This window comes from Vigna umbellata, chromosome 3, assembly GCF_029865625.1.
Source record: "Vigna umbellata cultivar VRB3 chromosome 3, Vumbellata_1.0, whole genome shotgun sequence".
In the NCBI taxonomy this organism is placed as follows: Eukaryota; Viridiplantae; Streptophyta; class Magnoliopsida; order Fabales; family Fabaceae; genus Vigna; species Vigna umbellata.
The window spans coordinates 29,544,379-29,616,467 of record NC_142167.1 but is presented as its reverse complement, the minus strand read 5'-3'; the positions used below and the strand labels follow the sequence as shown (position 1 = coordinate 29,616,467).

The following is a 72,089-nucleotide window of genomic DNA, read 5'->3' as shown; positions in this document are numbered from 1 at the left end:
CCGTTAGCAGTTGATCTCCTAGACAACATCATATGTGCTGCAATGGAACTATAAAAAAAGGGCTTTAACATTCATTTATATAAAAAATAAAGTCCAAACATTGAGGTTCTTACCAATCAACTACTTGTCTGAGATGTTTGGGAGGAGACTTGTACGATGAGCAGAACCACAAAGCATAACTCTCTAGTATGAAAACAATAAGTAGCTACCAAGGTGCCTGAAATTGATAATAACTTAATTGTTATATATTAAAATCACAAATGAAACTTTGAAGTTAACAAACTTCACTTATCCATATATATATAAGGGATAAAATATATCTCCTTTCCCCTTGCTTAGTTTCTGGTGAGGTATGTTTGGATGTCATCAAAATTATTTGCTTCGTGAGTGACTTGGGGATCAATGAACCTATAAACATCATTGTACCCTAAGTTGTTACTTACACCAAACATATACCTGAAATCAAAAATTACCTTTGATATAAGTATACTTGATATATAAATCAATTTTATATAAATAATTGCTCATAGACTTACATCATCCATAGTTAAATTAATGTAATATTCAACTTTTCTCTTCCCGACGCAAGCTCCTTGACATCTTGACTATGCAGGTATATTGGGACCTCAGAGCCTCTCCCAAATAGGTTCATTTGCAATGATATCACAAAGTTGTTGCAATGTACCAAGAGGATCATCCTCAGATAAACGAATCTTCTCCTGTCCATATATGCATATGTTTTTACATGGAAAAATAGGATAAGTTTCGACATCAATAATATGTAAACTTTAAAATTGAGAAGTGTAAAGTAGGAGTCCATATTGGGGGTCAGAAACAGAACCAACCAAGTGTTTAGGCCAAGCGATAAAAGACTAGAATGTGTGTGCCACAATGAAAATCTCATTTGTGGGCAGATGAACTGAGGCATCTGGTATGATAATGTCGTCTATTGAGACCTTGACCTCATCCTCTGATAGCTGCATACCATGAAAGTTAGTTGTTGCCTGAAATACTATTCTACGAGCTACCAGCATTGTCCCGGTACCATCTAAAATGTATAGCAGAACCATTTTTTTTCTATTTGACCACATTTTTTCTATCGTCCCGATATTGTTGTTGGTTTTTGACTTGTATCGTGATAACCCACATTTTTGACACTTTTTCAAAAATTCATACTCTTTCCTATATTGGGACAATCATGTATCCTTTTATACTCCATACCCATAGGATAAAAAATTTTCTTCGCATCATAATTACGAGTGGGTAGTGTATTTTCATCTGACAACATTTCATTTAACAACGTCAACAATTCTGTGAAACTCTTATTAGTCTATCCATTGGCCGCCTTCAAATTCATGAGCCTTAACACTGTTGAAAACTGTGTGAACTTAGTTGAATCGACATACAAAGGAGTTTCCGCATCATTGGACATCGTCTCGTACACATGAGCTTGGGCAAAATTTTCTACGCCAACATCACGCATCATGTCCTCTAATTTGTCTTCGGTCGATCTTCTTCCATGGTGGAATCAATAACATTTTCAATTTGGGAGACATTTGGAAAGTGTATTTCTTCATTGTGCCATATCCATGTTGTATAACATCGTAGGAAACCATCACAGATAAGATGTTTCGTAATTTGTGTTGCGTTCAACTTTCTCCCATTCAAATAGTTGACACAAGGACATCTAAACTTCACTTCATCTACCCTCATTACGTTGCACAAATTGTATAAATTCCTCTACCCCTCTCTCATACTCAGCACTAAAGCGTGGTAAATTAACCCTCGATCCATATGATCCATACGTAAATATTCTGAAATATTCTACAAAATTATAATAAAAAAAATTGTATTGATCATTTAACGACAAATTAAGATTAATTCAATTCAATCATACAATCATACAATTAATAAGCTTTGAAATAATCACATATTCAACATAAAAAATTTTAAAAATAACATTGCAAAATTAAAAAATTAAACTTTAAAATCATACAATAAAAAAATTACACAATCATACAAGATTATACACATATTATATGATCATCTAATCACTTATTCAATCATACAATCATACAAAATTATATGATGCAATTAAAAAGTAAACTTTAAACATTAATATACGAAACCTGATAGTGTGAGAAACCAATAACAATGGACAATTCAATTCAAACATTCAATCATACACTCAAATGATCAATTCAAACATTCGATCATACATAATTATATATATTCAATATACAAAAAATTAAAAATTAACAAAAGAAAATTAATAAACACAATAATAGGAACCTGAAAGCGTGAAAAAAGAGACAACAACATAGAAGATGCAACTACCCGCGTTTTGGAACAGAACAAATTTCATAGCAAAAACGTAATACCTACACAAAAAGACAACAAAAAGTAAGTCTCATCATCCAAAACAATAAAAAACGCAACAAAATAATCAAAAAAACGTATCAAAACAATCCAAAAACGCAAAAAAAGAAAATGAAGAACCCATGTCGACGACACAAGAATGCTTCAAAAACAATTTTGATCGATGTAAATGCTTCCAAAATTGAGGCCACGGTGACAATCAAAATCGAGGTTGATCAGAAATGCAAAGAAAACCACGACCAAGGCGCGGCAGAGGAGAGCTTGCAGAGTGTTTGAATAGTTTCGCAAAGAAGACGAAATTGTTCACTCTCTATTTTAATTTTTTTAACTTACTTAAACGTTACCTTGCAGAGTGTTTGAATAGTTTCGCAAAGAAAACCACGACCAAGGCGCGGCGGAGGCCTAAAGCCATTTAAAAAAATTCGAATTTAATTCAAAATGGTAGTTTTGTAATTTTTGTTCACCTTTTTTGCCTCGGTTCCCCGCCAAACTGAGGCCAAAACCCCAAATATATATATTAAATATTTAAAATAAGTCAAAGGAGAGTCAGAATAGTCTAAGGGCAGAGAGAAAGTTAGTGGGCGCAGAGGATCTGTGGCTTCGGGTCTGCAGCCAACCAAGACCATAGCCTCCCCATAGAGATTATGTCAGATTCCAGAGGGGGAATGTCAGTGGATGCAGGGAGTATATATATGGTCTCGGTTCTACAGGAAACCACGGCCATAAAGTCTTTCCCCAAAAAGTTGGTAGCCGAGTTGTCAGAAGAAAAGGAGAATGTCAGTGGGCACAAGGGGTATATGACCTCGGTTTTGTAGGGTACCGAAGCATAGAGCCTTTCCCTAAAAAGTTGGCAGTTGAAGAGTCAGAGGACAGAAAGAATGTCAGTCGATGCAAGGGTCTATGGCCACGGTTGAGATGGAAACCGAGACCATAAACATGATACGACTTCAGTTCTATTGGAACTGAAACATATAAGTTTATGAAAATTTCAAAATTGTCACCGCACCATTTTATGTTTCAATTTTAAATTGAAACATAAAAAAGCGTGTTAGTATCTCTTTTTTTTTACTAGTTTTTGTCTTTAAAAAAATATCAATTCGTAAATAATATATATGGACTATTATCTGTAACTAATTTTCCACCATCAAAATTCCATAGATAATATATACAAATTCGTGGATAATTTTCACACTCAAATTTCATGGTAATACATGCATCTTTTCGTGAATAATTTTCACGACTTTAAAAGATGTAGAGCATGTCAGGGGTATTTTTTATTCTGTTTTTGTCTTTTATATAGATATATATATATATATATATATATGTATATATATATACATATATATATATATATATATATATATATATATATATATATATATATATATATATTTAGAGACATTCTTTGAACCTATTTTGAATATAAGATTTGAGAAATAATACGTAGTTTTATGATTATTTACCTAATCTGTGTTTTGGGATGTTGTTGGCATGATGATGTAACCATTTTCATTTTCAAATTTCTTATTTTGGGGCAATGTTAGAAAACCTCTAATTTTACAATGATAGTTTCAGTTAGTGTTTTGCGTAAAATGAAGCAACAAGGTAAACATAAATCGCAGACCAAGCTACCTTGTCTTGTGCGACAAACATGTCTGAACTTTTGCAACTTCAACACTATTTTATTTAGATCAATGTATAGTGGGTGTAATAAGATAATATAAAAGAAACAAAATTCATAAAATAAAAGGGGAGAGAAGTATTAACGAGGAAAAAGAGAAGACAACAACCAAAAGAAAGAGAAATTGATGGGACTAAAATAGTTAAAAAAAGCTGCTCATACAAACTAAAATGAGTAGTTTTATATTTTATATTACAATTGGCGTCAGTGTCACAGTATCCTCTATTGAGGGTGTAAAGGTTTTATTTTTTAACATTAGAAAAGTGGATTTGGAAGTGTCGGTTTAAAAATTTAAACGATAACTTAAAAGGTAAATTTTATTCAACAGTAACTAAAACGTAAAAATAATGAAAATATAAGTTATAAAAGTAAACTTTACATAACTCAACCACGTCAATATATCTACTATAATATTATTATAATAATAAGGTAACTTTTGTAGAAAATAAAAAAATAGAGACAATAATATGTTAAAACAGATTTTTAATAATATTTTAATACAATATATATATATATATATATATATCTCATTTTTTATTAGATTTAGAATACATTAGAATAATAACAAAAAATAATAAATCAGTGAAAAATTATACATATATTATATTAAAATATTGTAAAAGAATTTATATTAATATATTTTTTAGTGTAAAAAATAAATAGTTTTTTTGGATGTTTAGATTACTTTCTTAAAATAAATACTCTCAAGAAATCAGGTTTTGCGTTATTTTTAACCAAATTTCTACTGAAATATTTTCATGAGATGAAAATCTAACTTTTCCTAGTTAAAGTAAAAGTTTTAAACAATATTATATTACTTTTATTAAATAATTTAATATGGTAGTAGATTAAAATTTTAATAAAAATAACATATTACTATTTGGTTTCAAGAAAACGTATGTGAATACATCCAGTAGCAATTTTTACCAACCCAGTTCACTGCTCCGAGAATAATGATTTCTAGGTATGGAAAATTTTCTCACATACATTTCTTAACAAAAGCCACAAAAAAGGAACTTAATTTTTTTATAGAAATTAAAAATTAGTTTTCAAGTATAGATACAAACTAAAAAGTGAAAAAAAAACGTGTCCAATTAATCTATCACGAAATAAACATTATTTTGGTACGTGAATATCGTATGTGAAATTAAACATATATTATTAATTTAATAACAATTGAGTAATATAACACATTTAATAATATAAAATCAACTTATAAAATAAATATTGTGATATATTTTTATTATATTTAATAATTTTATATCGTTTAAAAATTAAGATATAAGACAATTTAAATATTTTTTATTTTTATTTTTCAAAAAAATTTAATAACAAAATCATGGAGAAGATCTAAAAGTAGACAGACCTCAATTAGGCTTAACTTAAATCAACCAGATTTATCACTACCTTTAAACTTGAAAGAGAAGAAAATTAAGATGTAGAAAAAGTATCCCATTTGAAATTAGAGTGGTGTCGGTGCAAATACGAAAGCTCTTTATGAGAACGGCCCACGTATCTTAAAATATGAAGACTCTTGCTATTGTGTAGGGCGAAGTACTGATAGGAAAAGAAACCAATTTTCTTGGTCAGTGTCATTGATAAGAAAATGCATATCTGGTTTTTAATGGAAATGGAATGGTCCTATTGTGTTCCAAAATGCGATCAGTGATGAGTTAATTAATGATCATAAATTGGCATCTGAATTAAGAAGGAGAATAGCAACAAATAATGGTAAAAAACTCTGAATTCTTATCCCATCTCATGAGCTGTATCCACGACCCCATGTTTCTTTAGATGCTATATATGCAAACAAAACGGACACTGCCTTTCAAACAATCATAAATGCCACACCACATATTTCCAAACTTCTCAAAACCCTTTTTTGTGTGCTTAATTAAAGACAGATCCTTTCAGTAAGTGTACGGAAACCATCATATATGGGGACTGCTCACTATGCCCATTTGCATGTGCTGTCTCTTGGACGCATCCTTCTTTTCACTTCATCATCAATTATTCTCACAAAAATATTAAGTTTCTTTAAAATGCTCAATCAATTTCTCTTTCTCTTCTTATGAACACACACAGTTTTACATGTAGTAAACAAACTCATATCATGTTGCTAGCATTCATACTATATATAATCACAGAACACTCAAATATTAGCTCTTATGTGTGAAGGAAACCTAGTTCATTGAGGTAGCTCACCTTTTAATGCTTTTTGATTTCTAGAAAGATATTAGTCTAACTCCCACGAATTAATACTTCTTTTATGTGTATCACACAAGTTATATTTTATGTAATTATGGTAACTATCTGGCTTGTATTACCAAAAAAACATCTTCCCTATATGTTCTCTCATGGTGGGGGTTTTATAATTGTCTCAAGACTTTAGGACATTAATCAACAACTATATATGATGATATAAGAGTGAAGATCACCTAATTCCGTGACTGAATTTATGACAGATTTTTAATATCCACCACTGAGAATGCAAAATTCTGAAAATTCACAGCTGATGAGTACAACTTTGATTTCTCCAATAGCTACAATATCGACCACTATTTCATATCAAGTTTTGAAAGTTAATTTGAACCATAGATGATACCAAAGAAAACAATTAAGCACCACACCAACACAATAAGCAAGAAGAAAGTAGCTTGATAAACCTAGCTAGCTGCTGCAAACTAGCCATGCATATTTGTCATACTGCAGAAATTAACACAATAACTGGTGAAGAATGGAATACCTGCATTTTTTTTTCTTACCCCTTCGCTTCCTATATGAATATTACAAAAGTTCGAAACTCCTTTACCTCTTTTTGTCTTGTTCAAAGGCTTCCTTTTTGACATCGTGACGATGGCATGCAAAACGATCAAAAGAAGTTATATGAACATAAACTTGCGGTGTAAAATTATATGGCAACTTGTGTCAAGAGACTTGTGTAATCAATGTTTATGCCATGAAAAGGCATGCCACTATGTCAATATATAGTTCCCAAGTGCGCACAACAGATGAACTTTTTCTTTTGAGGAGGATAAACCTGGCACTGAGTCATATACCACTTTCGTCAATTTTAACAATAAAAGCATAAGAAATTGAGGGTGTGGCAAGGTATTAACATTAACTAGTGCTTCATTGAGAATGACCTCGGTTGACACAAGATGAAACCGAAGCCAAAAGTAAGTTTTTTTTGCATCATGATAGTCTTGCATGGTGATCTTTATGCAACATTGAGTTTTCCACATCAAATAAAATCCTTTTCGCGATGGGTGATTGGAGGGGAGAAAGAGAGACCTACGAATTAGACTGTGACTCACACTAACCCCTTCATCATTTTGATTAATACACATGCTTAAGATGTCATGCTCTTTGATTAAGACACAATTAAAGTAGTTCATTATACACACAATAATATTTGTGAGACCTACATCTATATACATATACTTCAAGCTACTCAATATCATCAAAGTTTGAATGTCTATTCAACTGAATAAATGCTAGTTTGATTCAGTTACAAAATTTAATAATCATCACGTCTTCCTACCACATAAGAAAACTTCAAGTGATTTTTCTAAATGTTTTCAGTATATGCACCAGTTGCTTTTACACTTATTTCAAACAGTGCTCTCAATCTCATCATGTTGACTACTGAGGCATGCTAATGTTGAAGAATAAAGGGGCCAAAATGAATGAAGATGATGAAGATACACAGTACTATACTCACCTTCTGTAAGAAGCCTATATAAAAAAAATTGAATTTGATGCTGAATTGTGAACAGAAGCGAATCAAAATCCCATCCTTGAACACTTCCAAATGCAAGATAAGGTGCTGTTGTCATGATGGGGAAGAGGGGCACATGAAGGACTAACTCGCTGCAGAAAATATAGGATCTCTCTAGCAGAAAAGAATGTGACAATTCTCTGAGTTCACACCCTTTGTGTTGTGTTCAAGAGTTAGTGTTGCACGTGCCCTGCTTCTCCATCTTGCTCAACATGCACCTTCAATTGTGATGATCATGTCACTTGGTATAGCAACAGAATATACTTTTTGTGAGCCTGAGAAGAAAAGGAAGAGAAATTATTGAAGAAGCAGAAAGGTTAAAGAAAGAGGTGGTGAATTTTTGGAGTGGAATCTGCAAGCGATGCATAAGAAAAGAGGGAATTGAGAGTGTTTTTAAAGGGAGGAATGGGAGATGGGAACAATGAAAGGCTTAGTTGGGTGCGGGGCCTGAGATTTTAACCCAAACAGCTTGTCACAAGTCATAAATAACAGGACCACACCACTTCATCACTCAAACACAGACACACTCAATTACTCATATACCCCATCAACTACTCCAAAATTAGGGTACAGATCTTCTTTATATTATAATATATACAACTAAATTTCATATGAACACAACAAATCAAAGAGTTTCTCATGTACTAAAAGGATTTCTATGTTTTTGTCTTTACTGTATAATACTGATAGCAAGATTTGAATTTAAAATCTACTGTAAATCATGTAAACAATGGTTAATTTGTTGATTGAGTAAAGATTTTTCACAACTCATAAAATGATGATAAGAAATATATTTTAATAAAGTTACTCAAATTATTTTAATATTACTCTATGATTTTGATTGGTTGTTTCTTAAGATGTTGTGTTTACCCTAAATTGTTCTTCCAGTGTACTCCCACTATATATATGCCAATGAAATTTTAATTATTTAATTTCTATATGCTGATATGACATGAACTCACCGTGACAACACGATACTATTAAACCATGTTGAGCATGTAATGCTTTGGACAACGAAAACAAAATAAAGAAAACATTAAATATAAATTACGAAAAAAAAAAATTAATCATATTATGCTCTTGTAAAATGTGATCAAGGTTTTATTCTTGAAAGAATATTTTGTTGAAAAATTAAATTGATTTGGTTTAGAAAAAATAGACATTTGCAAGGGATTCATCACGAGAGACTTATTAAATTTAAATTTCGTGAGGCTCACTTAAAATAGACATCTTTTTATTCTCTTTAAAGGTCAAAAGCTTCCTTGAGAAAGCTTGAAGTGAACTCGTAGGGTTGAAGATCCAACCCTACAATTGTCTATGGTATATAAATTAATATAAAAAATAGGGGAGAAAAACAGAAAAGAGCTCTAAAAGTTATATATATATACACCATAGAAAAACAGAAAAAAAAAACGAAGGTGTTGGATAGTAGAATTCATACGGTACAAGATCATTAACTTCTGTCGCTGATAACTAAAGAAAACGTACACACACAAACCCTTATGCTTCAAATCTGGACGTAAATTTATTAAATAGAAAAACTAAAGTACAAAATCTCTTTGGTTTTATAATCAATTAAACACAGATGTGGCCAAAACAAAAAACGTTGTCATTTTCAAATCTCTCACCATGATAAACATAACGTAGTGTGTAGCAATAATTATCCTGATGAATGAGACTAAAGTTTCTTTAACCACCATAACTGCCAAATGTGCTGCTTAGTGCAGATTGAACCAGTTGCAGCACGCCTACGTTCATAGGAACATAACATAGCAACATGTGTATATGTGAAAAAATCACAAGATCTTACCCGTATATATTGAAGATCATAAACCCTTATCTTTATCACCCCAACTTTGGTATTTGCACACTTTTTTTTACAATATGTCATTATCTGTGTTGATTTGGAAGGAGAAAGGTAGTAAGTATGTGGGGAAGAAGGAGGATTTTGAATAGACCAATCTTTCTGAACCATATTTCTTGCCCTCATTGAGAAGTGGACAATATGATGATGAGCCACTCTTTAGCACGAGGTTGTTAGCATATTTATTTTCATGTCCACACATTTAGACGGCTGCTTGCCACATAACATGCCCAATTGTGTGTCATGATCACAAATGTTGCTGTCTCAAGTTTGGCGACACAATTTCCTCAGAAATTGCTATAAATAAGGAAAATAAAGTTAAGATTAACTCCTTTCATAGATCATTTGAGCACTTAGGAAAGTATGATACGGTTGAAAATCTAAGTATGAATCTAAGTTTTATGTTAACTGAAAAAATTGAACAATATATAAGAAAAAAAAAACATAAATCCATATTTTAGATTGAAAATGGTATCAATATGTTATGTATGAACTGACTCATGTCTTGGTGATACTGTATTTCCTTCTCAAAAGTCTCCTCAGTTGCTTCATATATCAGATGCACCTTAACCTTGTTATGATTAAGAAAATTAGCACAATTGCAAAATGTTCTGTCGTATGCACTATTGTTCCACCATTTATGTTTGACAGTGACTTTGGTACTACAGTATCTAGAACTGCAGATAGCTCTCTTGTGCATGGTTCCACAATGAGTTTATCATGCTAATAAATCAAGGATTTGTCAAACAATATATGCAAAGTACTTCCATAGTGGAAGTTTTTCTTTGTTCCAATAATACTTGTTAGCTTTTTTGTTGTCTTGTTTTTGTGGTCATGAATATTCTTTTCCAATCAACAACCTAACTGCTGCTTTTTTTGAATTGAATTATTTCAAAAGATTAGAATAGTGGGTTCGCGGAGCATGTGAGGACACATTGGTACTGATGAGACTAACAGCCTATTTTCTTTTTATATGATTTTTATTATTTTCTGTTTTCTTGTTAAGAAAAATTAAAAATAGTCAAGTTTTTTAAAGCTTCATGATTTCACTGATTGAATTTTTTACCCCACTAACCTTTGTTTTCCAAGGCCACAGAAACTTGTCATGCCTTAGTCATACGAGTAATATGCAGAAAGAATATATCCTATTTCACGCCTAAAGTAATAGTTCAAAAAAGAATAATGTAAAGTCATTATGTGAGATTATATGCTTCTAATTAGTCTATCATATACCTCGAAATATTCGTGGTTCCTAGTCTATAATAGAAACCTGATTTCCTTAGTTTGGCAGAAAGTGACATCATTCTTTATCTGTATTATAAGGTCTTAATAACACGTTTTAGAATAAGCTAGAATAATATAAAGATATCCAATTTTAAAAATATTTTATTTGAGTTTATCCAATAGTTATACCCCATACTAGAAGTTAGAAGGGCATAGGTTTTATTCCATATGTGCTCTAGCATTTATATATATATATATATATATATATATATATATATATATATATATATATATATATATATATATATATATATAATAGTTTTCATAAAATTTTTCAAATCATTTTTAGTTCTAATAAGTTTCAAATTTCTTTTCCAAACACGTGATTTTAGTTCGTAATAAGAACTAAAACTTATTTTTAAAATAAAGTATTATAATTTTTATAGAAGATAAAATACAATTTTGAAATATTATGACTAAAATAGTGATAGTTTAAATATTTTTAGTTCTATATTTGTATTTTTTTTAATATTTACTTTTAGTCGTTATTTTTAAAAAGGTTGTTTAATTTCTTATTATTTTGTATTAAACATTTTCCTTTTTATTATTAGGATAGACTTGCGAACATGTGACAAGATTCTAACGATGCTTTTGAAAGCTTATGCAGAAATGACCTCTTGGAGATTCATATGCAAAACACTTACTTAAGTTAGTAAGAGAGTTAAGATCTTTATAAATATTGTGTATAAGTATTTATCAAGTTGATATTCTTTGGGAATATTAGTTGTATTTATAGGATCAACATGGATCATGGACCATATGTTCCTATTGGAATAATAATCGCCTTAAGAATATAATAACAATGAAGTTGATAAATGTAATAATTACCTATTATTCACATTTATTAGAACCTCTCATTTGTCTTATGTCATGTGGTTTGTGTTGAATTTCATGAAAAGATGTAAGATTTGTATATATTCTTCATAGATAGATATATAATTTTTGTTATATAAATTATTTTGCAGGAAAATGAAAGAATAGAGAAGAATAAATAGTTGTTGTCAGGAGCCACTCGCCCACCAAGGCATTACCTAGCGAAACTTTGACACTAGCCTAGTCAAAAAAAGCCTTGTGGCCCAATAGTAGAGCAATCCAACATGTTAGATAAGTAAATCTCGCCTGGTGAGAATACACATTTTGGAGAACGTTTTTAAATGTCGAGAGTTGAAGAAAAAGGTAGTTTTTGGACATAGAAATGAACTTGAAGTTAAAGACACGGGTTGAGGCGCTTCTAAGACTCAAGGACTCCATCGTTCTTCATCCATTTCACCATTTCAGTCCCCTTTTGTGTTTTAGAAGTATAGGAGTAGCTAAACTTCATTTCATTGGGGTTGGATGTAATGTACCTAAACTCTTTGTAGCTTCTTCTATGTAATAGAATATCTTTCGTTATTCTTGTGTTCTATCATTATCATTCACGTGCATGATGGAATATATTTGCTATTTGGGTGATGTCTAATCATTGGAAAATGTTTTAGAACCTAGACATGGATAGAATAACCAACATGTTTGGGTCTAAATATAGACCAAAGCTCTTGGTTATTCTAAACATCTTTTCTTAATGCAAACCTTGTGTTTGAATATCTAAGGGATTAGTATTTTCACATAAGAATTTGGAACTTGTCTCTAAGGGATTAGGGTTTGAATGCTTTTGATGGAATACTTGAATTGCGTAGATGATTGCATAGAGTTTGGGTCATCAAGTCCAACCATAATGAGTCTTTACCCGATCATTTTATAACTTTTATATTTATTAGATTTATATGTTTTTCACTTGTTTAAATCAATCAATGTTCATATTTATTGCTTAAATTAGTAAGTAATCATAGTTAGCTAAAAAAACACAAATCTCTTGAAAAATTATATTTGGACTTACAATATTTACTATTTGTACAATTTGGTATACTTGTTAAGGAGTTAACAATAGTAAATAATAACAAAGTCATAGATAATAATCATCATACCAAATTGCCAAGATTTAATTATAATAACTGGATATGACCCAAATAGACGTAAGTTTAGACGGTTTCATAATGAAGAGGCTTAAAAAATCTTATCGAATGATGCTCTATTAATATGTATATTGGACCATAAAGGAACAATTACTTATAGTATTTTTTATTTTAAATTTATAATTTTTGAAAATATTTAATAATAACTAAGAATAGAAAATAAAGATTTTATAAAGATAAAAATAATAAAATGAATATTTTTCAATGATTAAAGAAAAAAAAGTATCTAAACTAGAAGTCAAAATAGCTTTATTTTCATAATCAAGAACATATGTGAGTTAAATTTTTGTGGCCTAACAAGTTTTCTTAGGAGGTTTCGTATCCATTTAGCTTTTTTTAAAGCTAAAATGTGCATGCTCTTGAAAGGAGACATAAGTTAACCATGATAATTTCATCCGACTATATCCAGAGTAGAATAACATAATTTTCATGATGTTGTTAGTAATCTAGATGATTTTTGGGTTTTCTTTTTTTAAAAAGAATATAGGTATATTGTTCATAACGATGTTATTGATTTTGTTCATCAAATTTTCTTATAAAATTAATTGGATTCTTCTTAGCATGAGTTTCAACTTTCTTTTATTATTTCAAAATCAATAATATTTGGAATTGATTCTATTGAAGGTAGTTGTTTTGGTAGGACTCGAACGAGTAAAGTTAATCTTTGGATAATTTGTCCTACACTACTTTTATCTTTTGTTTGTTTGGTCTTCTAGGTCTTCCATATACGTCCAAAATTGTTCAGATGGTACTTGTAAAAAGTATTTCGTTGCTAAAGTTAATAGCTGACCGATCAGAAGAGTGTTAGACGCGATGATCCATGTCTTTGGACAACCATACCTTAGACTTTTATTTATAGTAGTTGTTATGGGCTTTGAACTTTTTGTTTGCTAATCATGGCCTAATCATACCTTAATCAACATTAGTAGATTGGTTCATGGTTATCATTGGCTTAGTGTTAATCTAACCTTCATTCTCTAATCGGTCTGTCTTGCCATTCGATTTTGGTGATCTGTCAAAGGGTGATCAAACCAAGGGTGATTGCACTAGTAAAAAAGAAGCTTTTTAACGCGTTATATATGCCTCGGTTTTACTGAAACCGAAGCGTATAAAAGCGCAATGGTATTTTTGTAGTTTTAGACAACTTATATACCTCGGGTATCAGTAGAACCGAAGCAGAAAAGATTTCCAACATCTGTTACGCGCCAACCGAGGCATATAACCCGTATATGTTTTTAAATTTTAATTATTTTTCGAAACTTTAGGAATCGGGTATCTTGAAACCGAGTCAGTATGCCTCTGTTACCTCAGGTAAATATTAACCTGAGGCAGTATACTCATACATATTACCCTTCTCACTCTTCCTTTTCTTCTCTGTCGCTCAAATCTCCTTCTCACCTTCTTCTCTCTTCTCTCTCGCTCAAATCTCAAAGCCACCACTCCGCCGCTCCGCCGCCACCACTCTGTTACTTCGTCGCCACCACTTCGTTGCTTTGCTTTCACGGTACCCTTCTCACTCTTCCTCTTCTTCTCTCTCGCTCAAATCTCCTTCTCACAGTTCCTCTTCTTCTCTCTTCTCTCTCGCTCAAATCTCAAAGCCACCACTCCGCCGCTCCGCCTCTCCGCCGCCACCACTCCGTTGCTCCGTTGCCACCACTTCGTTGCTCCGCCGTCGCCACCTCTCCTTCAACGTCGCCGCTCCGTTTTCGCTGCCGAAAGCCATGGTTGCATCCCACCCCGCAACCCCAACCTCAAATCTCAGATCTAGTGTTGTTCGTGGACCGCCTGGTACGGCCCGTGCCAGTGGTGGAGCCGCTGGCCTAGCACCCGGTCCAGCCCCCTTCCGAGCCCTCAACCCCTATGGATGAAGTTGTTGCGGGACCGTCCGGCTCCGCTTCGAAGGCCGAGGATGGCAGCGTCAATGAGGATGACGGCTGGGTTCTAGCAATTGAAAAGGTGATTTCTTTGTACTGGGAAATGGGGGAGAAGGAAGGAGCTATCTTGAACTATTATGCTGGGAAATGGGGGCCGAGGATAGCAGCGTCAATGAGAATTTTCTTTCATTTTTTTCCATTTGTTATGCTGGTTTTATCTGCTCTGTGATGTATCCTTACTCTGATTTTCTGATTTTTGGTTTTATCTGCTCTATGATGTATCCTTACTCTGATTTTCTGATTTTTGGAGTTGGTTTGTGTTTTGGAATTATAACTACAAGAATGTCAATGAAAATGCTTGAGTTGGAATTCTATCCGGAGACATGGCTGATGTATTAAAGGATTGAGGAAAAGACCCAGTAATATAGAAAATGGTTCAGCAGTTTTCTGAAAAAAAATTTTATTGAATTTTCTAAGATATTGACTCGGTTCAAAAGAGAACCGAGGCAAAAATCGATCCCTTTTTGACCCGGTTCAGAATCGAGGCATTAAACTTATCCTTTTTACCTCGCCTGTATATGCTTCGGTTGTAGAATCGGTGCGTATAAGCGAAACTAACCGATGTCATTTCCGTTCATTGCACTAATGTTGGTTAAAGGGTGATCGACACAAAGGTGGTTAGCCAAGGGTGATCGACCTAATTGTGATGGACCAAGGGTGATAGGCCTAAGGGGTGATCCGTCCTAAGGGTATGTATCGTACAGTAGCTCCCAAAGCCTGAGTACCTATAGTAGAAGGGACAAAGGGGTTTTGAAAAAAAAAAACAATACATGGTTCTTGTGTATGCCGAATGTTGTAATCCGATCATGAGGGGTTTCTTAGTGGAACCGATGGAATATTTGGGAAGGGTTACTAGGTTGAAGCTCACCCTCACCTGAATGTTTTAGTTTGAACCAGAGGGGTTTCTTAATTAGCAGTCACCCTTACCCAATGGAGTTTTCAAGGGGAGTTCCTTAGTTGGAACTCACCCTTACTCAAAGATTTGATCCCGATCGTGAGATGATGAGACCAAGAGGTTGACGTTGATCTAAGGCCTAGAGGATGAGGCCAATAGGACGAGGTCGAGTTATATCAATACTAAAGTTGACTGAGATATTGAGGCCGAGAGGTTGAGGCTGATTGTTTGAACATGCTAACAAGTTGAGTCTAAATGCTTTAGATGGTTCAGGCTAAATGACCAAGCCAAATGGTTAGGCTATCAAGATTGAAAAGTCAATGGAATTCGAGACCAAGAGGTTGAGACCACAAGGACAAACAACTCTAATAGGTAAAGGCCGAACGAGGTCGAGAAATCGAGAACGAAGAAGGTTGAGAGGTTGAGGTTGAACGAAGCCGAGGTGTCAAGACTAAAAAATCAATAGAATTCAAAGTCAAAAGGTAAAGGTCGAATGAGATTGACAGATTGAGGCTGAATGAGGTCGAGCTGTCAAGTCTAAAAATTTGACAAAATTTGAGGTTAAAAGGTTAAGGTCAAATGGTCGAACGAGGTCGATAAGTTGAGTTCAAAGTGGGACGATAGATCAATAGGTTGAGGCCACACAAGGTTGGTAGATTATGGTTGCACGAGACCGATAGGTTGAGGTCGCACAAGATCGACAGGTTGAGACCGAACGAGGTTGAGAAGTTTAGAACGAGGTCAACAGGTTGAGGTCGGACATGCGAAGCTATCCAAACTGAAAAATGATAGAATTCGAGGCCGAGAGGTCGAGGCCGAACAAGGCTGACAGGTTGAGGCCACACGAGACCGATAGATTGAGGTTGAACGAGGTCGAAAGGTTGAGACCGCACGAGATTGAGAGATTGAGGCCGAATGAGGCTGACAAGTTTAGGGTGAATGAAGCTGAGAGGTTGACTTCTTTCAATATTATATTGTTCGTCGTGTTTCTTGTGGTTACAATGGAAGTAAGATATATGTTTGCTCGACCCACAGTAGATGCCAAAATGTTTTGGTATGGGTCGAACGAGTTATGTCAATTACTGGATAAATTGTCCCGCGTCGTTCATATCTCTTGTTTGTTCGACCTCTTCATTTAAAATTTCTTAGAAAGTACTTACAAAAGAAACTCCGATACTAAAGTCAGTAGAGTGATTGATCGAAAAAGTTTTAGATATGATGATACATATTTGTGGACAACCATACCTTATACTTTTATTTATATTAATTGTTATGAGCTTTTTACTTTTTGTTTGTTTAATAAGCAATATTTTTCAAAAACTAGCTAAATATATATTTTTTTTTCATTTGAGATTGGAGATTAATTTGTGGTTGGGTAAAACTGGAAAGGCTTGCATTCCTTAGTTTAGGTCTCTAGTGACTAAGAAGTTAATTTTAAGTCGGTTGTCTTTGGATAGTGACTAATAGAAAATTTGAATTCAAATATGTTAGGTATATATGAATTTCAAGAATTTGGCCAACATTTTTCCTTTGAATGCAATTTTGCAAATCAACTTTGGAAATGAATTAAAGGTATGCTTGATTGTGCCATAATCCTACCTTTATTCATTTTGTTTTTCAGATGTTGCAAAATATTATGGAAGAAACAAGTCTGTGATATTCCTTTTGTTGTTTTGTTCGTGTGGTGAGGAGATATAGAAAACTTCTAATTTGCATAGTAATCATGTTAGTTTCATCATTATTATAAATTTGGTTTTGACAAGGGTTTAACTAGAAATTTATCTAAAATGATGGGTAATAATATAGATGACATTTTTTTTGTTGATTAAAAAAAATAGATTAATATCCATTTGTCTAAAATCATTGTGTTCTGGATTAGACATTCTAAGAGGTCAATTTTTTTAAAAATATAAAATGTTTTATGACATTATGTTGTTTGGATAAGAAGGTTTGAGAAATTGAAAATATAGAATTTTATTAGAATAATTGGATTATTTAAAATTAGAGAATTTCAAATTTCATTTAAAATATAAAAATTTGAAAACCTTTTTATTCTCAAAATCATACTTTTATCTTTTTAGCTTGGGTTGACCTATGTTTCAGTTGACTGGACGTCTCGATCCAACTCGACCTGACCAAAACTGACATGATTTGTCTTGGTCCCATTTGGGTCCAACTTGACTTGGATGTGAGCCAAGCTAGATTCAACCAAACTTGACTCGACATGGACCTGTGTCAACTCCACTTAGCTTGACTTAAATGGAAATGACCCTACCCTGACTTAGCTTGACTTGGACCCATGTCAACTCGACTCACCTAGGTTTGGGTTAACTGGCTTAACCCACTACAAAAATTATTAATATTATCGACGGATTTTTACCGATGGATACATTTTCGTCGGTAAATTTTCATTACCGACGGCATTACCGACGAATTTTGAATTTTCTTTACCGACGGCCAAAATCCTTCGGTAAATTCGTCGGTAACTGACATACACATTACCGACGGACATGTTCCATCGGTAAATCCATCAGTAATGTCAATGTCACTTACCGACGGATTTACCGAAGGCTTTTGACCGTCGGTAAATAAAACGGGAATTTTCCCGCCCATTATTTCACTTACCGACATTACCGACGGATTTACCGAAGGTCCATGTTCGTCGGTAAAAAGAGCGGGAATTTTCCCGCCCAAATTCTGCCTCTAGTGTCAATATATGTGGCAAAGACGCTTATTTCTCCTCATTTTCATTACCAACTCAGTTTCACACCACCACTACTCATTTCTCCTTACCGTCCTTTGGCTTCAGCTCTCTACCATTGCGGGTTGCTCTCCACCATCGCAGGATAGTGTCCACCGTCACGGGATGCTCTCAACTTTTCCGGCGAGCTCCACTTTTCCGGCAAGCTCAAGTTTTTTGGTGGGCTGTTGTAGAGTTTATTTGTGCGATTAGGAACATCACCGGTGCTAAACTTTTCCGGTGAGCTCAACTCTGCATGATAAAATGACACATCATCATCGGTCCTAAACTGGTCCTAAATTTTTCTGGCGAGCTCAACTCTCTATGATAAAATGACACAACATCACCGGTCCTAAACTTTTCCGGCGAGCTCAACTCTCCATGATTCCCTATGGTTATTCGCGTGATGCCGTTTTGGTGGCGGAGTTCGTGGAAATGAAAAAAAAAATTGACACAGCAACGAAGGAAGAGGAAGAAGATGAACCAGGTCGCGACATTTACCGACGGATTTACCGAAGGCCTAGATCCTTCGGTAATTATCGAAAGCTTTACCGACGACCAAAAGCCTTCGGTAATTACCAACGGACGAAAGATCCGTCGATAAAGTTTACCGACAACGTTTTTATCGACAGTATGTTGGCCGTCAGTAAGCTGTCGGTAAATGCTAATTACAGACGAATTTTATACATTACCGACGAATTATGACCGTCGGTAATCTCAATCATTCTTGTAGTGACCAAGACCTAAGTCAACGTGAGTCAATCAATGTGGGTCAACTTCTCTTGATCAAGCTCAAGTCAACTTAGCCAACCTGAAAGTAGGCTGGTTCGACTCAACCTAGGTTAGGGTAGACTTTACTTGACCTAGGTCAAGGCTGAATCAGGTTAGCCTAGTCTTAATTGGGCTAAGTTCAACTTGATCTCTTAACCGAATTATGACTTATTTAAGCCTAGTCCAACTTGACTCAACATGGGTCATCTCGACTAGGATGAATGTTGACATGCCCTAACTCAGCTCAACTACGCTTAGGTCAACTTAGATCAAAGCCAACTTGACTTAACTCAGATAACTTGGGTCAACTCAACTCAATCAAACTCTACCGACTCAAATCGACTAGGCCTAAGCCTACTAGACTTGACTGAATCCAAGTTGACTCTTCTTGATTGGGATTGTGTCAGAGCTTACATGGCTCAACATGTGCCTAAACCAGCTTAACTCCATTTGGACGCAATGAACTTGGCTTGACTTTTTGGCCAAAGAAGAGTGGACCTGACTTTGGATGAGTTTGACCTAGTGCTATCATACTAGGGTTTGGCCCAATTTAGATTTTCTTATGAATTTTAACAAAAAAAATAACATTAATCATCAATATTGATATTTTATTTTAATTTGTAATAGTTATATGATATTTAAATAGTTCTTTTTTATTTGATAGTAATTGAAATATTTTATAAAAAAATAAAATTGACTAAATTTGAACTGTCTTATCCAAAGAATATATTTGAAAATATAAATTTTTTGAATAAATATCAGTTGAAATTCAATATATATGAACGTGTTAAAAATTGTGAAAAATGGAAATCTTGTTCTATTAGATTTGTTAAATATAATGTAACGTCTGCTCACGGGAGTTTGGATTTTGCTTCTTGTTAGCTTAGAGGAAAGTATATGTTAGGGTTTCCTTCTTATATTCACATTGATATATTTCTTTGAAAGCGGAACTAATGTGAGCTAAAATTACTATTGAGATAGTTGTATTTAGAAGTTGGACTTCCTTATGTTTAGAAGGTGACTTCATATCTTTTTAAGAATCATAAGATTGTACTATGATGTTATAGGGGTAGGTTAAAATGTTTCTGACCATTTGTACTATTTTAATTTTAAAGTTTGACATATTTTTGGAAAATGATAAATGTATTGATAAGATTACATGAGTTGCTTTCCATTTATATTTGTCAAGAATTTTATGGAAATAATAGTTTGCTCTGGGTATTACATAAATTTTAATTTGGCCTCGTGTTTGTATTCTTTCTTTCTTTATATACATATCCTTTGGAAAACATATGATTATTGAGATATGAATACCAACTCAGCTGGCATGTCATTTTTTTCGTTGCGATGTTATCTAGAACAATGCTTTTTACATATAAAAGAACAAGTTGAACAAGATGATTAGCCGCATTTATATGTATATATATATATATCCTTAATAATTCTGATTGAGTCTTAGTTTTGTTTGATACATGCATATATTGACCAAAGTTTTGAAATGAACTTAGGCAAAGATAGAGGTAGCAATTCATGGTAAGTAAAGATAGTCAAGGCAATCTCCAGTAGCCTACTAGACGCAAACAGAAAGAAGCAATACCTATTATGTAGCAACCTATGACAGAATGCAGAGAGAGAGAGAGAGAGAGAGAGAGAGAAAGGGGTCAAAAAATAGGCATGTAGAAACAATATAGAGACACATATATGTGCTTTCTGATTCCTAGGCCCCTATAGATTTGTTTTTATTATAACTAGCGAGCTCTACAAAATGGTCTGATTTAGAAAAAGTTTGTGCTATTCCACAGCATGCATAGGTGTTAACATGGAGCCACTCTTTTTGCCTGAAGAAAGAGCCATGGTAAGCGTGTAAAAGCCATTGGTGGGTCATGTTTTTTTCCCAACAAGACATGTTATGTGTGAAAACAAAGATTAGTGCTTCCTAAAATTTATTCCTTTGGGTCCTGCATCAGTCTCACCTCTCACATTTTCGATTTCTCCAACCAACCATGGCCTGACATTTAGCAGATCAGATAACGAAAGGCCAACCACACAGAATGGAGTCTCATACTGCAATGGTATGACCAAACCTTGTATATTATTAATTATCACCATAGTTCATATTTTCTCTGTTGAGTTTTTTTTAGTACCGTGTTCTACTGGACATTAAAATTATATATATTAATATTAATATATTAAAATTCTTTCTATTAATGTATTTCAAAAGCACAATAGATAAATAACATAAAAAAATCCAAATTGAGCATATTTATTTGAAGATATCTAACAATATAGAGTAACTTTTTGGCTGGATGGTGTGATATATAATATGTGGATGCAGCCCATTGACCTGGCTTTCCACTCCACTAGGACACTGATAATGATGTGAGTAGAAGAAGACAATATTAACCAAATATATTGCAATATAAAAGAATAGGTGTATGCATGAAAAGAATAAGGGTTATAATATGTGTAAAAACATAGGAATATATGAAAAGAGAGTGAGATTTTGAATGGCCTTTTAGGATTTACTAATATATTATACCAGACACGTCAATTTTGTAAGCTACACTTGACATCACACTCTAAAAGAAATACTTAACAAATCAAATTAGTGCTTTATGTGGTGTTAACCAGGATAGGGAGTTGGACAAGAAAGTAGGTATTGTGGCATTGGACTCTGTTAAATGGGCATGTCACTTACAACCATAATGTCAAATAATGGTCCCAAAATGAATAATTAAAACGAGTTTAATTAAGTGGGAAATAATTCAATATTTTGCAAGCACAAAACTCATCAACTCGGTTTCATGGATTTTTAACTAGATATATAACTAATTTATAATAGATTTAAAGAATGCAAACTTCACATTTTATAAGTCTATTTTATAAAATTGAGTTAAACGAAAAAATATATTAAAAATCATACATCAATTAAGATATGACCAATTATAATATATAAATATATATAAACTTCAATTTATAAAAATATGATCAATTTATAATTTATATTAATAAATATAAATTTCATTTTACATCAACGCTTATCACAACATTTTTAAACAAACATGGCTATTTCACCAAAGCTCGACTTTCAACGATAATTCTTTAAATAACTATCATTAAAAGATTGCTAAAATTGTAAATTTGTCACCGTTATTTTTTCATTACGATAACTTGTTAAACATTTTGGATCAATAATGTAAAAAGCTCTTTTTGTACATATGTATAGTCCATTTTTAACCCAGATAATAACTAACACGCAACAAGAAATTTTATATTCATTTTTCATCATAAACTATTCACTACAATAATAACATTTTTTACTACCCCACGTAATCATATTGGAGGGAACTTTAGCTTGCTTTTGTATTGGCAATATTTTAATAATAATAATAATAATAAGCTTTCACAAAGTTAGGAAGTGCATATCTGATTGACCCCAAATTCATATAATCTAGCTTTGGTGTGAATACAGCTTTTACTTTTCTTCAAAATTTGGAATGAAGAACATGGTTTAGTACCTCGCACCATCATATCGTCATGATAGCGCAAGCGTCCAAGAAGGATTTTAATCAACATTTAATTTTGGTCCTATCATACTTATATATAAATTATTTTATTCATATCATCATAATTATTATAAAAAAATTGTAGAACTGATTTGCATATTATTTTATAATAATTCATTAAAAAAGTATAATAAGATATAGACTGTTATATATATCATTTATAAATTTAAATGGTAAGACCAATAGAACTCAAAGAACTAAAAAAATGGTGAAACGAGGTTTGTTTTCCACTTATGAACATTACATTAGCATGATTAGTATACGATTTTCTAACCCCTTTTTCTTGTAGATTTATGATAAAAGAATGATATTTTTGAAATTTAGGTAGGGACAAGAGGCATTTTTCCTAGTGAATAGCATGATTGCTATTCTTGTCCAATCAAATGGAAAAAAGCAAGAAAATATTATTCGAAGATATGATTTTGGTTGATGTTTGTAACGAGATAAGGACAGAGTAATGAGAAGTATATATCTTTTACTTGACTTAATTAAATTTGCAGTTGAGTATGAAGGCAGTAAACCATGTAGCAGTAGATTAGTGAGTAGGTAGATTAACTTAGTAATTGTCATATACGGAAAATTTTACTCATCTATGGAGAAATAGACCACTTTTCAGGTATGGCTAAAGGCTGCATATTCAATCAATACCTTTCAACGTTGAAAGGGAAGGAAATTTTTTTTCCAATGGAATTCATCACAGCCATGCATTTTTGTTGTTTCCATGAGATTGACTATGTTTTTGCTTAGGACTTGGAAACATGATGAGCTTGTTCTACCAAGCACGTAACTGCTGAATACTTTGAATTCAAGGGGACCAAAATCAGCATCTCAATCATTTCATGTTATGCAGGAAATGCTAATTTCTGTTGCACTAATTAAACTCTCTGATAATGGAATCCACCACTCATTTTAAGAAAGTGGAACTTTGGGATCAAATCATAAGATTTCTCATTATTAAAAGAAGAAAAAGAAAACAAGTGCACCATTTTCTTTTTTCTTTTTTAATCAAAAAAACTTCAAATAGTGACTTTTTAGGTCAAAAATGTAACAGTTTCCAATCTTTGCTAAATTGATCCATCAATCAGTACAAACATAATGTTATATAGTGTTACCCCTCTTTTAATTAGGATGTTTCATAGTTAAATAATTCATAATACCTTATATATTAGTTTTATGCAAGAACAATTTAAGACTTATTTATCAGTGTGTCTGAGCTTTGATTGAAAACTATTTATTTAATATGATTAAAGTTTCCAAAAGTTCTTGAAATAATTCCCTCAATTCTTTCTATTTTCTTCCCTAGCCAAAACAAACTCTCTTTCTTCAATTAATGTTCCTAGATGAATGTGCTTATAAGTACAGTAAGTATACATATTTATGCAGTGATTTTTGTATTTGGGTACATATATAATATTACAAACTTCTAGAATATGTTAACACAGAGAAACAAATAACATACTTTTAGCAAAAGAAACACAAAAAAGAAGAAATATGAAAGGCTGTCGTTATCAATTATCAATTTGCTGTTCTCTCTGAAATATCATAAAGACAGAAGCTAAGATCACTGACTTGGACTGGTTACCAAAATGCACCCCACCAGAAAGTTGCCATGTCCATCTAGATCAACTAAATAGTAAACTTCTCTATTTCAAATTACACTTACACTTATTTTCGTGATCCTATTATTTTTTACTAATCAATTTAAAAACTATTGTGATGAACACACTCCAACCAACTGTTAGTTTCATCATGATCCTTCATAATTTACAAAATTATACATAAATAGGGTTGATGTGGCTGTAATTACAATAGTCACCGGTCAGATCATAAATCAATACCAATGTATCCTAATATATATTCAATAACTCGAAAAAAGAAGACAAATCTATATCCACTTATACACCGATCATATATATTTCTAACTTGAGATTAAACATTAATAATGTCTTAATAGCTGTTTAACAATATTTTTAACTTGAGATTAAACATTAATAATAAGATAGATTTAACAAATAACAAATTTCATTAAAATAAGTTTCGAATGACTTTAATATTATTTTAAAAATTAAACTTTAAACTGAATTTAATCTTACAAAATCAATTTATAAAAAATTTATATTATATATTGTAAATTTATCTAATGTTTAATCATTGTGAAATACGTTATAGATACTATTATCACATAATTGTGATTTAAGATGAATGGTCTCACAATTTGATTTGAGCATCTAAGATGAAAGTTGTGTTTAATGCAAAGTATATTACATATGTTGATTAAGGTTGGGTTTGGTTGATTCAAAGAGAAAAGTGGGATTGGAAGCGAAAGAGAATAATGGCCAAACCATGTTTGTATAACCAACGACCAATCCCGCTAAGTTAGGCCTTTAACAAGCATCTCAATCTAATGTTGATGACTGTAATATCTATCAGTACATAGTGGTTGAATGGTCCTACTTTGACATGTGCATGGCCAAAACCAACTTCACTTGTTGATCCCTTCATGGATTTTTCCCCTTCAATATGCACACTATGGTGGTCCTCCTTCGACCAACCAAACACTGCCCAAATTACTTTCAAAGTCCTACTCTTATGATCTTATTATCATTTACAACTTCTATACATTATACTTTTAAAACTAAAAAGTGTATATGTCACAAGTGTTTCTCAATAATATACATATCAAATAAAACTAAAAGTTTATAACTTTAAAAAAAAAACAGTAACCATTGATTGGGTGAATAAAATATTATTTTCCTTGTAATAAGCGTAAATTAAATATAATTAATATGACTTATCATTTTAAAAAACCTTAAAAGTTAGTTATGTAATTTAACAATATTTTACGATTTCTGTGTTTTATTCAATATTTATGTAAAAAAGTTAATTTTGGTTTAAAATAATCTAAAAATAAGAAGACTGTTGAGGGGAAACTTTGAATAGCAGCAGCCCAATTGTCTTGTTAGTCTATTATGGCCTAACTTTGCATATATAGTGATGAGTCATGGATATGTCTATTCAAGTTGACAGCTTCACATTTTCATATTGGGCTCACAGTTTGCTTGAATCACTAGTACAGTAAAAGGATAAGAAATCGGTTAATTTTGCTTATAGACATCGGTTATTTAACCGAGGCATATACGAACGAGGTAAAAAAAAGGTAGTTTTGTGCCTCGGTTCTGAACCGGGTCAAAATGATATTCGATTATGCCTCGGTTCTTCCATAACCGATGCAATAGGGTCTTTTTTTTTTTTAATTTGTTGCACAGAGTTCGGTTCTTCCTCTATTTTGCACATATTTACTTTGTTGCACAGAGTTAAGAGTATTGATTATGTTGCACAGAGTTAAGAGTTCTTCCTCTTTTTTCCACGGTTCACGTCTATTGATTATTCAATAAAGCTACATGAACAACCCAAATTTTGGTATCATGAACCAGTGCCACCCAATTTTGAGAAACATACAGAAACACAAGGAAGAAACACCCAATTTTGAGAAACACACAGAAAGGAAGAAAGAACTAAAACAAGGAAGAAAACACACGAAGAAAACACACAGAAAACAACACAAGAGAGAACAACACAAGGAAGAAAGCACCCAAACTCCATCAACCCAATCCTCTGATTATCACGAACCAGTGCCACCCAAACTCCAACCTGCATTAACAACCCAATCAGAAGCCCCTGACGGAGGTGCAATAGAAGCCGCAGAGCAATAGAAGCCGCAAAGCAACCTAAGAAGTAGAACCCCAGATCCATTTCGCCATCCACCTGCAGAGACATTATCTTGACCGATTAATCGGTGGAACCAAGGTTTTAAACGGTGGAAAAGAGGAATGAACAGAGGAAAATAGACTTAGAGTGCGGAGGAGAGGTGGATCTGTGATGGAGGTTGGGAGATGCGCTCTCGAGAGCTTCCGCCATCGCAGAGCTTCCGCCATCGCAGAGCTTCCGCCGTCGCAGATCGCAGAGCTTCCGCCATCGCAGATCGAAGAGCTTCCGCCATCGCAGATCGCAGAGCTTCTGCCGTCGCCGCCGCGTCCTCGTTGTCGCGTCCCTGCCACTCCATGAAAAAAGGGCTTCCACCATTGCTGCACCATCGCCACTGTCGCACCGCACCGTCGCCGCTATCTCGTCGCACCATCGCCGCTCTCTCGTCGCACCGTCGTCGTTGTCTTGCGGTCGCTCTCACCACCATCATCGCACATCGTTTGGAGAAAGGAGAAGAGGAGAGTGGCTAGGTTTGGGGAAAAAACGTTCGTAGTCGCAGAGGCTATGTTTTGGCCTTTTAGCAGTCCAAGCCCATATGCCTCGGTCCATTTATGACCGAGGTCGTATCACTGCCCATATGCCTCGGTCCATCTGTGACCGAGGTCGTATCACTGTCACGTGAGCTTTATGTCTCGGTTTTACCCTGCCAACCGAAGCAGTATTATTTTTAGGCACCGGTTACTTAACAACCGAGGTATATACTATTTTAAAAATTACAAGACTGCCACCGTGTTTTGATACGTTTCGGTTCCACAAAAACCGAGGCCTAATGCGCGAGTTAAAAATGCAATTTTTTACTAGTGAATCTTGTTTTTAGCTCAGAGCTACCAAATTAACTAAATAGTGTAATATAATTAAACCTACAACAAATCAAGAAGAAGAAAATCTCATAGACCCTTTTGTCATTTTTGGGAATTCTTTAGAAAAATATTTTGAAATGTAAAATATCACAAAAATAGTAAGGAAATGAATCCAAACTACTAAAATAAGGTAAAGTAAAAATATAGTAATTTTTCACTGTAAAGTAAGTTAAGATAGATATATTTATAACTTTTGAAGTGTTCAAAATATAGTAATTTATGACTTGGGCATACTGTATTATTTGGGTCTGTTTTTATTCATTTAAATAGATACTAAATCATGTAAAAAAAATGAAAACTATTCATTTTGTTTTGTTTGGATAATATCCTCATTTGATAAAATATTTTTTATTTCCTCATTTGTTTTCTACTTTTACCTACTTTTTTCTGTCATCTGAACCAAATATACTCTAGCTCTTTAGGAATGAAATTTCTAATGAATGATTAGTTGGTTAGTTGGAAATTTTGAAAGTCCAAAATGGTTGCAAATCCTAGGTAGGACATGAATGCAATTGTATGACCATTATGTTCCACTTTATTATTTTAGTGCACTTACACTCATTTTCCTCTTCTCTCTACCATTGCTTCAAATGTCTGTCCCACCAACCAATTATACAAACAAACACCCATCAAATCTAGGCTTCCCAATCCCAATCCCAATCATAGCTTTCATGTCACTCACTCCATTCCTAACCATTCTACTATTCGACCCAAACGCCAAACTATTGCTTAATATCACTACATAGTGTTTTAATACTTTATTAATAATTCAGAATCCGTATAAGTTTTTTCTTTTTTAAGAAAAATAAAATAAAATACTATAAATGTATTAATTTAAGATTTTTAAGTTGAAAGTGATATAATTTTTTATTTATTTACGTGTTTTTCAAATAATCTTTCCTTAAAATACTTATAAGTTATATACAAGAGTTGAAAGTTCACATTCGACATAAACTTGACGAATTTATAGATTAATGATAAAACGGGTCATTAAATCTAATAATCTAATTCAATTTATTACGGATTAGTCATTTAATAAGTTAATTCAATTTATTTATTAGTGTGTTTGAAAAAATTTTGAACTTTTAAATTGATTTATCATGATTAGTAAATTAAACAGATTAGTTTACTGAGTCATTTAATGAAAAAATTTTCTTTTCAATTCCAAATAAATAACAAACTTTGTTTAGTTTAAATCTAAATAAATTTTAATTCAAAAATCCAAACATAGTTTTAATTTTTTTTAATTTTTTTCAATTCGTCTGAATCCTTGAGTCAAGAATTCAAATTCAGTAATAATTGAATGTGTTTTTTCAATAAATATTGAACCACGTTAAATAAAAAATTAAATAATTAGCATTAAGCCAATTTTAAATTAAAAAATAATTTTTGAGATATTGATGCTAATCTCTTTTTTTTTCTTGAACAGTTTTTCTTAAATCGAATTAAAGTACCAGTTAATTTACCGTAGGATAACGTGAAACCTTAAACACGAGAATCTGGGACTTGGTTGCAGAATTTTGAAGTTGACCTGTCCTATTCGGCTTTGGCTTAACTGAAACGAACCGAACTAACAAGCAAAGCAGCAGAAAGAAGATGCATAACCAATACCACTACGCGACGTCGTTTTTACGCAACAGCGTCTGTGGCGACCTTTTCTGTAGCCAAAACGCAACGGTGACGAAGGAAGCAACGCACGCACGCAGAAAGCAACAATGGACGATCACATGGTGAAGGGACATATACTAGCCAAGAAAGCGGAGAACAAGCTCCACGCTTGTTGCCCCTTGTTCGGTGCCAAAGTCGAAGACGCCGCTCTGTTGTTCCACAAATCCGCTACTTCCTTCAAACTCGCCAAATCATGTCGCATTCTCTCTCTCACACACACACAATCTCTTCCAAAACTTTTTCTTTTCCTTTTCATCTTTTTCTCACACTTTTAACTGTTTCTTTGTTCGTTCAGGGGACAAGGCGGGCTCACTCTTCGTCGAATCGTCTGCATGTCACATAAAGGTTCTGTTCTCACCATGATCCTTTTCACACTTTGAAACCCAGTTTTGTGCTTTGGGTTCATTTGTTACCATATATATATATATATATATATTATATTATACGATGCCCTTTTGTCCAATTATGGGTAGTGCAGTTAGGTAACAAGCATGATGCTGTAAATGCTTATATCGAAGGTGCTCGTTGCTACAAGAAAACTTCATTACAAGGTGCTCTTTAACGTTCTCCCTTGGATTCCGTGTAGAACTTTTGTTTAATTACTCATTTGCTCCCTGTACATAACCTCTCTATTTTTTTAGTTCTTGCACACCTAAAAGTTGCTAATTTTAGGCCGTCCATGTATACTATTTAGTTCCGTTTCTGTCTTTGTTGTCGGAAATTGTGGGGACTAAATTGGAATCAGTAAAGTGTATATGTAGAGATGGAAACAAGTTACAGAGTGTGCATGTGTAAGAACTAAAATGGGTATAGGTTTCGAGGGTAAGGAATAAAATGTAAAGATTGTGTAAGTATGATGGCAGAGTAAATAAACTTTTTTTTTTCTTTCATGTATTCACATAGTCAATAACTTGGAAAAATCTAATTAAGATGGGATGACTTATATTTTATCTTGGTAAAATGGACCTAAAAGTCGCATTTGAGATTTGAGCTATTCAATTTTCATGGGTAGTTACAATGTGTTGACTGTGTGAATGCGTAGAGAAAATGATTGCATACAGTCCAGTTTCGTTGGTGTCTTTGCATTCCCAGGCAAGTGAAGATGCATCTCAGTACCATACGTTGCTTCTTTTTTTTTTTAATCTTTTTTTGAAAATTGTTTTTAGTTTTCAAAGTGTGGCTAAACAAGGGTAGTTACACATCTGGTGCAGTGTGGTGTAAGACATAAACATGTGGAGTTCAAAAATGTTGAACAAGATAAAAAGAAGACAAGAAAACATTTCTTACTGTTTATGGTTTTTCTAAACGCTTGTTTGGAAATACTTTTTAAAACTTGATAGAATATGTATGAGACATTGATTCATGAGTATGTGAAATTGTACTAGAAAATGTCTTTTAAGCCAAAAGTTGAAAAGAGAATGAAACAGGGCCTTAGCTAACTTTTTTTGCTTCTGTTTTCTCATTTAAGGAGCTGTTTTCTGCTTAAATAAAGTAGTGACAATCTACGAAGAGCTTGGTAGGCACATCATGGCTGCTAAGTATTCAAAGGTACCTTTTGTTGTTGAGTATACACATTCACAGTGTGTAGGGACATGACTTGGGCAAGTCTGTTGGTATGTGCCTTCCTGTCCTGTTTCCCCAATTCTGTTGAAGACCTTTTTTATGTTCAAGTTCACGTTCATGTGGTGTTATGTTATGTTATTCTGTATCTGTTGTTTGTGTATTTCTTTCATTCTTTGCGGTTCTGATAGGGAGTTTAAATCCTTTGAAAATAAAGTAAATTTGCAGAGTTGAATTCATGTTCCTGGATTTAGGAAATTGGCGACTTATGTGAGCTCAACAAAAACATAGACTGTGCTAGATTGCATTATGAGAGGGCTGCTGAACTTTTTGAAATTGGAGATGCAGCAACCTCTGTGATACAGTGCAAGCTTAAAGTTGCACAATTTTTTGTCCAGCTTCAACAGTAAGTGTGGTTAACTTTCTTTTACCTGCATATCTCTTGAAATTGCATGTAAATCTGTTCTATTCTTAAAATGGTTGGAGCTATCAATTAATTGCGTTGGGATATGCATACCATGTAAAGTTTATTTACCTAAACTGACTAGAGATGAAGTTGCAAAGCATTAAAACTTGGGGGATATTGATCTACTTGATGTTTTTACCAGATATCAGAAGGCAATTAAGATTTATGAAGATATTGCCCGACAGTCACTGAATAGCAACTTGTTGAAATATGGAGTTAGAGTACATCTTCTTAATTCAGGCCTTTGTCAGCTTGTTAAAGGGGATTTTGTTGCAATTTCCAACTCTTTGGAGCTTTATCAGGTTCTTTTTAGAGTCTATTTTACATACTGGAGAATACTTTACACTTAATTTCTAACATATTTTCCTTCGATAACGTAGGACTTGGATCCCACATTCTCCACAACCCGTGAATACAAATTTTTGGCTGTAAGTGGTGGAATTTTGATGGAACTGGATCATATTCAGATGAAGTAGAATAGAGATAATAGGGATATTTTTTATTGTGTCTGTTATCAAGATCTGGGTGGGAGATTACAAATCTAAAACGGAAGAAGAAAAAATTAGTGTACAAAGAGGAATCTACACTCGTGAAATTGACCTTCCTTCTGTCCTCTACCTTTGTCTTTAAATTCTCAATGACTGGTTCTATCTCCTATGTGTTGAAATCACACTACTAACTGACAGTAACTTACAGCTTGTCCATTTAGCTCTTAAGTCTCAATGACAAGTGCCACAGTAGTAATTAGCTCCCCTAGTTTCCTGCACACCCTTCTATTCTTTCTAATATACATAATATAATTATCATATTTCAGGATTTAGCTGCTTCAATTGACGAGGAAGATGTTGAAAAATTTACTAGAGTAGTCAAGGAGTTTAATGACATAACCCCATTGGTATACTTCTCTATCCCAAGACAGAAAAACATAGTCACGTGACTACTCTTTAATGTTATCTAATTCTTTTAATATTTGTAGCATTTTATTAAAATCAAAATCAGAATCCATTTGTGTTAACTGCTGGAAAGTAATATAAAACGTTTTTGTTGTTTGACTTCAGAATTAAATTGTAAAATCTGTAAAATAATTCTAGAGGGCTTGATTGATCCCTCTCATAATCTTCTATTTATAAGAAGAAATTGATACAAGAGTACATGATAAATAAGGTAACCCTAGACAAAATATAATCATGATAAATAGGGTAACCCTTGACACAATATAATTATGATAAATAGTGTCGTCAAAATGGGTTGAAACCCGTGAGTCAACTCGGCTCACCACGGGTTTGAGCCGGGTTGGGTTGGAAAAAAATGCAAAAATTTTGATGCGAGCCAATTTTGACCCGACTCACTAAGAACCCGGCTCACACGGGTTGAACCCGTGGTGGGTCGGGTTGGCTCACCAACCACCTATTTTTTTTAATTAAATTAAATTAATTATTCAAATCCTATTTTTTTTTATTAAAATCAAATTAGTTAAATTAATTATTCAAAATGCACAACCTTTACTTAGCAATAAAGCCTTTCGCGTTGCTGTCTTTCCAAAAGTTTCCCTCTACAAATAAAACCCTAAGATTATAGATTGGATAATAGTATAGATGGAGATAAAGAAGAAGATGCTTCAAGAGAGCATAATACTGTGGATTTATCCATTCAAGACTCCAATTTAATAGATGGATAATATTATAGATTGGATAATTCAGGAATATATAATTTGTTTTATCTTGTTTTTAGACCTATCTACAAACATGACAATTTTATCTTGTGTTATATATTTTTGTTAACAGATATATGTAGTTTCTTGGTCAAACGGTTGTGTATGTCTCATTAAACTAAATTGACAAAATTTTATGCTTGATAGCTTAGAATATATATAACAATATATTTTTTTTTGTTTCATTTTCTTTTATATCAATTGGTCCAATTATTACTGTTTCAATTTGATCGATCAAAGTAACATGTTATAAGAATCTGAGAAGAAGATGGTGAAAAAAAAGTTAATTAAGTGAGCCAGTGAGCCAACCCGTTTAACCCACCAACCCGTGGTGGATCGGGTCGGACCGGGTTACCCGTTTTGACAACTCTAATGATAAATAGGGTAACCCTTGACATAATGTAATGATGATAAAATAGGATAAATATCCTAACACTCTCCCTCAAGTTGGAGCATACAAATTCTATGTACCAAGCTTGGAACAAATAAACTCTATCCGAGGGTCCCTTAATGACTTGGTCAATACATTTGCAAGTTGATCTTTTGACCCAATAAACTCAGTACATATTTCTTTAGTCAACAAATTTTCACGAACAAAATGACAATCAATTTCTATATGTTTAGTCCTCTTGTGAAACACTGGTTTTGGTGCAATGTGGAGAGCAGCTTGATTGTCGCAATACATCTTCATAGTATGAATGTCAGAGAATTTAAGCTCTGGAAGGAATTGTTTCACCCATATAAGTTCACATGTTAGTGACGCCATTGCCCTATACTCAGCTTCAACGGTTGATCGAGCTACTATATTTTGTTTCTTACTTTTCCATGAAATAATGTTTCCTCTCAGAAAAAAACACAGTATCCTGTAGTAGACCGTCTATCAATAGGCGAACCTGCCCAATCTGCATCACAAAACCCAGAGACTTGAATGCTTCCTTTATCTTCATATAATAATCCTTGTCCGGGAGCCTTTTTGACATACCTTAGAATGCGAATGAAAGCATTCCAATGGTCAACACATGGAGCCTGCATGAACTGACTAACCACTCCAACTGCAAAGGATAGATCTGGTGGCCTTGTAATAGTAAGATAAATCAGTTTTCCAACCAGCATCCTATATCTCTCTGGGTCGGAGAATAATTTACCTTCTGTCTTTAATTTTTGGTTTGGGTCCATGAGACTGTCTACTGGTCTGCAATCAATCATGCATGTTTCTTGTAATATATCAAGAGCATACTTCCTTTGGGAGATTACAACTCCATCTTTTGATTGCGCTACTTCAATGCCTAAGAAGTATTTAAGACTTCCAAGATCCTTGGTTTGAAAATGTCTATGCAAGTACTCTTTCAGTTGAGATATTCCAGCAACATCATTTCCTGTAATGACAATATCATTAACATATACTATTAAGTAAACACATTTCCCAAGAGAAGAATGACAGTAAAAAACCGAATTATCTGCTTCACTGTGTTTTAGCCCAAATTTTTTAACAATGGAACTAAACTTTCCAAACCAAGCACGTGGTGATTGCTTGAGGCCATATAAAGATTGATGCAGTTTCCATATCATACCAGACTCCCCCTAAGCAACAAATCCAGGAGGTTACTCCATATATACTTCTTCCTCAAGATCACCATGTAGGAAGGCATTCTTGATATCAATTGATGAAGTGGCCAGTGACGAATGGTTGCCATGATAAAGAAGAGGCGAATAGTAATCATCTTGGCTGCAGGAGAGAAAATGTCACAATAATCAAGACCATAAACCTGAGTGTAACCTTTTGCAACAAGTCGGGCTTTGAGTTCATTAATTTCACCATCAAGGTCGACTTTAAGTGCATACACCCATCAGTAACCAACTGCCTTTTTGCCCGGGGAAGGGGCACCAACTCCCAAGTATTATTGTGGTCAAGAGCCTGCATTTCTGCAATCATAGTTTGTTGCCGTCGAGGATGATCAAGTGCTTCTTTCACATTTTTGGGTATAACAACAAAAGACACTTAGGATAAAAGAGAAAAATAGGAGGGCAACAATGGATGATAGCTAAGAAATTTATAAATGGGATGAGCGTTTCGAGTGGAACGAGTACCTTTTCTGAGAGCAATAGGTCATGCTCACTCATTTGCACCAGGAGGCGTGGGAGGAGGTGACGAGGGAGAAGAATCTGAAGTAGGAGATTCACCATTGTCTTGGGGAGATGGAAAATCCATTGGGGCCCTTTGTGGCATGATCTCAGTATGTGAAGAAACGGGTTCAGTAGGATTGTGATCAAGACTTAGAATGATAGAGACAGTGGAACTATTTGACTCAGCCACTAGAATAGGAAGAACCTATTGGAGGATATAAACATCCTGAACAGATGGAGAGAAGTAAGGAGTTTGTTCAAAGAACGTGACATTGGCAGACATGTAATACTTCTTAGTTTCAGGAGAGTAATACCGATATCCTTTTTGAAGTCAAGAATAGCCTAAGAAGACACATTTGAGAGCGCGAGCGGAGAGTTTGTTTAGACCTAGAGACATGTCATGAACAAAACATACACAGCCAAACACTCGAGGATGTATGAAAGAGAGGATCATTAGGAAACAGAATGGAGAAAGGGATTTTATTATCAAGAGAGGAGGATGACATCCTATTAATAAAATAACATGCAGTTAAGATGGCATCCCCCATTGATGAGCAGGAATATGGGCATCAAGCAAAAGGGTACGGGCAGTTTCAACTAAGTGTCTATTTATACGTTCTGCTATACCATTTTGCTGCGGTGTATGAGGACAAGTAGATTGATGTAAGATACCATGGGAACTCAAGATGGCAGAAAAGGAGGATAAAAAATATTCTTTTGCATTATCACTTCTTAATATTTGATTACTTGACTAAATTGATTCTTGATTTCATTCAAAAAGGATGTAAAGATGGCTAACAATTCAGAACGATTATAAACCCAAGTACATCTTGAATATTCATCAATGAAGGTAACATAATACATATTGATTATAAACCCAAGTACGACTAGGTCCCCATATATCAGAATGGATGATGGAAAAACTAGAATTACATATTAATTGAGACCTTTTAAGAAAGGAAGATCTAACATGTTTTACTAATTGACATGACTCACATTCTACGGTTTGGAGACCACTATGTTTAGGACACATTTTTTTTAATTTGGACAAATGAGGATGGCCAAGTCGAACATGTAGCAGTTTAGGATTAGGAGCAACAACACAGGACATCCTTGGACGAGATCCAAAATGGTATAATCCGCCAACTTCATATCCTTCTCCAATCTGTTTCCTGAACCACGCTACTGTATAACAAAAGATTTGTGATCAAAGGTTATTAAACAATTTAACATTTTGGTCAACTGGCTTAGGGAAATTAAATTAAAAGGTCAACTAGGGACAAAAAGAACAAAGTTGAGATTGAGGGAGGGAGACAAGGAAACATGACGGACTCTTTTGGAGGAAGTTTTAGATCCATTTGCAAAGGTTATGAAATGAGGTTTTTCTCGAAAGGATTTAAATGAGAACAAAGAGATATTACCAAAAATGTGATTAGAAGCACCTGAGTCAATTATCCATGAATTTTGACCTTCCATGGATTGGGAAACGCAGGCTGTTGATGGAGATTGAGATGGTTGTTCCAAACTGTTAGACTTTAACCTTAAATACTCTTGATATTCATCCTTGGAGAACTTAGAAGTAGAAGTTTCGGTCTTCGAAGTGGAAGTTTCAGTCTTCGAAATATTGATAGTTTTGGAAGGGAATCCATGTAAGGAGTAACAATTCTGTTGAGTGTGACCCATCCTTTTATAGTATGTGCATTGAGGACGTCCCCGACCTCCTCGTCCTCCTCCTCTAGGGCCACGTCCTCCTCTTCCTTGTGTGACAACCATGACACATGGTTCCATTAGTTCATGCGCTTCCTGAGTTTGAGGTATCGGGACACGCAAAAGGCGAGTGGTCAATGTTTCCATGGAGGGGACTTCATGACTGGTTAAAAATTTATCTCTGAGATGAGCAAAATCGAGATCTAGGGTACGAAGGATCAACACCATGTAAAATTTGTCTAGTTTCATTTCGATAGCCTCTAATGGGTCCGCTTCCAAAAACATCCCATGTTCTTCGACAACAGATTGGGCTTCAGCCATGAAGGACACCATATCACGGTCTGTCATTTTAAAAGATGCAAGCTTGTTTGCAGTGTCATAGAGACGTTAAATATCGTTGGCATAAATGCTTTGAGCTTTCTTCCAAAAGGAGTGACAAGTTTTGTAAGCCCTCAAAGATATAAGAAGTTTGGGTTCCATTGATTGCCATAACAGGGAACACAACTGGAAATCTGCTTGTTTCCACTGATCAACTTTTTCAGTAGGCACATGGCTTCCATCTCGCTCAAGGTGGTCATAATGCCCTTGGCCAAGGAACAACATTTCAACTGTAGCATACCATGATAAATAATTTTTTCCATTTAGCTTCTCAAAGGTAATTGATGGACTTCTGGAGAAGGAAAGAGTGTTGTCAGACGCCATCTCTAAAGAAGACGAATCGTACCAGCGAGGAACAAGAAAACCCTAAGGGTTTAGACGGACGGAACTATGATGGTGGCTAGCGGCGGCCAACAGCGGACGGTTGGCGGCAGACGTTGGCCGGCGGTGTCGGCCGGCGATGGCGGTCGACGATGGCGAACGACGGCCGGAGACTGACGTCGACGGCCGGCAGCAGACGGTGGTCGGCGGCGGCGGACTGTGGCGCCGGACAGGTGCTATGAGACAGAAACCAGAGCGGGTTCGACCTGCTTTGATACCAACTTGAGAATTAAAGTGTAAAATAATTCTAGAGGGCTTAATTGATCCCTCTCATAATCTTCTATTTATAAGAATAAATTGATACAAGAGTACATGATAATTAGGGTAACCCTAGACACAATATAATCATGATAAATAGGGTAACCCTAGACATAGTGTATTTATGATAAATAGGGTAACCCTAGACACAATATAATCATGATAAATAGGGTAACCCTTGACACAATATAATGATGATAAATAGGATAAATATCCTAACAGAAGAGAATCACAGAATTGGAAGTGGGGAAAGTTCTCCTATAGAGAAGGCGCAATATCAAAGATTGGTAGGAAAATTGATTTATCTATCACACACAAGACCAGACATTGCTTATGTAGTTAGTGTAGTGAGCCAATTTATGCATGATCCAAGAGAGAGACATATGCAAGCAGTAGACAAAATTCTCCAATACTTGAAGTCAAGTCCAAGAAAGGGGCTATTATTTAAAAGGGAAGACACATTGACTATGAAAATATATAATGATGCTGACTATGCAGGTTCTATTACTGACAGAAAGTCTACTTCTGAGTATTGTGTATTTCTTGGAGATAGTCTGGTAACATGGAGGAACAAAAAGCAAGATAGAGTATCTCGTTGTAGTGCAGAAGCTGAACTCCGAGCTCTTGTTCAAGGAATGTGTGAAGGACTCTGGATGAAAATCATTTTGGATGATCTTAAAGTCAAGGTGGATAACCCTATGCAACTACACTATGACAATAAGTCTGCCATGAGCATAGCCCATAATCCAGTACATGACAGGACCAAACACATTGAGATTGACAGACATTTCATTAGAGATAATGTAGACAGAGGCTTTGTGATTACAACTCATGTTCCTACAGAACTTCAGATAGGATACATTTTCACAAAAAGGACTTCCTCCGAGTAGATTTCAAGATCTAGTAGGCAAGTTGGGAATTATTGATATTCATTTACCAACTTAAGGGGGAGTGTTGTAATTAGAGGAAATATCTATAGAATCTTCTTAATTAAAGAAAATATCTATAGAATCTTCCTAATTAGAGAAAACATGTGTATGATCTTCTAGATTATTTTGTCTTCTTATTTCCCTTTCTAGAAGATTAGATTGCTACAATAGAGGTAAGATGAATGTAATTACTATGAATGAAAATATTAAAATCATTCTTTTTCAATTAACATGTACAAAGAAGACACCCAAATATTCTAGGTTGAAGGTTATTTGTGTGGATTATATGTGGGTAGAATGAGTTTAAGACTTCCATGGGGCTTTTTGAGGATGAAACAGTAAAAGGTAAGTAGCAGTGAGAATAACTTCCCCCTAAATCTTTTTGGAACATTATTTCGAAAAATAAGTGCTCTAGTTTGATCTAATAAGTGCCCATTTTTCCTTTCTACAATCCCATTTTGTTGGTGTGGTATACACATGAGGATTCATGGATTATTCCTTCCTTTTGACAAAAAGAATTTAGAATATGATTGAAGTAATCTTTGGCCTTACTAGACCTAATTATTTTTATATCAACCCCAAATTGATTTTTAAACATTGAAACAAACTGTAGAAAAACAGAGTTGACTTCAGATTTGTGTTTAAGAAGGAAAAGCCATGTTACCCTTGTACAATCATTTATAAAGGTTATAAACCATTTAACCCCTGAAGTACTAGGAATATTAAAGGGACCCCACAAATCTGTATGAACAAGATAAAATGGAGAGTTGCTTACTTTATTACTGATAAGAAAAGGTACAAGCTTGTGTTTGACAAGCTCATACACCTCACAATGAAGATCTTCTAGATTTAAATTTTTAATCAAGGAAGGAAATATTAACTTTATGATCCGAAATGAAGGATGTCCCAAACGACAATGAAACAATTGGATTTTTTCTTTGTTGACCATGGAGGATTCAGATATTAGAGAGTGACTCTCAATGGGCATACTCAAATCTTCCATGTAGCAAACGCCATTCCATTCTCTAGCATGTCTAATCATCCTTCCTGACTTCTTGCCTTGCAATATACAAGAGTTGCTATGAAAAACTACATTACATAAGAGGTCCTTGGTAAGTTTTTGTATAGATATCAGACTTGTGGATAACTTAGGGACATGAAGAACATTTTTTAGTATTATGGTTCGGGTTATATGGACATCTCCTTGTCTAGCTACAATTATGAGGGTTCCATCAACTATAGAAATTTTCTTACTATTGGGACATGGGGAATATGTGGAGAAGTGTTTAGGGAATGGTGTAATATGGTTTGTGGCTCCAAAGTGTAGTATCCAATGATGGGTAAATGGGGTATTTGAGACATTAAATCCACAAGAAAATAGGAACTTACTAGAGTATGTTAATGAACATGTACCTGTGGGTTTTTCCAATTTACTAAGAAAGGACCTTACTCGTTCTAACTCCTCATGGTTGAGTTGTACAAATCCTTCTTATTTTCAGGACCAACAACAACATGAGCTTGCCCTCCTCTCTTTGGAAGGCCTCCTTTGTGTCCCTAATCTTTGCTTTGAGTTTTTCCATGTAACTTCCCGCGTTTGTCCCTTGTGTGACACAGGTTGTTGCAATAGGTGCACCAAACTCCTTTATTTTTCTTCTCTGTTCTTGGAAAAGGGCCTACTTTCTTTTGTTTGTAACCATGGCTATTGCTCCTTCAACAATCATAGCTGAATTATCCGCAATTGGGGTCTAAAGCATTAGACTCCTGCTTTCTTCACTCCAAATAATTGTCATTACTTCTTGAGCTCGAAACCTTCTCTTGGCCTAATATTTGGATTCTAACATGATCATATTCTTGGTTTAGGCCTACCAAGAAATCATACACCCGATCTTGTTCAATGTATTCTCTTAGAATTGTTGAATCCGCATAACACTTGGCGTTTATGACCTTGTAATGATCTAATTCCATCCATAAAGATTTCGGTTGATTAGCATACTCCATGACAGTTTTAGTGCCTTGTTTGGCTGCCATTGTTTTTACTTTCACCTCATAAATTTGGACAACATCCTTTTCCTTAGAGTAGGTTTGCTATATTGTAATCCATATAGCCTTTGCATAAATGAGGAACATGCATGTATCGCTAATTTCCGGAACCATTAAGTTCCATAGCCATGCCATGATCATAGAGTCTTCTTCATCCCATGACTTGAATCTGGCATCTTCTTCCATAGGGGCATCATCAGTGAGATGGTTGACCTTTCCTTTTCCTTTTAAAATGGTCTTAATGAGTTGAAATCATTTATAAGATAATTTTTTCCATTCAATCGTTAAGCTGAATGAACATTCTGCAATTTTCCCGTACTCTGGAACTTGTCTACATTTTCCATTTCAGCCATTACAAAACTGTGCAATTAAGGCACAAAAAACGAAGACAGATGATGAGTGTTTGAGATCACACAGGAATGAAGGCTGTGATGAAACTCTAGAGTTGGGTAGCAATGAAGGTTGTGATGGAACTCTAGGGTTGGGCAACAATGAAGGTTGTGATGGAACTCTAGGGTTGGGCAGCAATGAAGGTGGTGATGGAACTCTAGGGTTGGGCAGCAATGAAGGCTGCAATTTAATCACACTGTCAGAGGCTCCCAAGGATCGGGAGCTCTGATGCCATCTTAAATTTAGGAGAGAGAATATATTTTTTATTATTTGTCTCCTTACATGCATTGGATATATATACAAGAGCTTTTTGAATGAGCAGCCTATTCTATGAAACAAATCTCTAAAATTATGGAGTTGTTATTCTAGTAATAATAGCAAGATACAAAGAATATAACAAATTAAATACATGAGAATAATATCTAAAATTTCCTAAAATATATTTTGACAAAACATTTGATTGACTTCCCATATAAGGTAAAAACTTTAGATTTTTCTTTCATGAGAAAAACCATGTAACATAGGTATAGTCATAAACAAAAGTGACAAACCATCTAACACTATATATACTAGAGTTTGATGTAGGCCTCGTTAGAATGAACCAAATCAAAAGAATGAACACTTTTTGTATTACTTTGAGGATATGTGGCACAGTAATGCTTTTTAAGTTGACATACATCACATTTAAATGACTCAACAAATTCTTTGGAAAATAAGAAAGAGAACATAGACTTTAGAATAAAAAATGATAGATGTCCTAGAGGACAATGCATAAGCCTAATTTGTTCATGTTTTACAACCAACATGGCATAAAGTATATTGTACATTATTGGCATTCTTGTGCTTTTGTCTTCTTGGAGCTATTTGGTATTTACATTGTTGTATTTTTGTGCATGTCGTTGGTATAATGCAAAATTGAGAATATCATTGTACATAAAGATGCATCTTCGGCTTCTCAATTGTTGATTCCATCTGTTTAAATAATGCTACTTCCGAACCTCTTTGATGACGATCGTGTCTTGTATGCTTTTATTGTATCAATTGGGTCAACACTATGTAATGAAGTTGTTTAGTGTAGCGGTCACAGCAGAGCAAATAGTACCTCAATAACAACCGAAGTAGGTCCTATACTGGTGCTACCTGTGGATCCTAAAATTCCCTTTGAATAGAGACATTATGGTGTTGGCTACTTTTGAGATTTTAATTTCCAAAATTAAAATCTATAGATGATAATAGTCAAAATGATAGAACGACTTGGATTTAGAACGTGATGATTGATAATTCCTGTCTAGGAAACTTGAATTTGACTTGTAATAGTATAAGTATTTATTTACTTGTATGTATGTTTAAGATATCGATTCCTTTTTATTATGTCTATCAGTAATTTTGAGTAATTTTTATCAATTTTGAAAATTTATGTATATATAAAAAGAATTCAAAATAGTGGTTTTCCCACTATCTGCTATCTTGCTATAGGCATTGTAACAACGCCACTATCATCTGAGATGTAAAAAGTTGAAGTCACAATAATCTCCAGGGTCCAATAAAATCCTATATGTTTCTAACATTGTATATGACTTGATCGTTTCAATGCAGGAACCTTGGAAGTCAACCCTTTTGTTGAGGGTAAAGAATGTTTTGAAAGAAAAAGAGATGCAAGAGGACGATTTAACCTGAATCAATGGCTACTTCCAAAAAGTAACTCTCAATTCTTTAAATGTCAATGGTAGAGAAAATATTTTTTGCCATGGTTTGATGATTTTTCTTATCAATGTGGTCGGTCTTCTGTTAATCACGCCTTTATGTGGGAAAAAATTGACAAAAATCTGTTTTTTGTCCAGATGGTGGAAGTTCTGAAGTGCTTATAAGAAAATTGAGCATCCAAGACACGAAAGGGTCTTGGTGAATCCGGGGTTTCCTGGTCTATCAGCTGTTGAATCAACTTGCTCCTATCTCAATATTCTATTAATTGTAAACGTAACTCCGAATAATTGTTTGGTGTCTGTTTCGTTCTTTCACGAGACTCCATTACATGTAGAAGACGGCAACAACTGCTTCACTGTCATATTATAAGTTTAATAATTTGCATTTCACGAAATGACGAAAGAAAATATCACTGTTCTGTACTGATGTATGTCTATTTTTGGCTTCTGCTACTTTTCACGACACTTTTGTTATGAATATGTTATTGACATGTTTGGTCATCTGTCAAATCAACAAATATTAACAAAAGAGAATAACAAAGTGCTGATGCATTTGTGTTTATGTATATATTATTATAATTGGAGGAACTTATTCATTATCAGCTTCTGTAGGAAGTTTCTGAATTGTCTATTGGATATTTTAGTAGTTTTGATAATCTTCTGAAATATCTTATACAGAAATCTATATGCTGATATGGTATAATAAAATCCACAAAAGTTAAATTAATACTTACTGATATTTAAAAATAGATAACTTTATTATGTGTTCTTCTTTTCAGATTCACATTATTTTTGTGCAAAAATGGTTTGTTATATTTATTTTTAGAGTAAAGGTTTGATATTCATTTGACACATTTAACAAAGGTAAATAGTCTTAAAAGAATGAATTTCTATAATTTAAAAAAGAGTAGTATTATCATAACACATTTTTACATTCATTTGACACAGAACACAAGGGTAAAATGGTCATAAAATTATAAAGTTTTGTATTTTTTCAAGAAAGAAAAGTAAAATATAAGTAAGAATAATGTCAAATGAATATAAAAAATTTAGGTGTGCAAGAATCGTTTTTAAAAAAAAATATATAAAAAAGGATAATATCAAATGAATGTAAAAAAATTAATTGTGTCAAATATCATTTTTCATATTTTTATATTTAAACAAACGTGTACGACTTCTATAATAACGAAAAATAAAATAATTTTATTAATATAAAAATATTATTAAATTTTAAAAAAATCATAATTTGATTGTAAATAAACTTTTACTATAAATGATTATTTTAATTAAAAAAGTGATTGTAGATAAAATAATAAGAATTTTTATACACGTAAATGTTATAGATCACTAAAAGAGTATTATTGCTCGTCTGAGTGAAAATTGCCATAACTCTTTCTACGAGTTACACTCAGCACAGTAAATCGTAAGGAAAGCATGCCAAAATATTTTGACTAATAAAATTATATTATTTTATAGATCTTACCACTACGTAAAGAAATATTAAATGAAATAATCAAAGCATTTAACGTCTTCAAAATATAAAATATAAAATACATTCAAAATTTAAAATTAGTCATAATTTTATCAATGTTAGATCTACTATAAATTTTGTATGACTTAATGAGTACATAGGCATGTCATGTTCATAAAAAATTGAACCAAAATCATTTATATACATATATTTTTATGAATTGAAAATTAAATCCGATTTGGAGAACTAAGTTTCTAAGAGGGGCGTTTTTCAAAAGCAATCATATTTAGAAGCTCTTGTATAAAGTTGAAAGTTATAAATGTAAAATAATTATTTTACGGGATTTATGTCGTATATAAAGGTTTTATTAAATTTTTAAGCGGTGCAAATATCAAATATATTTATTTTTAGTTTATTTCTCAATTTTTGAGTTGAGGAACTATAATATTTTGTTCTATGTCGTCCTTACCTTAATTTTTTTTTCTTACGTTACTAACGTGTGCTATGTAGAATACGTAGAAGGACAATTTAAATTTTGTTTTTGACTCTAATTAAAATATAAAAAAAAACATTAAATTTTAAGATCAAAACTGGAATTTTTTTCTCTATCTTCAACAGCCATGCTCAGCACCTTTCCTGACTTCTAGACTGAGAACCTCTCCGCCCTTCAGGTTTCTTTCTCCTCTTCTCAATTTTATTTTGTTTTTTCTTAATCCTTTTTCTAGGTTGTTGCCAAAATTTCATCTTGTTCATGCAAGATCCGGTTTTCGATCAAGATCCTGTTTTTCAGTTGTGACGGGGAAGGAGAGGGGATTCTTGCAGAAACTGGGAATCTTCCCTGCTAGCAGAGGCTCTGTCGATGGGGTTCTGAAAGGTTACGGGGGACTTACTGCTGCCGTTTTGATGCTTTGTAACAGTTCCTCTAAGTACCTGCTGTTTCTTACCCTTGGTATTCCTCCTATAGGCTTGAGTATGATGTTTCTCGTTATGCCCTGTACGCTGGCAACTGGTGATGACCTTGCGGAGCCTTACCATTTTCCGCTTGCTGTCCCTTTGAATATGACACTGTTTTCAAGGAATGAGACTAAATTAGAGCAACAAGTTGGATGTGAGTTTCTAATTCAAGGGAAAGATGAGAATGCGGCGCCGCTGCTGGCATCTTCGTCGGTGGGGGCACTTGGGAGTTTTAATGACTAGGACGATTTGCCTGAGGTTGCTGAGCTTCTTGCCTTGGGTGAGGGGACTGGGAAGGAGAGGGGATTCTTGATGAAGACGAAATTAATGATGATTAAAAAAATAAATTAAAGTTTTGACCTACAATTTAATATTTTTCTTTTAATTTTAATTAGAATCAGAAACAAAAATGGCCTTCACGTCGTATATCGTTAGCCAGTTCCGAAAAAAATTAACGTTGTTATTCATAGAGGATGGAAAATTACAATATTTTTACCGACAAAGATGAAAATATACCAAAATTTAAAATAGATTAAAAATAAAATTTAAAACAGATTAAAAATAAAATTTGAAACAGATTAAAAATAAAAATTGCATGATTAAAAATATATTTAACTCATTTTTAAGGTACGGGTGAAAATATTCAACTAAATTATATTACATCAAAAAAATTGAATTAAACTTTTTCTGTACCTTGGTTTCTGCGTATAATAAATTATTAAAATAATTTAATTTTCACATTTATACTAGATACTCGTACAAAGTCATCTATTATTTTTTTCTATTAATTACCTCCCTAAATCAAAGATAGAAAGAAAGTCCAAATATTCCCCTTTATCCAAACATTATTGGTGTTCCTAAAATCAAATCTGAACAATAATATTTTAATCTGGGAAAGTGGGTCTCCTCCATAATAACCAAGTTTCTGAGAATAGTTAAATATACCAAAGCAGTACCTTTTATTTTTCTTTTTGTTTCTATTGTTAAATTCACTTAAACAACATCATCCCCTTATCTTATCTTATTTCCCGATTTAAATATTATAGATTCCCTCCAAGAGTTCCCGGTTGGTGGATTATTTAAAATATAAATTTAACAATATTATGTTAAATAATCATTAATTATTATAATATTTATATATATTTTTATGACATATAAGATTTTTTTTAGTTGAAATTGAACGAAAATATTTATTACACATGAATTTGATGTTTATGTTAGAATTTTGTTTCCGAAAATTATAACTTTGACTTGCCGGCCACACCGGTGCTTGCAAGATGCAACCACTGTTGTGCTTGAACGCTTGGTGTTGGGAGGCACCATGCCTTTCCATCATACCATAAAATGTTGAGTTCAACACAAATTCACACGCACTTCACTCTTCCGAGACGCTCTTTAGTCTCTGATATTCCTTCGCTTATCCGCCGCCGCACGCTCTCCTTTTCTCGCTCGCTCTCCTCCTCCCCTGCTAACTCTATCAACCTCTTCTGCTCCAACCACGAGGTGGCCGTTGTTGACGGCGGAGTGATGGAGAAGGCGACGGAGAAGGGGAAGGTGTTGAAGGTTGGTCTCATATGCGGTGGTCCTTCCGCTGAGCGTGGGATTTCCCTCAATTCGGCTCGATCACTCCTTGATCACTTGCAGGTACAGATTCTTCGGAATTCTGTTACAGTTTAATTTTGGTTTAAGCTTATCAGAGGACTAGAATTCGATTATCAGAAAATACTTTCTCGGAGAGGGACCGGGGATTTAAGTCAGATTAAGGCTCGCACCAAAGATTAATACCATAATTGGGTCGGAGGACCGAAGTTCACTGGATGTCCAACTAAAGTCAAAGACCCTAGTTATTACGGTTAAAAAAGTAATTCCTTATAAAAGTTAATGATCATATAATTATAAAAGTTTTGATCAATTAGAATTACCTTAATTATACTTTTGAAGTAATTATTTAAAAAGTCAACAATTGTACAATTATAGGTGTTAACCAAATAGAAATCACCTTAAATATGGCTTTTGAACTAGTTATTACAAAAGTCAACCATTCTGGTCATTCAGAGATCTTGACTTTGAAACTGTAGTTGCGGACAGAGTTTTGAAACCTTGGTCCTATGACCTTTTTCATCATAATTAAGTTGATTTTATTAAACCTTGGATTATTAAATTTAAAACTCAAACTCTTGCAAGTTAATTATGCCCTTCGTTTACATTTTTGTTGTACTACCATGTGTTTCCTCCGGTCTATTGAGTCAGAGACTAATGCAGCTGGTTACTGTGATTGTTCTTTCTTCAGTTTACTTCGAAATTATAATTATATTGTCAGTATATTGTGTTTTAAAAGCGACTAAGAAGAAACTGTGGTAATTTAAGTAAATTTATGCTGCAATCGTGAGAGAAATTTCACTTGAGATTACTGTCTTTTCATTTCATTATTTTGGCTTGTTTTAGTGGAGGTGAGTTGTTCCAGTCTGTGCTAATTTGGAAAGCAGCTGAAGGTTCTGTTTTCTGTTTTAGTATCTTATTTCTTTCATATATATCAGTCTCATTTCTTTTCCTGTTGTCTGACAGGGAGACAATTTACACGTTAGTTGCTATTATATTGACTGCAATCTCAATGCGTATGCAATTTCCTCAGCTCAGGTTAGTATGATACATCTTTCCCAAAATATGCTCCATGAGCTCTCTTTCTGTCAAACTATATCTTTTCTTACACTGATTGGTATACTGAGAAGAATTCTGACACGCATGAGGCTAAACTTATGATATGATTAATTAGATAGTAGAAAATCTGAAAAAAAAAAATCAAGGCAAGACGAGTTACAGTTTCGACAACCATATGGGGCAAAATATTAGTTGAATTAGGTTCTTCTTTGGTCTACAGTCTACTAAATTCTTCCTTATAACTTAAGTTTAATAATGTATAACTCTTGGTTAATCCCAGTAAACACAAATAAGTGAAATGTCTACTACCGGATCATCACCTCTAACTTGAAATCTCCATGATCTGTCATTGGTTTGATTTTGCCTCGTTTGTCGCATTCAAGCCATTCATTCTTCTACTTTCTGTATTCTTTCACAGGTATATTCCAACACACCTGCTGATTTTGATTTTAAACTTGAAAGGTTAGTGTACCCTTTCAAATTATGGAAAATTATAATAAAGTAAGTTCTGGTCAAACTTTCTCCAATTTAGGAATAATTAACAACACACCTGTGTGGTTAAATGTTCCCAAAATATAAATATTTTTACTAATAATTCCTTCTTCCTAATATGCTTTTAAATTATGGATCAAATACTCACAAAATGTTGTATGGAATAATTTGCATTTAAAACTTGAGAGTAAAGATGCCTACTTCTTCAATTTGCAGCCTTGCCCAAAGTTTCCAGACATTGTCTGACTTAGCAAAGCATCTAGCTACAGCTGTTGACATAGTATTTCCAGTTATACACGGCAAATTTGGTGAAGATGGTGGCATTCAGGTGCAGTATATATACAGTATATATATCTGGAATTCTTCTAGGTTGTGATGATTGTGTGTATTTATCAATGATATTTCTATGTCAAATATTACTAGGAATTGCTGGAAAGATATAATGTTCCATTTGTTGGCACGGGATCAAAGGAGTGTGTCCAAGCATTTGACAAGGTATAGGACGTGTATTTTGTCATGTTTCTTCCCCAACATCTTTTTTTTCTTCTGTTTATCATACCTGGAATGCAGTCACACATTTTAGATCTAAGGTTCATATTTTCTAACCTTTTCCTCTCTTGTAATCTTTTGTCACTTACTAGTTTGACTTTTACTGTTCCTCTGACTCACTTTTTCCCTTAAAATTATTGTCAGCATAAAGCATCACTGGAGCTCCGGAAACATGGATTCATAACAGTACCCAGTTTCTTAGTTCAGGTATTATAAACTGTGTTCTAAACAGACTATTGCTTCACCTTGTAATGATAATTAATTATGCGTCTCAGAAGTCTGTATGATTTAATGTTTTTAAATGTTAAACAATTGGATGCTTCATGATTAATGTTCAACAATATTTTTATTGTATTAGATTTCGTCCATGTTTTATTGTTATTAAAGTATTTTCTATCTTTAAAATCTAGTCATACAACTTTTATTATTTACACACTATTTTATAATATGTCAATTAGGGATATGAAACAAACAAATCGGAAGTATCAGAATGGTTTAAAAAGCACCAGCTGGACCCTGACTTGGGGAAAGTTGTGGTAAGGCATTTGATTTTAGTTCAGTCATTATAGTTTCATAGTTAATTCATTGTAAGGGAGTTTTCTTATGCTTATTGATGTTGTAAATTTGATGCTTCAGGTAAAACCAACAAGAGGAGGGTCAAGCATTGGTGTTAGAGTTGCTTATGGTGTTAATGATTCCCTTGTAAAAGCCAATGAAATTATGTTTGAGGTATTTCCAATAAATTTTTCACTTCAATGCAATCCAGATTCCGTTAATAATATATATGACTGAATAAAAATCAATAACTAAGGAGGAATAGATTTTAACAATAGATATGTTAAGGCTCTGTTTGAATAAGCTTAAGTACTTGCATAATAATAATAATGATGATAATAATAATAATAATAATTATAACAATAATAATAATAATAATAATAATAATAATAATAATAATAATAATAATATTAAGAAGAAGAAGAAATGTAAAATGAATGAAAATGTTTTTTAGATAAAATCAATGTATGCATTTTTCATTTATGGAGAAGTTAGCTAAAAGAGGTTCTGTAAAAGTTGAAGTGTATAAGTTGATTTTAATATAGATGTTCCTTTTACCTTCTTATTTTCTTTTCCTATAAGTTCCTATTCAGAAATATATCTGAGTAACAAGCTGTACATCCCTTACAATATATGTTAGACCAAATTACTCTAAAACCTCGAGATTTCACCTAACTTTACTTTTTTAACATTTACAGCAATCCCCTTGTAAAGTTACATTACATGGTTTAATTTGTTTCTTGAGTGGGTGTTTGTGTAATGTATAGGGGGTTTGTTAGTGGAACATAATCAAGGGGGTTTAATATCAGTGTAAAATAGGGTGAGGGATTAGGAGAAATTTGATGAAACTTCGTTTAGTGTCTGTGTGAGTTGCTCTATAAGTTAACTTTTGGTATTGATAATTGATGTTGAATGTGATAGGGAATTGACAATAAAGTGCTAATAGAAGTATTTCTTGAAGGAGGGAGTGAGTTTACAGCCATTGTCCTTGATGTAGGATCTGGTTCTGATTGCTTTCCTGTAGTACTACTTCCAACTGAGGTATGTTTTGTCTTTTTTCAGTTGACATTTCTTATTTATTCACTGCAATTCTGTAATATTCGCACTTGTTTTTGATTATCTTAAATAAGACACAAGAAAGTATCAGTTCCTTTTATTCAATGGACTAAAACTCTTTGAAAAAATCTAGAATAGAATGATAGTTTCTTAGGGAATGTGAATTTCACTACTCCCTCCAAAATTGAACCATTCAATTCAAACTGGATTGATCTTACTTCCCTTTGTATATTGTCTTTTCTAAAAATGATAACGTATACTCTGCTACCACCTTGTTTTTTGCCTAATGAATGTTTGTTTTTCCAGTCAACAATATTTTTTTTTGTATTATTTAATTTCATGTACCAGCTACATAATTTGGTTTGGAATGGAATGATCATTATTTTTTTTTGACTGAATGAAACATGCTGAAGATAATGATTATTCCACTTCTTTCCTTCTTCATTCCGTTGAATCAAACTGGATCTGACTAAAATTCTCTTTTCAAATGTATAAAATGAAGAAGAAAGTGAAAGGAATTTTCAACTTGAGGATATGTGATGTATTGTGAGATACAGTTCAATTCAAGACCATGAACTGGACATGACTCGTGACAGAAAATTTAGTGATAATAGTTGGGATTGCTTGTATTTATAAATAATCATTCTGTGGCTGCCAATGTCTATGGGAAATTACTCAAGCAGTTTGTACGTGGAAATTGCATTTGCTATTGCCCAATAAATTTTCCACATTCCGTTGTAACATTTAGATGAACAGGTGGAGCTTCAATTTCGTGGGGCAAATGACGTGAAAGAGAATGATGCAATATTTAATTACCGCAGGAAGTACCTTCCAACCCAACAGGTCAATAGTTGGGTGAATGTGTTTATATGCACGCAAGATATATGGCACATGCTTTCTGAGCTAAAATATAGTGCACTGACCGTCTTCCTTTTCCTTCAGTTTATTTATTATTTGGTTTCAGTCAATGCTGGCAAATATTTTCTTAGTCAGATGAAACATATTTGCAGGTTGCTTATCACACTCCACCACGGTTTCCTTTGGATGTAATTGAGAATATTCGCAAAGGAGCATCTCTGTTATTTCAACAGCTTTGCCTGCAAGATTTTGCTCGAATTGATGGATGGTTTTTGCCAAATTCAGGTTCCAAGTTATCACCATCTTCAGAAAACGAGTTTGGAAGGACTGAATCAGGTTCCATAGTATTCACTGACATTAACCTGGTGAGATGATTCCCTTCCTTGGGAATAATATGGTTATCTTTAGCAGTTTCACTACTAATCTTGATTGTTCACTAGTTTTCTAAATGTTAAAATCAACACATGTTTCAGATCAGTGGTATGGAACAGACCAGTTTTCTATTTCAGCAAGCTTCTAAGGTACTTCTGGATGTATCTGCATCATATTTCTTGTAGTATATATCCACAGTTCCCTATATTTTCCCAAAGCATCTCTGTCATAATTATGTGTTTGTATTTGGTTTGAATTTTTCTGTGACCAATTTTTTATTATATCTTTTAAACTGACCATTTAATCTCACTGTGTTGTATGAAGAAAGGCATTAGGGGTTATTGGTCACAGCGAAGTACCTAACAAGTCAGGAAGTTCTGTCAGACTGTCATACAACCAATTATTCTTTATGATAGGGAATGTTGAACTTTAAATGGGTAATAAGAGAAAAAAAAGGTGAGTGTAGTAAAAATGAATATGTTAAGCCGGATGTGTGATAACAAAAAAAATGAGAGAATACAAAATGATTGTATAAGAGGAGATATTCTTATGACACCTCTTAAGGAAAAGAATGTAAAAATTTAGTTAAGATGGTTTGACTGGGTGCAAAGAAGGTCACTCGAAATACTAGTGAGAGATAGATTCTAGGTTTTAGCGCTAAAAATACAGGTAGATGGAGACCAACCAAGAAGAACATTAGAAACAATTAGGAAAAAGGTATCTATGGGGAATATCCTTGAGAGTTTGGTTTTTAATAAAGTCCAATTGCATTGCGTGATTCATGTAATTGATCACTTAGTAGGAAGGAGGTTGCTGTGGTTGTTTTAATCTTATGTGTTTTAGTGACATGACAAATTGTCTATTTCCTTTTAAGGGGATTATACCGGATCTATCGAATGTTACACGTATTGAAAGCATGGTGTTAAACACAGCACTCACCAGTTAAATCACTTTCGGATGATAAAGTTAATTATTTTTTGTTTTTCTTATCTATCCAATTCTTATTGTTCACTACTTGAAAATGTTATATATGTTATTCAGGTTGGGTTTTCTCATACAAATATCCTCAGAAGCATTATTCATCATGCTTGCTTGAGATTTCCAAATCTTGCATCAGTTAATGGTATAATAGGTCAACTTCCAAGCAAGTCAAAGTCCTTACAACTTAACAATTCATTATCTCACCATAAAGGAGCTCGAAAAGTTTTTGTCATTTTTGGAGGTGACACATCAGAACGACAAGTGTCTCTTATGAGTGGTACAAATGTTTGGCTCAATTTGCTAGCCTTCCATGATGTAAGTGTCCATAATCAGGAAGACCTTAAAGTTATTGTACATGCTTTGGTAACCCATCTGCTGAAGTTTATATGCGGCATCCAATTTAAAATATTTATGTTCTTATTTTTGACAATTTTTTGAAAGAAACTTATAAGCATTAGTTTGTCATTTTTTCCCTTAGTTTGTTTGAGCTATTGCATATTTACATACATTCAGAATCATCATGCAATGTGATGTAACAGATATAACACACTTATCCAGGTTCTCTTCATTCTCTTTAAGTGGAATAGGATTATTTTAGAATATAAGATCAGTTGGAAGTCTCACATCAATTAGAGATAAGAATAATTTATAGTATATAAGTGGGTGCAAATCTTACCTAACAAGCTGATTTTGTGAGGTTTAGTTAGGTTTAAGTCCACTTTTTAACATTATATCAAAGCGTTGGAGATGTATACACCTCAAGATCTTTCATGAATATGACATTTTACTTTATTGTTTAACTGATTGTGTGAGATTGAGTTAGACTTAAGTCCACTTTTTAACATTGTATCAAAGCGTTGAAGATGTATACACCTCAAGATCTTTCATGAATGTGACATTTTACTTTATTGTTTAGCTCATAATATTTCATTTTCAGATATATATATATATATATATATATATATATATATATATATATATATATATATATATATATATATATATAGAGGTCTTATGGCATTCTGTAAAATTTATGGGATTTTCTATAAAAAAACTAAAATAATTGGTCTTGCAGCTTGAGGTCACTCCATGTTTGCTTTCCCCAACAAGTGAGTTTTCAACTAGTGTTGGTGTGGGAAAGAAGGATGATGACGTAATGAATAGAACAGTTTGGTCATTACCGTAAGTACTGTTCCTTTTCTCTACCTCAAGATTTTCCTTGATTTTTGAATATTCATACGAAAACAACTTTATTTTACTGTTAGAAGCATACAAACCTATTCCTAGGGTTCCCCTATTAGTTTATGCTTTCAGGAGAGTTGGTATTAGAAAACTGCTTATTGTAGTCATCCTAATCTGCCTTAGTTTCCACCTTCTTGGGATTTGCCTTAAGTGTGACCTCGAAGGTGGTGGTTTAGTCCCACTTCAACTAGGGAGATGACTTGAATAGAGCTTTTAAGTAAGTTTTATAAAGTGGAGTTAGATTTTAAGGCCAATTTCTAAAGTTGGACACTAGCATGATATCAAAGACCCATTGGCCAAATTGTGAAATTTGATCTTTTCCATCTCCATTGTTCACAATTAAATTAAATTTTACCACTTTGAAAAGTGGAATTTGACTCTTGAAGCCCAAGGAAATATCGAACAAGGACGTGTGCCACAAATAAAAAACCACTGTTGGACCTCCATCTAACAGATTACCTTTTCAGAGGAGTTGGTTCTACACAGGATGTTATATTCTGCTTGCAATCTTCTATCCGGAACTGATTTTCTTTCATGGTTTCTCTTAGAATATATTATGCTCCATAAAGTAAAATTATATTCTTCTTATTAAGGTTATAAAATCAGCAATTGCAATCTAGAAATGTATCAAATAACTGGTACGTTCCAGAACCAACAATCTGTGTAAAGTACCTTGACATAGGCACTTCAATCATCAGTAACATTTGTGTTGATGGTGATTTATGCATGTGACATCTTCATAATGTAGTTAGAAAGAAATAATTTTATAATTATCTGTGTACAGTTATTCTGTTGTGCTACGACATACTACTGAGGAGGTACTGGATGCATGCGTGGAAGCAATTGAGCCAGAACGAGCTGCCTTAACATCTAACCTACGAAAGAAAGTAATGGATGAGCTTATGCAGGGTTTGAAAGACCAAAATTGGTTTACAGGGTTTGATATTTCTGATGAACTTCCAGTGAAATTTTCTTTAAGGAAGTGGATCAAGCTAGCCAAGGAAGTCCAGGCAACAGTTTTTATTGCAGGTGAGCAAAAAGTGTTTTCTAGTTGTTAAATATTAACTTCAATTTGTTGTTAGTAATGGTACTCTCTCACTTTCACTCACAAAAGCAATATTAATATGAATTATGAAAAATGGAACACTAAATGAATGTAATTGTACCCCTGCCTATGCTTTGCATCTAGGCACTCCTAGGTCACAAGGAACGTTCCTTTGTTCACAGAAATAAATACTCCGTACTCTCTCTCTAACTGAATTCCCACTTACCTCACCTCTCTTTCTTACATGTCTAACTAACCACATCTTCAAGCACATGCTTCTCCCCCCCCCCTAAATTTGTACCTAGGCCCATTATCTATTTTTTCTGCCATTGATCTGCTTGCCTATGCCAGTTTTCTAACAATACATGATAAAATAATTTCATATTCGCTATATGAATAGCTAGCTCTTAGTATCAACATGGAGTGTGCTTCATGCATCATCTTGACAAATGTTAGGTTCTGGGTTTGAAACCTAACTAAGAATACTGACTGTAGGTAGAAACTGTAATGAAAGAATGAGTTTTTCTATTATTCACCATGAAAGAACTCTCTTTACGAAGAATGGGTTGGGAGCAAAACCTTCCTGGTTAGGAGCAATAACCTTCCTCTACAGGCTAAAATCCTGTCTTTACAACAAATTCACTCAATGCCCTCTACAGAGTTACAAGAGCTCTATTTATAGCAGCTCTGACCCGCTCCCCTTTTTCCAACCGACACAACCGACACCCCCACACCCTTAACTCCTAAATCCAATATATCCTATCATCCTAGATCCTAACATACACCCCGCTACAGAACAACCTTGTCCTCAAGGTTGGAATCGTGAGAGTTGATCTCCTTGCTCCTCTTCATCATTGTGTACTCATATGAATGGAACCCTCTGGCAACTGCCCTCTAATTTAGGTCTGGAGGTTTGGGTGGTGGCAATTCCTCCTCCAATGACTTCCATTCTTCTTGGATTTTATTAGCTTCCAGCATTCTGGTCACCTCTTTTCCAGAATTATATGCCCTGAGGAAATGGTCTTCGATGTCTTTCAAAGCTTCAGAAAGTTCTCTCCCCTCTGCAGGTGCCTCACGAACGGCAAGGCCCTTCTTTTGTTCGCTGGTCCACCTCTTCACAAAATCCATCCTTCTCTCCCGGGCATTGATTCTTCCATCACCTTTCCCTCCTCAGCCTTCATTCTAATTGTAAGCCCGTTCGGACAATTACTGAGAGACTGTTTGGACTGTAAGACCGTTCGGCCTTTAAATGTAACTGTAAGACCGTTCGGTTCCTCCCGTCCTTTCACGTTCGGATTCGGCGGTTCTCTCCCGTTCGGGTCCATCAGTCCTCTTCCATGCGAATCTGGCAGATTCCGGTTGTTCAGTACTGACCCCACACTCTCGGCGGCTCCCGATCTGCCTGGGTGATTGGCCTTGGACAGTGTCACCTCTCCGCTCGGTCGTCCCCAAGACGACTGGTCTTCAATCCCGCTCCCGTTCCCTACCTTTTCGCCTCCCTGGAATTCTTCAACATTCTTTGCAATCCGCATCGCCACCGTCCCCGTCTGTTTCGATGCCGCCAAACGCTCAACAAGGGTTTCAAACCTTATCACCAGGGCTTCCTTCAAACCATCCCATGAACGATTCTTGGCTTTCTCCTTCCAGGCTATGATCCAGTAGCCCGCACTGCCCTCCATGCTTATGTACGCGAGCCACACTTTCTCCTCCTCCGCTACTCCTTGAAGCTCGAAAAACCTTTCCGCCCTGTTGATCCAGTTTAGCAGGTCCAGCCCTTCGAAAGTGGGTAATTCATCCCTCTTCCGCCATTGATTCTTCCCTTCCAGATGTTCGCCACCCACTCTCCCTCCAATATCCTTCTCGCGCCGTCGTTGGTTCCCGTTTGCGGAAGCCTGACTTCCATCTGATTGTCCTTCATTGGTGTGAGCCCGTGCCCCTATCATCCTCATTATTTCTTACAAGTCCCGGCACACTGCGGCAAATTCCGCCTTCATCCCTTCCATCATAATCTTCAGAGCGTCCAATCGTCCCTTCATGCTTCCCTCCATCTTCGATTTTCCCCCAATTTGGATCCGACAGTTTCTTGATTACTTCTTGATCCGTTCTTGACCCCTTCTTGATCCGGCACCCCTCTCCTAAGGATATTCGGCAACTTCTCGAAACGGCAGGTCGGACCAATTTGTTAGGTTCCTGGGTTTGAAACCTAACTAAGAATACTGACTGTAGGTAGAAACTGTAATGAAAGAATGGGTTTTTCTATTATTCACCATGAAAGAACTCTCTTCACAAAGAATGGGTTGGGAGCATAACCTCCCTGGTTAGGAGCATAACCTCCCTCTACAGGCTAAAATCATATCTTCACAACAAATTCACTCAATGCCCTCTATAGAGTTACAAGAGTTCTATTTATAGCAGCTCTGACCCGTTCCCCTTTTTACAACTGACACACTCACACCCTTAACTCCTAAATCCAATCTATCCTATCATCCTAGATCCTAACAACAAACATCATTTTGATCTAACACTTCAAGATAATCAAAAGTTACATTTCTTGAGGTAGAATCACAAAAAGGTTATAGAGGAAAAAAATTTTAGGTATGACTACAATAAAGCCAATAATATGGTTACATATTCTAAAGTGGATTACAAGTCCCTCGTTATTTGTCTAAGTGTATGGTTGGATTAACAAGAGGCAAATTTTTATGGTTAATGCAAGGGAGGGATTTCAAGTAGACAATATGTTTGGTTGAGATGGGGAAGAGATTTTAAAAATTAATTTGCTTTCATAACCTGTTGTTGGATTCACACAACAACAAAAGTGAAAGAAAGAAACTATATTATAGTAGAAGGTTCTACAAACAAAAAACGTACTACAAAGAGTATAACATGCTTCTATATATAGAACAAGGATAACCAAAAACCATTAAGACAAACATTGTTTATATAAAATTACAAAGAGTAGGGTCTAGTTAATCTTAACACTACTAGAAACACTCCAGTAGATGATTTCTTGTTTTCTTCGTAAGGCATCATGATTCAGAGAAAGTACATCACAATTATCCACCTTTACTTCAAATCATGGAAGAGTTCTCGCATCACCTTTACTTTATACAATGTTTTATTCCCTGTTTTGTATAGTGCATGGAGGTATTGGAGAAGATGGTACACTTCAATCTTTGCTGGATGCTGAAGGAGTGCCCTATTCAGGTTTGTTTATAGCGTGCACCTAATATGTGAGACTATTTGGTATAATGGTATCCACTACTCATGTTTATTTATTCTTTTAATTTTTATTTTCGTCTGTTCTCTGTTATCTTTTGTTAAAGGTCCTGGTGCAATGGCATCCAACATTTGTATGGACAAAGTTGCAACTTCTGTGGCTTTAAAACATGTACGTGCCCCTAATTTGAATATTTTTTCAGCGAAAGATAAAGAACACTCCTCTTACATTACTTTTCTCAATTTGTATTAAGGATATGCCTCTATCTATTTTTAGAGTTTATTACTATAATTTAGAATTTCTTCCATTATGAATGTTAGTGTAGGGATTATGGGCTGTTACATATTTATGGACAATTATGCCAAATTTAAAATTAATAGGTATAATTATTATCAATTGTTTGTAAGATACAATCCCTTTTATCTTTAAGAAAAATCATTGAAATTTAAGCCTAGTTTTTTCAACAATTTGACATGTTTCTCTGATTTTGCATTCTGATATCCTAATCTTAAAAGCTTGCAAATTCTGGAGTTCTTACCATAAACAAGGATGTCAGGCAAAAGGCCGATCTCTATAATAAGTCTATAAATGATACATGGCATGACCTTACCTCGAAGCTGCAGTGCCAAACATTATGTGTCAAACCAGCAAAAGATGGATGCTCAACTGGGGTTGCTAGACTGTGGTAGATTTATTACTTTTTTAGTATCTCGTGAATGATACCAATGATTAAAGGTTGTCATTGGGTTTAATGAATTATGTTTTACATCTAGCTAATTCTATTTTCATACAGCTGTTCCCAGGACCTTGCAATATATGTCAAAGCTCTGGAGGACTGTCTACTAAGAATTCCTCCAAATAGCTTATCAAAGGTATGCATAAGTAATAAAATCATGTCACGATCTCACTTGTTGAGGAATGTTGAGTGATCATTAGTAGTGTAGCTCTGATTCTGTATATGAGAGAGACAGGGAAAAAAAGCATTTGCTGAAAAAATGGTACCAATGTGTAATGGCATCGCAGTAATATGTATTTATAATATTGCTGTATCTATTCATAGTGTAACATACCAGTACCATGACTGCATTAGATTAACTCTTCACCTTTTTTATTAAATGTGCAGGCACATGGTATGATTGAGATGCCAAACCCTCCTCCGGAGCACTTAATATTTGAACCTTTCATACAGACAGATGAAATACTCGTGACAACCAAATTTGAGAATGCCACTGGTAGTGGCCTTACGTGGAAAGGGAACAGCAGATGGGTGGAAATAACAGTTGGCGTCATAGGAAAACGTGGATCAATGCACTCACTAAGTCCTAGTGTAACTGTCAAAGAATCTGGTGATATTTTGTCACTAGAGGAGAAGTTCCAAGGTTGGTCTCCATCATAGAATGATCTAGAATTTAAAATTAATTATTTTTATAGAAGGATAATTACAAAACTTAGAAACTATAGTATAAAGATAGAAATTAGTGGCCTTTACTCCAACAGAACACTGGAGTTGTGAAGTTTAAGATTTCTATGAAGAAAACCCTACACTTAAGTTTCCAGGATCAAAGGCTTTTCAGAGATATTTCAAGTTAAAGAAGATCAAATATCTGAGTTAGAAATTTTTTAGGTGAAAATTGGGGATTGTGTGCTTCATTCTACTTAATGTAAAAAATAGTCACTTATTTTACTAGCTATCCGTGAAAGATTTTAAAATTGTAGTGATAATGTATTAAAAATAATTTCTTAATGTGCATACACCAAATCATTCCTCAAGTAGCATGCTTTATGTTTCTTGGATCCATCTTTGAAATTGATGGGAACCCTCATGATTTTCAAGCTGGGAAAATGTAATGGAAAAATGCTTCGAGCATAATTAATGATAGTTAAGTTCTCATGAGGGTTTCTTGAGAAAATTGATCTTAATTGGCCGTGCTGAAAAGATTTTTAATTCTAAATGCACAATAAGCTAGTCCAAGCTAAGCACAGAGGTTAGGAGGATGCTACTATTGATTAGTAGACAAAAGAAAAAAGGAATAAATGTATGAGGAAGTTATAACTGCCTTGAGGATGGGGGCTATGTGTGAATGCCTCTTATCTATTTTATTTCTAGTACTTTTTCCTACCTTGTCAAATGCAGTTGTTCACTATAGTTCATTTTTTCATATACTTGTATATTGGCAGGTGGGACTGGCATCAATCTGACTCCGCCTCCCTTGTCAATTATGAGGTATTCTAAATAAATTCCACAACCCAATGGCAGAACCTTCTTTGTGCCTCATAATCTCGTGTCTTTTACTGAGCTTTATCGCTTCATTCTTAAGAGCATTTGAAATTTGGAATCCAAGATTTGACAAGGGCATAGCCTGTTCTGTTGTGGTGATAAGAATGTCATTAAGGCTTAATTTGATTCTATTGACAGTTTGCTAATAACTAAGTTCTTTGCAACTTATATTACATGGTTGACACTTTCTACCCTAGCATTAATTATTGTTCCTTAATTTCCTTTTATATATTGATCGGTTGAAGTTAGAAAGATGCGTCCTCTTCACTATGGGTTGAATTAGATTGTTTGGTAATGTAAATCTATCCTCCTTTGCAACTAAGGTTGATGCTTTCTGATGTCTATGATTGACATATTTTCAATGTACAGTCTCAATTTTTTTTATAATGCAGTGCAGATTTCCTAATTTGTATTTAGGTAGACCCGTGTCATGCTCCATCATGTATTATTATGTAGAAAGGTTAACAAGTCATTGTTTCTTCACTTTGCAATGTTGTGCTGATGTACCTATTTCCTATTGTATTCCTTGTGGGTTTCTTTTAATTGATTTTGAATGTTAATTGTCTTTTTCTTCTCTGTATAGTGAGAATGCTTTGAAGAGGTGTAAACAGCATATTGAACTCATTGCAAATACTCTACAATTGGAAGGATTTTCACGAATAGATGCATTTGTAAATGTTGACAGTGGAGAGGTTGTTGAATTCTAACCCCTCTATTGTCATTCTCTTATGTTTTGTTTCATACCCGTCTATTTTCTATCTTCATAAACAAGCATCACCTTGTACAATACCTGCATTAAGTACCTCACAATGTATTTCAAGGCTTTTAGAATGCTTAAAAGAGCTGAGTGTGGGTGTATATATGTATGTATGTATATATTGTAAAGTATCCATTCTTGGTTTTAGGAGATGGCATCATTAATATTCCTATGATAAACTTTATTTGTTAAACTCTCCCCTATTTTCAGCTCAAATATACTGATCAGTTAGTATGCTGACAATACATCCTTGTTTAAGAGCATAGCGTCTATTGAGAGAGTCTATGCTTAATAGATTATCATCATCCATTCACTGAAATCAAAGAAATCACTTAGTATTTAGTCTTCTCATGCAGGAATTGTGTTTCAATGACTTGCCGTCATCTTATTCCTGGATAACTTTCAATTTTGTAGGTTTTGATTATAGAGGTAAATACTGTGCCTGGAATGACACCTTCTACTGTTCTGATTCATCAGGTAAATTCTTGCTTAGATAATTTATTTGCTTTCATAATCTTTTCTGTGTATTTTCCTCTCTATCTAGGAACTCCCCAAGTATATGCTTTCACCACGTAGAGGTTCCATTAGGGTATAATTTATTCTACGCTGCATTTAAAAGCAGTTGGCATATCACAAGGGCTAAATGACATGAACTTGAAGCAGATAGAAACGAAAGCTTACTTTTTAAGTGTAGGGAGCAAACGGAAGCTTTCTACCCAATAGATAAATAAAAATAAGACTAAAATAAGGTTATATTAAAAAATTAAAACACCTTTATTCATGTAAAAAGACACAGCATCAACCAGAACAAACGCCTACATTACAGTTTTATGATTCTGAGTATCATTTTTTACATATCTCAGGCACTAGCCGAACAACCACCACTGTATCCCCATGAGTTCTTCCGTAAGCTTCTTGATTTGGCATCTGAAAGGTCAATGTAAATCGAATTTTTACATTGTTTCATCAAATGCTGTTATCACGTGATGTAACATTCATATTTTCGTATCAGGAACTTTATATTGTCAAACATTGTTATATACTTTTGTTGCTTCCCTTCCAATTATGTCTTCACATGCAATCCGATTCTTAAACTGATTTTGAAGAATTATAAATGTGCTGTCAATATGTTAAGGCTTGTGAACTCATCAAGGTTTTTGGGTTGTATGGCAAAGAGTACATGTACAAGGCTCATCAATAAATATTATTTCAAAGTTGAAGTATCTAACATCAACTAAAATATTTCATGAATATCTACTTACTTTAATATTTAGAAAAATTTTTTAAAAAAATATTTCATCAATACTTAAATGGTTTTTATTGAAATGATTATGTTAAATAATTATATTAAATTAAACACTTGGATTTTAACCCTTGCTAAGTAGATCATCTTCACAAGGTCTAAGCATGTTTAATTACTACATCTTTCTATCAGATCCTTTTCTATTATATCTTTTTTTCTTATATTATGTCATTGTACGAAATATTCGATTATATACAAATGTAATTCTAAAAAAATTAGCAGAAAAATGGAAATTCCTCTTTTTTTTTTTATATCATGAATAGTTTACTCAAACACCCCAACTTTATTTTTTCAGAGAACATAGTCTCTTGAAAAATAATTTTAAACAAATGCTTGCATACTTTTTTATTCTGTCAGTTAATTGTTAAAAGTGAAAGCTTTTTCTTCTTACACTCCATAATTTCCAAAGTCAAATACAAGATCTAATTATTTTTCTTTATAATAAACTCTCTTTTTTTTTTCGTTTCAAAAAACAATCATCTTTAAAAAATTAAATAAAATTAACCATCTAAAAAATTACATAAGTATCTTCTATTTCAACATTTCTAACAATCTTATATTTTTTTTCATTGTTTACTTTCATCCACTATTTTTTCTTGAATACTGATAGTGATATTAGTATTTCCTTTATTAAGTTAAATTTATAAAATAAGAATGCATTCTCAATCACGTATAGACCCATGAGCTTAGCGTGGTGGCTCTCTCCTTCACTTCATTCCACTGATGCAGTAGTAATTATCATTTATCTAAGTGATCTTGAGAGTACTTCAGATACAGTATTTCAGAATTCATTATTGTAGCATATTTTGTCCTTAAGGGATTATATGTTTTGGAACACAAAATTGTGTTAATGAGTGTATAGTTTGCAGTTATATATGTATGACAGTTGCACATTGTATAATTCCAGAGAGAAACATCCCATTTTTATGTATAAAGAGAAGATTTCAATAATAACCTCTCTTTTTTTTTGTGACAAAACCTAATAAAAAATCTATAGAATTTTTTCAGGGAGACTATTATTATATTTTAACAATTAAATTATCACTTTTATTCCTAGAGTAGTAGTAAAATGTTATCGTAGTCCTAAAGTTAAAAAAGATTATGAAATTTCCAACCGTTTCATCCAATTTCCTAAGTAAATTTATATATTTAAATGAAATATTTGAAAAGTTGAGACTTGTTAACATTTTTGCAATTTGAAAGAGTATATTATAATATGTCGAGTTATGGGATTGACTTGCTTACATTACACAAATTCAGCTGGAAATCCCTTTTTGGATCAATGGAAAATGTCTCTAGGACTCTTGTTCAAGCTTTTTAAATAAAAATTTGTTTCTTTGAACCTCAGAAATAAAGGGTCAATTATACAAAGTTATAAAACATGAATTTGTCCCATATATATGGGAGTTAATTAATGTGCACACTAGTTGGTGCCTTTTGGACTGAGAATTCAAGGACAACTTGGTAGGATAATATTTCAAAATTTCTTAATCCTATATTTTTTAGCGATAAATTTAACCTTTTAAGTTTAGATGGAGATGCTAACCATGTTGAGATTATCATCTACATTAATGTGTTTTTTTCATTAATTTTATAAAAATTTTAAAACTTCAACAACCAAAACAAGAGTTTACTCTATTTTATCACTTAACATAAGGAGAAGAGTAGAAAAGACCATAATTTGTTACTATGACTACTTTAAAAAACACATAAAAAACCAAAAAGTCAGTGATTTTTTCCTTAACATTGGTGAGTGATCAAAGGAAAGATTAAAAAGGAGTGGCAAATGCCTACAATGAAAGAAAATAGAATAAATAAGAGCACGAAGAAAACTGAATTCATTGTCTACTGCAAGACAATTGCATCATATGCAGATTGATTTCCTAATACTACTGTAAAATAAATGTTACACAACACAACAATTATATTAAATATGTCTCCAACTCTCTATATATCTTCCAAGATTCTAGTACCATCATCAACTTTCATTTCGCATTCTCTCTTCAGATTATCATATCATTTCACCTGATTTTGTGTGTAGAATCTGTGAGATGTAGGCCAAACACCTTCTTTCGCCTTATGATCAAACCCTTCAAATCATAACGTTCATATAAACAACTTTTCTTATATAAACAACTCATACTTCAGATATAATAATATGCTCAGTATATAGTAGAAAAAAAAAAATCCAACACATTACAGAACAAGACAGCAAAACGAACAATGAGTGCAACATGAACATTTAATATTATACACATGATTTCACAGACCATTTTTTCACAACTTTTTTTCTTGGCCCTCTTATTTACTCTTTTCCCTTTCAACTTGATAATCATTTTATAGAACAGTGGATGAGGTCCACAAGCCAAATATAATACAAAAAATGCAGTCCAATGTTGCTGAGTAGAGCAACATGTGTTTAATCCGTAGGGCCATTTTATGATACATTATACATTATAATGTCCCTAACGAGCTTCCAATTAACCACAACCATGAAGTGTTTCTGTGGTGGCTAAATGGCTAGTACAAGTCCTGGAAGTGACCTTTGATAGAGATCACGAGCCTGGCTTTGCCAAAATATGATGCTATCTTTGCTATCTTCCCAACTTGGTTGCCTCAGATTCCTCACCACAAGCCATGTGTTGAAGTACTCTCTAAATTGAGTTATGAGGCCATTTTTTACTGTCCAAACATGCACCCAATAGGCCTTGCCCTCCCACCCCTCCGCGATCACGTGGTCGCCGCCCACGGCGGTGATCCGCCTCGGCTCGAACCGGAAGCCTTTAGTGTGATCTATTTCTCCTGTGAGCACCTTCATCATGTGGTGGCAATGAGGGGGACCGTGGAACCACCACTCAAGGTCACTTGCTAGCAATTTGGTCACATTGCCCATTGTCCCTTGTCCCCATAGTGACTTGTAGAGAATTTCAACTATGGCCTTGTTTTGCACTTCCATCTTTTGATGATTCTCCTGCATCTCAACAACATCGTCCATGTTGTGAAATTAATGTATGGTCCTAGGATTGTGTTTTAGGAAATGGTTGCACAAGTTGTGTTATGGAGGGCTTGGTTGTGTTGTGTCACATTTTATAGGCAATGAACGGAAGGTATATCCAAGTTTGGTCCCTTGGTATTGGCTCAATAATGCATAGATGGTTGAGATTGATTGATTTATGATATGGGGGATTGAAGGGTCTGGATTAGCTCCTAAAGTTGTGATTAAAGTTTGCACCTTTGAAATGACCAATATATCACAATATTAAACCACTAAAGTTAGGGATGCTGTGTAGAATAATGACTAATGAAGCCTTGGGCTGTTTGGTTTGTCATTAACTCGTGTGAAAGTTGATTAGTCATTTTCTTCAAATGTTTAGTTTAGGTTTAATCTAAAAGTGCTATGAACTTGAATTGATGTTTTTGGAATGTACGATGCATGATGAAATTTTCTTTCATCATAGCCAACTTGTGTCAGTTCCAACAAAGAAACAATTTTATCGTTTAACATGTGGCTTTTAAGTTTATTTGATGAGATCTAGATATTGTTGGAGAAATTTTTTGTAATGAATATTACAATACAGAAATAAAATATGAATTTGTTATTGTTTTGATTGAGATGCGATATTTTATATTTTGAAGGCAAATATAACTTTTGTTAATTGTAAATTTCTAAATTTTAATACTTATTGGGAAAAAAAGAAAAGAATCCATGAAGTTATATGACTAGTGAAATTATGTACGATAATGATTGTTTTAATGTTTATATTGTGGTGATATTTGTATGTTTACAATATTACGTATATGCAAATACATATTTTATATATGATCATTTAAATGTGAATATATGAATATGATTTCTATAAACTAAACTAAAGCACTGTTAACATTGAAGTGGATTACGTAAGACCTGTTTGCATAGATTATTTAAGCAGGTGGGGTTGTAATTAAAATATATATGATTCTACACTTAAACTTTATGCTTTATTATTGAAATATATCAATTGAGAAATGAAATATGTATGAACCGTATCAGTATTATTATCAGTAAAAGTAAAAATTGTATTAGAAAAAAATAATTATATGCAAATAAAGTAGTTTATGTATTATTATCGTATACTTGTATTAATTAGTTTAATTGTGTAATAATAATTCGAGTATACATGATTGGCAATTGCATTAATTAATTTAATTATACATTAAAAAATATAATTAAAATTATTTTAGAAATAATTTGATTTATTTTATAAAATATATACTTTTATAATATCTTACTTAGTTCATAGTATTAAACGTAGTAGGTACCATAGAGAGTGATTTTATCACTAAAATGGAAGTTTTGAGCAACATTTCATAATTGAATTTAATAAAAAAAAGTATATCTACTAATTAGATGTAATTAGCTAAATATTTTATTTTTGATATTGCATTATGTAATACTCAATTTCGCTTGGAGGACATCGCGTCCAAGATTTGTACACTAATAATTATCATTTTTTTTACTTCAGTTTTAAATTTATTGTAAATTTAAATATTTTTATCAAGAAAAATTATTTAATTTATTAAAAGTTGAGTCAGTGCAGTTTGATGTTGATGTCAAATGAGATCACATTATTCCTACTTTGTTTTGATGTTTCTATTATATATATTATTGTTTATGTGTTTCTCTATCAAGAAGAAAACGATTTTATTGAATTTTAAATTCTTCCTCAATTCTCAATTTGAATTTTATTAAATATCTAAAATATTTATATTTTTTAATTGAATTTCTCTCTTCAATTGAAGTGATGAAACAATTTGATTTTATAGTTTAAAACAAAACAGTATGGATTTGGACAATAACATATTTGAATGACTAAAATTCTAATTATCTTTTTCAGATATCATTATTTCATATTTTCATGTTATTGATTTGATTTTTTAATGAGAAAGAAAATAATTTAAAATATATGAGAAAACTTAGTATAAAAAAATAAAGAGATGTTTCAATAATTTTGAATGAGATGGATATAGAAATTGTACAATAAATATATATATATATATATATATATATATATATATATATATATATACTCATTTTTATTTCTATATCTAATTTAAAAATCAATGTTACTCATTCTTATATTTTGTATCAAATTGCAATTATATTTGGGTCATATGTGATTATTCTTTTAACCATGGTGTGGAATATAAATGTACTTTTTAAAAAATAATTTTAATAAAAATTAAGTTACCATTCTTTATAAAAATCTCTTCTCTCATCTCATATGGATGGTTCATGACATAACAACAATGCTTCTAAAATCCGACGGACGAGAATTAAGAACCAATCCTATCAATTAAACTATATAATGTTGATATGAACCTCAATGACATGTCTATGTCGATCCACCCTATCACTCAAAATAAAGCATAATAAATGAAGACATTGTAAATGAAGTTTACAATTATTGCTTTTATTACTTTGAAATTTTGGATTTCTTATTTTAAAGGAAAAAGGATTTATTAATGATTTTATAATATTTAAAAATAATTCAAAGGTATCCAAAAAATTAAACTGCCATCTTAAGAATGAATTATTTTCCTTTACAAAATGTTTTTATATAAAAATTTTAAATATTTATATTATACATGTATTATGATTAAATAAAACATTTAAATATATTAAAACAAAACGTAATCTTTAAAAAATTAATACATAGATAATAAAACGTAAATATTAAAATTGTGTTTAAGATGTGTGATTTTTCTCTACCTTTATGTTTTATAAAACAGAATCTATTGAAGTAACAAAATATGATTCCTATGAACATTTGTAGAGCTGGAAAGCAAACCACCCAAAACAATCTCAAAGGTCAAATATAAGAAAATGGGTCAACTCCTACTTTTTTAAATTTTAGATACCCCGCCTTATATTAAACCGACTTATTTTAAAAAGAAAATGAATTAATTAATTTTAAATTTAATTCAATAAAGAAAATTAAATTATATACAACATATGTACATATGTATTTAAGTAAAATAATATAAATTATTATTATTGTTATGATTAAATGAACTGATTTATACGTTTAAAACTATTCCTAGTTTAAATGTATTTGAACTGTCAAAATTCACTTACTTAAATTAAAGTTCCCATTTATTCTTTGAGTTAGACCTAATTATTTATCCACTCTAATTATTTGGCCTACTTTTATTTTTGTATTATGCATTTTATTATTAGATAAATTCTAAGTTAGTCCCACTAAACTAAATGGCCCCCACTCACCGAAAATTTGCTTACAAATAAATAGTATGAGGAAATGAAACCCACAAGAAAGTTGAAGATCTTAACACATCAAACTCATTCCATCTCCACAAATTTGAAGTGCAAAGGAGAGCAATTGAAGCTCTCTGTGTTGGTTGGAAAACGAAATTCACACAGTGAAATGAACAAATATATGTTTGAATCCCATAAAAAGAAAAGGACTATACAATTTACACAACATTTTATCAACATTTTCGTATTCCAAAAAACACATTCAAATTTGCTGCAATAAACTGCGAAAGACACCAAGAAGCAACAAAAGAAAAACAGGAAATTCCTATGGTATTAGCCAGTCTCCAACATCCTGGTCCATTGTTGGAATCACCAACCAATCATCCGGACAACAATAACTGAGATCTATTGCATCCACAAGAGGTGATTCACAGCCAAATCCCTTGCGATTTTCCATGACAGCATTTTCCTGAAATGGTGGATCCAATTTCTCTACGGTCAAATTTTCATGAAAGCCTTGGAGACATCTGAGCCACCAAGTGCATGAAGAATCTCGGGTGGCTTCAAATGGTGGTGTTGGCTCAGGCAACACACAAGGACCTGGTGTGGACCATGTAGGTCCTGGCTGAGGCATGGCCTCCAACATGTAGTAACAATATTGTGCATCCGAAGACATTAACACATGAATTTCATTGTCGGAGTTGTGGTTGATGTTGTTGTTACCTTTCACCACGGTCTCTTTCTCTGTGACTGTGAGGGTGACACATGGTGGTGGTGATGACGACGATTGTGACCTCCACGCAACAGAATCGTCCCTTCTTTTCCTTGAACCTTTTCTTCTAACACGCGTTTCCTCTGAACTCATCATCATCAATTTTTGCATACAGCAAATGACCACTGAGAATATAACTCTTGCTAGTGGGATAGTGAAGTTAATGCTCACCTTCTACAACCAAAAAAACTAGGGTTAAATTAATTAATAAATAAATGAATAACCTTTTTACCTCGTGCCAATTCCAAAACCAAATTTATAATTTGAATTCCAATATTTAATAAATGTATTAATTTGGTTTTTTGATATTTATATAAATATTTATTGTAAGTAATTTGTGGTGTTTAGAAAATGAATAAAAAATAGAGGGTAGGGGTAGAAAAAGGGTGTGAGAGAGTGACACGTATGTGGTGAATCCAATGGACACATGAAATCTTCTTTAAGCAATGCTCTGCGTGTCTGCAAAGTTTTGCAGTTTTCTGGCACTTTCCTGAACTCTCTCTGTCTCTAAATCTAAATCCAAATTGAATTCATCGTGCACACCAACAACACTGTACTCTCTGTCTCAACTGTTACACTCAAACAACCCATTCATTAAATATACTCTTCTTGTCCTTTATCTAACACTCCAAACAAAATTCATAAATGCCCAAATTATTTTTATCTTTGGCTTCACATCAAATTCAAACAATGCAATCACCTCATTGTTAAAAAAATAGTTAAATATGGATTTTATTCATTCAATTTAGATGTAAAGTTAAAATTTGTTTAAATTTTAATATATTAATTTTTTATATATTTTGATTCCAAAATTAAAAAATAATAAATATAACTTTTTAATCTGTGTTAATTTTTTATATGTCAAATATGTTTTAAAATTTTTTTAAAATATAATTTGAATTGTTTGTATTATTTTTAATGTAAATATAAATATTATATCTATTTATTTTTAAAATTTAAAAATTAAAATATATTTTATTTTAAAATGAAAAATGTATTTAACTTAAAAATAATTATATAAAACAAATACGAAAAATCTATTACGCCATATTTTATGTAATATCCAATTTTAATAGTATAAAACTAAAATAAAATGTTACAATTATGACAATACAATAACAAGATAAAACAAACCTACTACAATTTGTAAGATTTACACACAGAGAACCATTTAATTTCTTATATGTTTCACCATCATTTCTCACTAGAACATCTAAAAAGACGTCTCCCTAAACTCACACCATTAAGGTGATGATTGCAAACAAGAAAACAAACACGCAACAATGATAAAACAGTTCGACATAATAAAATAAAATTTCATCATATATTACACTTTACACATAATAAAACATTCATCATAATCATACCACATACTTAAACTTGACAATCCAGATATAGTATGAATGTTGAACTATCACTGGTAAAAAAAGAGATATCACAGCGTCCGTTATGCCTCGGTTTAGCAAAAACCAAAGCATAAAATGACGTGGTGGCATTTTTGAAAATTTTCCAACAGTATAGGCCTCAGTTCCCGTGGCCAGTCAACGTTTATGAAGCTTTTTAATCGATCAAAATCGTTTCAAACATCTTTTTGATTTGGTTTTTTCGATTCTCCTCCTTAGAGGTAAATTTTCGTTGTTTTTTTTTGTTGAGTTTTGATGTTTGATTTTGTTTGTAAAACTAATATTTTTTGTATATTTGTGTAGGTTTGAATTTTGGAAAGTTGAATTTTCTACGATTTTGATCGCGGGTTGTCCTTTCTTATTGGCTTTTCACATTATTAGGTTCTTATATTAATGTTTAAAGTTTACTTTTTAATAGGATCATATAATTTTGTATGATTGTATGGTTGAATATGTGATTGGATGATCATATAATGTGTATAATTTTGTAGGATTGAAAAATTTTGTATGATTGTATAATTTTGTATGATGGTATGATTTTAAAGTTTAACTTTTTAATTTTACAATGTTATTTTTAATATTGTAACCTTAATTTATCGTTAAATGATCAATACAATATTATTTTTTGTATTGTAATCTTGTAGAATATTTTAGAATATTTATGTATGGATCGTATGTATCGAAATTAGATTAATTTACCACGCATTAGTGTTGAGTACGAGAGAGAGGTAGAGGAATTTATACAATTTGCACAACCTAATGAGGGTAGAAGTGATGATGAAATGAAGTTTAGATGTCCTTGTGTGAACTGTTTGAATGGGAGAAAGTTGAACGCAACCCAAATTAGGGAACATCTTATCTATAATGGTTTCCTATGATAACATGGAAGAAGATCGACCGGATGAAAACAAATTAGAGGACATGATCCTCGATGTAGGCGTAGAAAATTTTGCCAAAGCTCATGTGTATGAGACGATGTCGAGTGATGCTGAAACACCTTTGTATGTCGGTTCAACTAAGTTC

At 33.3% G+C, this 72,089-nt stretch overlaps 3 protein-coding genes across 5 annotated transcripts; 2 read left to right on the top strand and 1 right to left on the bottom strand.

The window, feature by feature from the left end:
* Positions 1 to 29,047: 29,047 nt before the first annotated feature.
* LOC124844682 (alpha-soluble NSF attachment protein 2-like) lies at positions 29,048 to 43,415 on the top strand. 2 transcript variants are annotated; one of them, XM_047321664.2, is made up of 10 exons: positions 29,050 to 29,395; positions 29,496 to 29,545; positions 29,679 to 29,751; positions 30,669 to 30,748; positions 31,015 to 31,166; positions 31,369 to 31,528; positions 31,607 to 31,654; positions 32,041 to 32,121; positions 42,741 to 42,842; positions 42,986 to 43,415. In XM_047321664.2, the coding sequence occupies exons 1-9, from the start codon at positions 29,248 to 29,250 to the stop codon at positions 42,819 to 42,821; spliced, it is 873 nt and encodes a 290-aa protein (XP_047177620.1). In that variant the 5' UTR covers positions 29,050 to 29,247; the 3' UTR covers positions 42,822 to 42,842; positions 42,986 to 43,415. The 2 variants fall into 2 exon arrangements, with proteins under 2 accessions (XP_087965910.1, XP_047177620.1); XM_088109784.1 differs by lacking the exon at positions 32,041 to 32,121 and having other exon boundaries at positions 29,048 to 29,395.
* Positions 43,416 to 46,483: 3,068 nt separating this feature from the next.
* On the top strand, positions 46,484 to 62,375 carry LOC124844683 (D-alanine-D-alanine ligase family). Of its 2 annotated transcripts, XM_047321666.2 has the most exons (24): positions 46,484 to 46,916; positions 47,838 to 47,909; positions 48,349 to 48,392; positions 48,639 to 48,750; positions 48,846 to 48,917; positions 49,116 to 49,178; positions 49,430 to 49,507; positions 49,608 to 49,700; positions 50,448 to 50,567; positions 51,339 to 51,425; positions 51,593 to 51,805; positions 51,914 to 51,961; positions 52,854 to 53,108; positions 53,869 to 53,975; positions 54,820 to 55,064; positions 58,219 to 58,287; positions 58,407 to 58,471; positions 58,816 to 58,985; positions 59,094 to 59,172; positions 59,424 to 59,679; positions 60,479 to 60,524; positions 61,162 to 61,270; positions 61,750 to 61,812; positions 62,199 to 62,375. In XM_047321666.2, the coding sequence occupies exons 1-24, from the start codon at positions 46,617 to 46,619 to the stop codon at positions 62,277 to 62,279; spliced, it is 2,847 nt and encodes a 948-aa protein (XP_047177622.1). In that variant the 5' UTR covers positions 46,484 to 46,616; the 3' UTR covers positions 62,280 to 62,375. The 2 variants fall into 2 exon arrangements, with proteins under 2 accessions (XP_047177622.1, XP_087965908.1); XM_088109782.1 differs by lacking the exon at positions 51,339 to 51,425.
* Positions 62,376 to 64,447: 2,072 nt separating this feature from the next.
* LOC124844684 (senescence associated gene 20-like) lies at positions 64,448 to 65,869 on the bottom strand. Its single transcript, XM_047321668.2, has one exon. It carries the CDS (start codon positions 65,631 to 65,633, stop codon positions 65,151 to 65,153), a length of 483 nt encoding a protein of 160 aa, XP_047177624.1. The 5' UTR covers positions 65,634 to 65,869; the 3' UTR covers positions 64,448 to 65,150.
* Between the last annotated feature and the right edge of the window lie 6,220 nt (positions 65,870 to 72,089).

Coding starts and splice junctions, on each gene's coding strand:
- LOC124844682 (XM_047321664.2), top strand. CDS start 29,248: ATGGACGATCACATGGTGAAGGGACATATACTAGCCAAGAAAGCGGAG. Junction 29,396..29,495: donor CTTCAAACTCGCCAAATCAT/GTCGCATTCTCT, acceptor TTGTTCGTTCAG/GGGACAAGGCGGGCTCACTC. Junction 29,752..30,668: donor CAAGAAAACTTCATTACAAG/GTGCTCTTTAAC, acceptor TTCTCATTTAAG/GAGCTGTTTTCTGCTTAAAT.
- LOC124844683 (XM_047321666.2), top strand. CDS start 46,617: ATGTTGAGTTCAACACAAATTCACACGCACTTCACTCTTCCGAGACGC. Junction 48,918..49,115: donor GTGTCCAAGCATTTGACAAG/GTATAGGACGTG, acceptor AATTATTGTCAG/CATAAAGCATCACTGGAGCT. Junction 50,568..51,338: donor TAGTACTACTTCCAACTGAG/GTATGTTTTGTC, acceptor TTAGATGAACAG/GTGGAGCTTCAATTTCGTGG.
- LOC124844684 (XM_047321668.2), bottom strand. CDS start 65,633: ATGGACGATGTTGTTGAGATGCAGGAGAATCATCAAAAGATGGAAGTG.